The sequence below is a fragment of the Zingiber officinale genome, chromosome 3A (genome assembly GCF_018446385.1).
Source record: "Zingiber officinale cultivar Zhangliang chromosome 3A, Zo_v1.1, whole genome shotgun sequence".
NCBI classification, from domain to species: Eukaryota; Viridiplantae; Streptophyta; class Magnoliopsida; order Zingiberales; family Zingiberaceae; genus Zingiber; species Zingiber officinale.
This window is the reverse complement of record NC_055990.1, coordinates 105835941-105908029: the sequence shown is the minus strand read 5'-3', so window position 1 is coordinate 105908029 and position 72089 is coordinate 105835941. Positions and strand designations below refer to the sequence as shown.

The following is a 72089-nucleotide window of genomic DNA, read 5'->3' as shown; positions in this document are numbered from 1 at the left end:
CGAGCAGGCTTCCTTCCCGACTTCTCGTCCCTCAAATGTTGCGCACGTTCTTCTCGTCCACCGGTGTACTCTTTCGCAGCTCTTTCATCCTTCGGATGCATCGAACCCGTCGGCTCCCTTCCCATGTCGTCATTCTCGCTAGCTGCATCTTCCGCTCAACTTCCTGCACTCCTAAGCTCCTGCACACTTAGACATAAGGATCAAAATCAAACAGGACCTAACCTAACTTGGTTGATCATATCAAAACAACCACGGGGTCCAACACGACCACCAGACAGAGAACCGGGATCTAATAAGGTATACTCTAAACACGTTTCCTCGAAATGCACTATGGGTATCCATCGTAGATGGCTATAAGACTTCGATGAATTTGTCAAAATTAAAATTAGACGAACTCTTTAGTGAATTCAAGCTACACAAATAGACTAACACCAAAACAGAGAAAGGTGTTGCTCTTGTTGCAGGAACGTTGAAAGAAAAATTTAGGACCAAGCTAGAACCTGAAGTCATGTCTAACCCAAAGTCTGACGATGAAGAATACCTGGTGAACTTGGTAAGGAAATTATTCACCAGGAGAAAGAAGAACTTCACCAACAAGGATCTGCAAAAGATAAACTCCACCTCCAACTCAAATAGCAAGAACGTGACATGCTTTGGATGCAACAAGAAGGGGTACTGCAAGATTGACTGCCCAAGTCTCAAGAAGAAGAAAGCTCTAAAGGCGACTTGGGATGAATCATCCTCGGAGGAATTGGACAATGGCAAGCCAAGACACAACAACTACCTCACAATGATGGCGTATGGACCAGAATCGGAGAGTGAATCGGAAGACATGTTCAAACCCGAGTCAAGCCACAAGTCCACACTCATTTCCGAAGGTTCCAATGAGGTATATTTTGATTTAAGTAAAAAGTTTTTAAAAATCATTTCATGTTTAAATAAGAAATTAACTACTTTTGAAACTAAAATAATTGAACTAACCCAAGAAAATAATATACTTAAAGAATAAATAAAATCAAGCTCAACAACTGAACCAATTCAAGCTGAAATCCCAACTCAAGTTGTAAAACTTGAGGAGGATAATTTTAGATTAAAAAATGAAATAATTAAACTAAAAGAATTACTTGAGAAATTCACAACTAGATCCAAGTACCTTAACATGATACTTGGATCACAAAGAGCTGTGTACAATAAGTCCAGACTTGGATATAAGTCCAGCTCAACCAACAAAACCTTTATTTCTTTAGTTAATCGAAAGAAAAATCAAATTAAGGCTTAGGCTCCAAAAGCGTGGCTAACCACGCAAGTAGGACTTGATCAATATTATACACTTAAAAATAAAACTCATTACATAAATCAAATGACTCTCCCTTAAATTCTAAAATTAAAACTTTAAAAATAAATATAAATCAAAAGAAAAACCTTAAGTTAATTAAACCTAACTTAAATGAATACAATATAAACACAAGCTATAACCAAGTATACTACAACTATAAAAAAAATCGATGTAAACCCAAAACTTAAACTGTAACGACTCGGCCCTTGGGCCTCTTGGGCAGCCCTTGTGGCGGCCCTTATATCGTCGGCCCATTTGGCGACCTCTCATGTCGTCGACCGACGACCCTTTGGCCGTGCCGTTACTCACTAAGACTTTCCACCCCTGGCTAGTGGATTTTTGCCTCTCCCAGGATTCGAACTCTAGACCTCCAGGCTTAAGTACTAGAGTTTATGAATCCTGGTAACCAAGTGAGATCATCTCACTTGGTTACCAGGATTCATAAACTCTAGTACTTAAGCCTGGAGGTCTCACTTGGTTACCAGGATTCATAAACTCTAGTACTTAAGCCTGGAGGTCTAGAGTTCGAATCCTGGGGGAGGCAAAAATCCACTGGCCAGGGGTGGAAAGTCCTAGTGAGTAACGGCACGGCCAAGCATGAGAGGTCGCCAAATGGGCCGACGACATAAGGGCCGCCAGTTGGGCCGCCACAAGGGCCGCCCAAGAGGCCAAAGGGCCGAGTCGTTACAATAAAAGGCGCCTTTTATTGTAACGACCCGGCCCTTTGGCCTCTTGGGTGGCCCTTGTGGCGGCCCAACTGGCGGCCCTTATGTCATCGGCCCATTGTCGATCCTGCCCTTTGGCCAGTTGGGCCGCCACAAGGGCCGCCAAAGGGTCGGGTCGTTACATAAACCCAAATGTTCAATAATTCAGGGGAGGTTTCAAATTAGTTGGCACTTCCAAACATCAATAACTTACCCAGATAGGTAATTAAGACTAGTCTAAATAGGGACAAAAGTTTAACTTGACCAGTTGTACTGGTGAAGTTTTGGATGATAGTAAGATAGGGAAACTCTGTCTATGCATGTTTAGGAAGATATGGCTTTGACTTGGTACATTTGGCTTAGTGGACTAACTGAAGCTACTCCTTACAGATTCTAACTAGTTAGACAAAAATTTTGTACTAAGTTCAGTGGATATGACTATTTGAAAAACCTCGAAGGCATTGTTACTCTAATGATGTCCAGGGGACTCACCATAGCCCAGAAGTTTATCCAAAAAATATATATTTGGTGAACCCAAAGCTAAACTTAAATCTAATACAAAGTTAAACCAAACCCTTGAATTAAACTTAACTCATCTCACAAAATTATAGAATTACCTGATTGAAAACATAGATCGGGTGAGATGAATAAGCATCAAAATTAAATTTTATTACATCAAAACAAATACCAATATCAATCTAATTAAACCCTAACTAAAAATTATTTTACTTTAAAAATTATTTAAAAAATTATTTTACTTTAAAAATTATTTTTTAAAAAAATATTACTTTAATTTTTTTTCAAAAATAACTCCATGGGGAATTTCAAATTAAATTAATAAATAAAATTAAACTAAGTTAAGACTTGAAACTAAATCTAAAACTTAAAATCCAAATTCAAGATAATTTATCCAATTCATAAATAAATTCCTACTTTTTTTTATAGGAAACAAAGTGGATATTGGATAGTGGGCGTTCTAGACACATGACTAGATATCACACCAAGTTCACCCAATTAACTTACAAAAGCTTAGGAACAGTTATTTTTGGGAACAACGGTAAACTCAAGATAATTGGGATAGGTAATATCCAACTCAAAATTAACTTTATTATTAAAAAAGTGCTATTAGTTGATGATTTCAAATATAATCTACTTAGCATTAGTTAATTGTGTGATTCGGGATATAAAGTTAGATTCCTATCTTCTGAATGCTTAATCAAGCACTTAGATAACCCTAATATAAACCTAAAAGGGTTTAAGAAGAATAACATCTATGCAATTAATCTAACTGTCTCTTCACTCAAGTGTCACCTGACACAAAAAGAAGAAACTTGGCTATGGCATACAAGAATGTCCCACACAAACTTTAGGAACCTAACAAAATTAAATGGTTTAGTTAGAGGCTTACCAAAATTATCCAACTTAGATGCAACAACCTGTAATGCTTGTCAACAAGAAAAGCAAACCAAATCAACTCACAAATTAATTAATCTAACTCAATACTAGAATTACTGTACATAGACCTTTTTGACTCTCATGGAATTAAATCCATAAATGGGAGTCTCTATTGCTTAGTAATAATATATTATTACTCAAGATTTACTTGGGTAAAATTTCTTAAGAATAAAGATGAAACGTTTGAAGTATTCAGTAGATTTTGCAAACAAACTAAAAATGAAAAATATCTAAAAATTAAAAGAATCAGAAGTGATAACGGAGGTAAATTTAGAAATCATAACTTTAATCAATTCTGCCTTGAAAATGGCTATAATCATGATTTTTCATGCCCTAAAACTCCCCAACAAAATAGAATAGTAAAAAGAAAGAACAAAATTCTACTTGAAGCCTCTAGGACAATGCTAAATGAATATAAACTATCAAAATACTTTTGGGTAGAAGCTGTTAGCACAACCTGCTATGTATGTAACAACCCAAATTTCCTCAATTCGAGTCCTAAAAGTAATTTAAAAATATTTAAAAATGCCTTAGAAATATTCTAGAGATTTTTAGATTATTTTTATGCAATTTTTAGAGATCGTTTGGTATTTTTACTAAACGAAAGAAGTTTCGACAAAAAAATGTACAAGCCGAGATTCGAACCTGCGACCTCCGGCCGAACCAAGTCTTAAGCGAATCCGGCTAACCAAGAAACCCAAGCGGGTGTGATGATCAAATAGGAAAAGAAATATATTTAAGAAGTAGTTGGTAATAGGATATGGGAGTTATTAAGGAAGAGCTTGGTTTAATCCCGTGACCTAATTACCTTACCTTTCTCCTCTCGCGGCGTCGGCATTTTTCCTCTCGGGCGGAAACGAAGGAGATTTAAGGCATCATTTCGGCGGCCGGCAGGTGGCTAACTCCGAGGATCTTCTTCATTGTTGAGGTCCTTGCGTCGAGGAGGCCGTGAGCACAAGAAGAGACCGAGAGCTCGAGTTCTCTGAAGCCCTAGCTGCCTCTCTTCGGTTGTAAGTCCAAGAATGATGTAAGTTGCTTACTCACCTGCGGTAAGAGTGGTTCCGAATTTGATTGAAGTTTCCTTGTTTCTCTTGATTTTTTTGAAGCATGCTGTGAAGTTGCTTGTGTGTTTACTGCTGTGAATTCTTATAGGAAGTTGAGAAGAGGTTTTAAGTAATTTGAGCATGTAGTTTAGTTATTTCTGGTTGAATTAATGTGGCTTGATTGTTTGTTTCCTTTTTGGTTCATGAAGATTTCGGATACATTGTAGTAGTGTTCAAGCCTTAACCGAAGATGCTTAGCTGGTTCTATTGTTATAGAAGTGTTGAACGGATTATGAGGGTGTAGAATCAATTCTGTTGGTGCTCTGTGAACAGTTAGGGATGGTTGTTGGATAAGTGTAGTTTCTTGGTGGTTTGAGTTGGATGATCGCTATTCTGTTTCTCCGTAAGGTTTTCAAAAACTATGGAAAATATTCTAGTGGATTTCCCTATGAGGTTGATTATATGTGTTTGGAACATAAAGTGAGAGTTAGAGGAATGTAAATTCCAGCGAAGTTTTAATTGATTTTGTGCCATGAAATGGCCACGATCAGCTGGCCTATCTGCACTTCAGATTCTGATGTACATGAACAGAACATTTCTCTTTTCCTTAAGCATTCCAATTAGAATCCTTTTTGCTAGATGATGAATAGAATCCTTGAAGGGCAGAATTTTAGTGTAGTTAGATCTCCTTGTAGTGCAGAATTTTAGTGCAGATTTTATAAAGTATTAGTGTGCAGATTTTTATTAAGTATTAGTATTAAAAATGTAAGTTTCCACAGATTCAGTTTTCTTTTGCATCTTAACAAGCCGGAACAGCCTTTATCATAGCATGTGGTTTAGATTTGCATCCTTGCTACTATTTATTCCAAGCATGCAGATTTAAGTTTCTTTGCTACTTCAATATGCATGATTGTGTGTTACCTGGTTGATTTCACTTATAGATGCATATGGAAAAATATCCTAACAGTATTTTGGATTAAGAAAAGTATAAAAAAGATAAAGAAAAGAAAGAAAAAAAAGGCCAAGACCTTAAGTAGATCCCAAAGTCAAGACTTTAAGGATTTTGATACACAAGGTGCTTGTTAAAATGTCAAGACATTTAAAGAAAAAGTAATTAACAAGTATTTTATTTTAAAGAGGCTAGTACCCGACTTCCAAGGTTGTCGTTAAACAAATCCAGGTGACCAATTTCAAGGTCTTGGCCCTGGTAAGACCAAGGTCTTTACCCTCGTAGGACTGATGACTAGCTACCACAGTCTCTATTAGGGAGCGCGCATTGGTACTAAGTCTGGGCCCAAGAGAAGTGGATTATTATTTTGAAGTATTAAAGTATAAGTTTTGGAACAAATGAAACAGGCTTCACTTATGTTTAGAGTCAGCAAGTTTAGCTTCCTTTAATTTGAAGCATGCAGTGTTAGTTTTATTTGTTTCCTGATTAGTTTATTGAGCATGATTAGACTTATCTTCCAGCATGCAGTTTTATCCTTGTATATCATGAGTATGCAGATTTTAGTGCTTGCTAATGAATATGCATGAGTAGATTTATTTCCTAGTTTCAGTACTTTTAACATGAGCAACTATATATGTTTCTTTTAGAAGCATACAGTTTCTAGTTTCTTCTTGTATACATGCATATCTGAGTTTTTGTGAGTTAGATAGCGCTTACTAAGTAATTTTTCTTATAGTTTGCATTTCCTCTTACTGCAGATAAAGGAAAGGAAAAGATATACCAAAGGAAGGCGACAAGGTGGTGTGGATGGTGTGTGATGCCAGGACTATGGGAGAGACTTGGGATGTTATTGAGTCCGTGTTTTAGTGGTTAATAGATATTTAAGATTGTATCTTACATTTCATGCCATTGAAGATTATTCTGGTTTTAGATTGTATGCTGAGATTAGTTCTGTTTAATAAGTAGATATGTTGGTGTTTGACACTTATTTAATTACGTGGGTGTTTGATATATGTTCCAGCCACCTGTGGCTGATGTATATTATATATGTATCTCAATTTATGGACACAGGTACAGGGGAGATGCTGCCGAAATTTTTCGGTAGAGACTACTCGTGGTTTCGATCATACAGGTTAAGTAGAGTTAGTAGTTAAGTAACGGTCACCCTTAGAGAGTAGCATAGTAAGAAGGGTAGTCGCTACAATGTATAAAACAGAATCACAATAAATAAAATTTATAATAGAACCTCATTTGAACTCTATTATAATAAACAACCTAATATTAAATACTTTAAAGTATTTGGATGCCCAATCTATATACTAGACATAAGAGAATACTTAGAAAAATTTACCTCAAAAATAGAAAATGAAATCTTTATAGGCTACTCATTAAATAGTAAAGGTTACAGAGTATATAAAAAAGTTACACTAAGAATTAAAAAAAACCTCAAATGTAAAATTTGAAGAGACCAATCAAAACTTAGAATAAACCCAGATTCAAACAATTGACTTTGTTCGAGGTAACAGTAGTTAAGGGGGAGCCAGTGAAAATCTAAGTCACGAACATGAAGAAGAAGATCAACCTCAAGTAAATGAACCTACTAGAACTGTAAGAGTTAACCCAAACCATCCAATTGAACAAATAATTGGTGGCCCAAACCTAAGAGTTCAGACTAGATCATCCTTTAAAAATTTAAGTCAAATATCTTTAATCTAAAAAATTGAACCCAAAACAATAGAAGAATCCTTACTTGACCCAGACTAGATCATAACCATGCAAGAAGAACTAGCCCAATTTTAAAGAAATGAAGTCTGGGACTTAGTACCACCACCTAACAATAAAAAGGTAATAGAAACAAAATGAGTATTCAAAAATAAACTAAGTGAAAATGGAGAAATTATTAGAAACAAGGCTAGACTAGTGGCTAAAGGGTTTAGTCAAGTAGAAGGACTTGACTATGATGAAACATATGCCCCAGTAGCTAGACTTGAGCCTATAAAAATGCTACTTAGCTATGCAGCCTATAAAGAATTTAAGCTTTATCAAATGGATGTTAAATATGCCTTTTTAAATGGGATAATAAAAGAATAAGTTTATGTAGGTCAACCACCTGGGTTTGAGAGTCTAGATCATCCTGACCATGTCTTTAAACTTAAGAAAGCCTTGTTTGGTCTTAAACAAGCACCTAATGTTTGGTATGAAAGGTTGAATTCCTATCTAATTTTCAAAGGATTCAACCAAGGATAAATTGATCCAATTTTATTTGTAAAATCAATCAACCAAGATATCTTTATAGCCCAAGTATATGTAGATGACATAATTTTTGGTTCAACCAATTCAGAATTTTTACAAGAATTTATAACCTTAATGGAACAAAAATTTGAAATGAGCTTAGTAGGTAAACTAACTTACTTTTTAGGGTTTACAAATTAAACAAACTAATGAAGAAAATTATGTTTACCAACAAAAATATATCAAGGAATTACTTAAAAAAATTTGGAATGGAAAACACCAAGGAAATAAAAATACCAATGACAACTAACACAACCTTAAATAATGGCCCAAATGGAAAACCCATTGACCTAAAATACTATAGAAGTGTCATAGGTAGTCTTCTATACTTAACCGCAAGTTGACCTGATATTTTATTTATGATTAGTATGTGTGCTAGATACCAAACCTGTGTTAAAGAATCTCACTTAACTAACGTGAAAAGAATTTTTAGATATCTAAAAGGAACATCAAATGTAGGAATTTGATATCCTAGAATAGTCAACTTTGAACTCATAGGTTACTCTGACTCAAACTATGCTGGTTGTAAACTAGACCGTAAGAGTAAAAGTGGTGGATACCAATTACTTGGACCATCACTTGTTAGTTGATTTAGTAGAAAGCAACATTCTATTTCCTTATCTACTACTGAGGCAGAATATATAGTAATAGGAGAATGTGTTGCACAATTGTTATGGATGATGCATACTCTAAAAGATTTTAAATTAAACTTTACAAATATAAAAGTACTAATTGACAATGTTAGCTCAATTAATTTAACAAAAAATTCTGTGCATCATTCAAGAACCAAATACATCAAAATTAGATACCACTTTATCAAGGATCATGTCAGTAAAGGTGACATTAAACTCATGTACATTGAGTCAAAATCAAACTTAGCTGACATAATCACCAAACCCCTCCCTGAAAGTGAATTTAGAAACTTACGTCGACAATTAGAAATGTGTTTAATGGACTAGGAACACTATTTTCAAAATTATCTTTCAAATAATTTTCAAATTATAGAGTAAAATTTTTTACATTTTTCTCAAAATTTCCTTATTTTTAGAATTTTCAAAATCAATTTTAACCTTAGTCTAGATCAACTCCATAGAAAGCATGTTCCTATAGATTTAGGACTTGAGCATCTCACCAACACATTAGGGCTACCTTGCTTGTGTATTGTCAAACTTAGAAAGGGGTGAGATGCATAGGCAGATTGCCTAGACTTAAGATGCTTATATCAGTGCATCAACATAAGTATGGGTGTTAAATACCAAATTTATAGTGATTAGGTTAAGTAAACTAGTTTAGTCAAACACTAACTGGATAAAAAGACTTAACATGACTAACCAAGTGAACACTGCTATCTTCTGATAGTTAGTTAGCAACTAACGGTTAGATAGTTAAGGACAATTTATAGTGAATAGATTATTTTGAAATAATATCAGATTCAGGGGGAGGACATTTAAAAACGACTCTCAAATTTTTTTGCTTACATTTACTTTGAATAGATATTTTAAACATACTTATATTTTTCAAAAATGCTTTTTCAAAATATTTCTAAAAGATGTTTTTCGAAAATACATCTATACTTTTCAAAAATCTATTTTGAAAATGTTTCTTTTAAAAATCATTCTTAACATATTTTGAAATATCACATGTTTTACAAAATTCTAATTGTTTTGAAAACTAAGTACTTTAATTTTTGTAAACTACTCTTAAACAAACTTGAAAAAAAAATTCCTTGAAAATTTTTGAAAAAGGTTCATTTTTGTAAAATTAGTCTTTTAAAAGCTTCAATCTTGAAAAAGGTTCATCCCTGAAAAATTTTCTTGCAAAACTTATTTCTTTAAAGTTTCTTATTAGCTATTTAAACTTTAAAGTTAGTTTTTCAAGTTTAAAGAATTACAAGTATTTTGCAAAACTTCGTATTTTGAGCTAATTACTTCCCCCATAACTCTGAACCTTATTTTTGCTGCCAAATTTCATTATTTTTTATTTGAACAAGTCTTTTCACTTTCTTACTTACTCACTCATATCTTTTTGATGAATGCCAAAGGGGAAGGGTTAGGGATTAAGTTAGCAAACAAAAGAAAAATCAGAACAACTTAAATCCCACAAATAATCAAAACAACAAAGCTAAATTACTCATATTTCTTATGCTTATTTTTACATATTTTTCCCTAACTTAACCCAGGTTTTTATTGCATCAAAAAGAGGGAGATTATTGGTGTAGTTTGCACTAACGATCTAACTCAAGTTTTGATGAATGACAAGTTAAGTTAGGTTTTGTTATGATCTAATCACTTGATTAAGTGTGTAGAAAAAGTCTAGATAGGTCGACGGACTAATTAAATATCTGGAAGGAAATCCAGCTAGGTCAACGGGCCAACCAGATAGCTGGTATGAAGTCCAAATAGGTCGATGGGTAGATTGGATATTTGGCGAGAAGTCCAGCTAGGTTAATGGGCTGACCGGATAGCTAACATGAAGTCCAGACAGGTCGATGGGTTGACCGGATGTTTGAAAAATTGGTAAGTTAAGGTAAGTCACTCGAGGAGAGTGACTAAGTGAGGGTGCACCCCGGTTGAGGGGATATTAGGCGTCGGTCTAGTTTAGGTCCATTTGGGATCCCTAAACTAAGATCTTGACTAGTTCTTAATCCTGGGAGGACAGAAACTAATTACTACTCTTTATTATTAATTGTTATTGTCCTAATACTTGTATTGTAGGTTATTTGGACTAATGTTGTTTTGCATAAAAAAGGAGCAAAATTGCCTTCATTGCTTGAAGGTGTCTTCGTACTGTTTATAGAAGGCGCCTTCCGCAGGATAAATTTTTAACTTCACCGTGGATGAGTGCCAGACTGTTTGGGATCAAGTTTCATAGGTTGGAGGTGTTGGAAATGGGGATAGTGGGGAACGTGGCCCATGTTCCCCACTACGCATAATGGAAAAGTCCATTATGCCCCTAGTGTATTTCCCTATATAAAGGGGGTCCGTCCAAGGCTCAGTGGGTGTGAAATCAGAGTGTTCAACGAGAGTAAGAGGAGAACATCTAAGGCGGTGGGATTTGGTTTGTGGAATTATGGAGGGCTTTCCGATCCTGTGATCGCTCTTCCGACAGCGAGTTTCGTCATTGCCAATTGCAGATCTGCGGGAGATCGCTGTAAGTTTTTATCGCATTTAATTAATTCCTCTATCATGCATTTAGAACATATTTTTTCTACATTGGTATCAGAGCGCGTAGTTATTTCTAAATGCTTAGAGACGAATTATGAAATCATCGTCGTTCGGATGTTTTTTCTCATGTCGTCGCTATTTTCCACGACTAATGTGTCGTAGCATACAACGTTGCTCACCGGCGACGGGGTCGCTGGTAAGAGTCACCATCTCGAAAGAAGGGATGTGGAACGGAGTTTGTCTCCGATGGTTGCCGACAATAAGGTCACAGGAAGACTTGCAACAGGGTTGCAATTTCAGCGATTGAGTTGTTTTGCCAACGTTAGCACTGATGTTGCCAAGATAGAAAATTGTGATGATTTCATGATTTTTACTGGAGCCGGCAAAGGTCAGCGAAGGTATTCTGGCTGGTCGACGATGCGTCAGTGGCCTTCGTGGCTAGCGACCGTGTCCGTCGCGGTGCGTGGCGTGCGTGGCTTGAGCAGCGTGCGAACGTGGGAGCATAAGGCGTAGAAAACGGCGATAACAAAGCACAGTGCTTCGTGTGAGAAAAAGTTTGATTTAAAAAAAAATCGTGCATTTGTGAAGCACGGTGCAAAAGACGTGGGTGTTTTTTTTATGTTTATAAAAAAAACTATGAACAAATAAGTTCCCACGTACTCATGCATGCAAATATTTAGAAAAACAGTATATTTGCGTAAAGCAACATAAATTACTATATGCATTTGAAATTAATAAACATAATATGTTTATGTTTTTTAATTAAAGTATAATTTTTGTTTGTCAAATAATGCATACTGTTAGCATTAATTTTATTTACATACGATAATTAATTGAATATTGAGTTCAATTAATTTATCATTTATGATAAATGGTCTAGAGTAATTTGATCCATTTAGATCTAGTTCAGATTTAAATCATTAGTTGGTTTAATTGAACCAATTTGATCCAAACCTGAAATTAATTTGGGTTAAGTAATTGGACTTGGACCAAATATGATCAAATGACCAGATTTGTTCTAATGAGTCAGATTTGATCAAAACAATTAGATTTGTTCTAATTGGTCAGACTTAAACCAATGGGCATTAGTTTGATTAAACGGACCTGAGTTTGATCAATAAGTCTGAAATTGGTAGAAATGGACTTAGAGAAAAAGTAACAGAACATAGGTACAAAAATCCATGTCCAACTAGATTAGTTCTAATTATGGACTATGGACCAAGTTTAGGATCTGGATCCCTAATCAACCAATCCAATGGGTCTGACCAATTAGATTAGTTCTAATTGTCGACTTAAACTCCTGAAAATCGAGAAGATTTGTTTTTCTTGATTTATTATGTTGGTACTATGCCTGTATAAATTGAAATAAGCCAGTTTTGTACTGGTTAGTCGGTTTTGTACTGACTTATTTATTTTCAATTTTTCAGATGGCACGGACGATTACCACATTGACTCACCGCGATGTGCGACGAAATCAGCTCAGGGAGGAGATTCAGGAGATAGAGTACAACTCTGCTTATGGAGTCGACGGACACATTGGACGACTCGATGATCTGTTTTGGAAACTTGAGCGAGAAGAGTTTCCAGTCCTAGACAGTTATAGGATTTGGGCTTTGATGCAATCATTGCCAGAAAATCCTAGGATGATAGCAGACTATATTTGGGGGCGTCTTCAAGGACGCGTCACATATTCTGTATTATGTGAGGAGTTGCTTCATCATATGACTGAAGAGGATCCGGAAGAGTTCGAAGAGGACCCGGAAATGATCGAGGAGGAACCAGAAGAGGATCCAATTGTGGATCCAATTGAAAATCTTGAAGCTGTCCTGCCTAGGATTACCCCAAATGAGTCCAGGCTGAGAGGGATTATTTTGGCCACTGCACTAGTGTCTGTCCTAGTGGGAGTGGTAGTTACCTATCTAGTTTATTAGAGTTCTGTTATTTTTATTATCATTTTGTATGAACAATAGTTAGTCCATTTCATTCATGTCAGTAAGTTATATGTTAACTATATGCAGCATAATTTTATGTTAATGATGTGTTCATTTATTTATGATGTTTGCTTGACATGATGCATGATTAGTTCATGATGTATTAAATGATTAGTTCATTTAATTATAAAAAAAACATGATATATTAAATGATTAGTTCATTTAATTAAAAGAATTCATGATATTATAAATGATTAGTTCATTTGTTGGGATATATGTAATAGAATTGATTAATATTAATTTGATTGGTCATACGGATGATGAGTGAAAACATAGTTGTCACTTGATTTTGTAAACCAACTCAAAGTAATATTAAGTCAATCATAAATTGCATACATATGATATACACTGAATACTAAATAATTATTTATTTATGATAGATTATGGCAACCAAAAACATCATAGCTGAACTCAACAAAGGTGAAAAACTTAATGGGGATAACTATAAGATCTGGCACCTCAGGATACAATATGTACTTGAGGAACAAGAAGTTCTAGAGGCTGTAAATCAGGTTATGGAAGTACCTGTAGATGGTCCCACTGCACAACACAGACGAGATCTTGATGCCTATAAGGCATGGAAGAAAAAGGACTCCACTGCAAAGGGTATATTGATCAGTTCAATGGTAGACAACCTAGCTTTTGAGTATGAGTCATATCTTACGGCTTATGTAGTCTGGGTAGCCCTTAAAGAAAAATACAGTGGAGTAAGTCTGAGCAAGCTTCGACAGCTGACAATTAAATTTGACAGTTACAAAAAGCGTCCAAATGTGTCAATGGTTCAACACCTCAGGGAGATGTCGAACATGATTCGGGAGCTTAAAACTGCTAGTCATGAGTTGACTGATGAACAACAGGTTCAAGTAGTTATACGTTCACTTCCAAATTCTTGGGAGACCATGAAGCAGACCTTAACTCACAGTGAGAGTATCAAGACTTTCACTGATGTCTCACGCCATGTAGAATTGGAGGCGGAGAGAGTTGAATCCGCAAGGATTTCTGGACAAGCCTTTGTGGCTGTAGGTTCTGCTGGATCATATGGATCCAAGAAAAAGAAATGGTTCAAGAAAGGGAAAAAAGAGGGAAGCTGCTGTTGTGGGACAAGGCCCAATCAAGAAAATAGTCAAGAAGACTGGAAAGAAACATAAAAACAAGTTGACTTGTTTTAACTGTGGCAAAAAGGGCCACTTTGCTCGGGAGTGCACTGAGCCAGAAAAAGGTAAATCCAAGTGTGTCTTCTTTTCAAGAGTATTTTGTTGCTAGTTCAGTGTTGTTAGCTGATTCTTATCCTTTGTGGATTATAGATTCGGGAGCAACCAACCATGTAGCTCGCGAACGAGTTACATTTGTTGAGTACCGTCGGGTACCAGCTGGCAACAAGTGGATCTATGTGGGAAATAATGCAAGAGTTGAAGTCAAAGGAGTCGGCACTTGCAAACTCAACCTATGTGGTGGTAGAGTTTTATTTCTACATGATGTCCTGTATGCTCCTGAAATTCGACGGAATCTTGTTTCCGTTACGTGTCTTCTTGATTTAGGGTATTGTATTAATTTTTACAGTCGATCTGTTGAACTTAAGATTGACTCAGTGTCAATCGGATATGGTTTTTTAACAAATGGTTTTATGGTTCTTGATGTAGAACCAGATGTCAATTATGCTATTGATGGTTGTTTTTCAAACATTGCTTTAACTAGTGATGCAGATATAACTGATGCAGTTTGGCATGCTAGATTAGGACACATAGGACAAGAACGTATGAATCGATTAGCTAGAGAGGGCCTATTGGGCACTCGGGCTAAGATTCAATTGTCTATATGTGAGCATTGTCTTGCTGGAAAAGTAACTAGGAAACCATTTGGTAAGGCTATTAGATCTGAATCAACATTGCAGTTAATTCATTCGGATATTTGTGGTCCAATAAATGTGAAGGCTAGATATGGAGCTTCCTATTTCATTACATTTATTGATGATTTCTCTAGGTTCGGTCATGTGTATTTGATTTCTCACAAATCCGAAGCATTAGATTGCTTCATTCGTTATATGAACGAAGTTGAGAATCAAACGGAACGTAAAGTTAAGACTTTACGCACTGACCGTGGTGGGGAGTATTTGTCTGATATGTTCAAGACAATATGTAATGATAGAGGGATTATTAGACAACTGACAATCCCTGGAACTCCACAGCAAAATGGGGTAGCTGAAAGAAGAAATAGGACTCTTTTTGAAATGGTTAGGTCTATGATGGCGCAAGCTAATTTGCCAATCTCCTATTGGGGAGATGCATTATTAACTGCAGCCTATATACTTAACAAAGTGCCTTCAAAGTCAGTTCCATCTACCCCATATGAACGTTGGACAGGCAGAAAACCAGATTTGAGTAATCTGAGACCTTGGGGGTCAGCTGCTTATGTTCATGATAGTTCTCACAAGTATGGAAAACTATAGCCTAGAGGTAAGAAATGTATCTTTATAAGATATCATGAGACCTCCAAAGGTTATGTTTTCATAGGTGAGCAACTAGATGGAACCATCTCCGAAATAGACTCGAGAGATGCGACTTTTCTCGAAATAGAGTTCACAATCAGAGGTGATGTTGATAAAAATGTTCCTCTATTTGAGGAGGATGAGATATTATCAACAAGAGAGGTGTCAAAAGGGATACATGAGTCTAGTCAACCGAGTGGGAGTGATATGCCGAGTCATGAGTTGACTTCTCAACAGCCCAACTTACGAAGAAGTGTTCGTAAGATCAAACCTAAGAAGAGGTTTGATATTGAGAATGAGGCATTGGTTACACTTCCAATTGACGACGACGAGCCTCAATCCATTGAGGAAGTATTGGGATGTAGAGTTAGAGAAAAATGGAAAGCTGCAATGGTTGAAGAGATGTAGTCCATGATTCAAAATCATGTTTGGGACTTAGTCGATCTTCCTCCGGGCCGAAGGGCTATTGGGAATAAATGGATTCTCAAAATAAAGAGAAAAGCAGATGGATCGATTAACAGATACAAAGCTCGTTTAGTTGCAAAAGGATATACCCAAATGGAGGGTATTGACTTTAAAGAGACATTTTACTTAACTTGTTGATCACACCAAAATAGCCTTGGGGTTCCAACAATTTTCTCCCGTAGTGAAATTTGTATCAATAAGAGTTATTTTGGCCTTTGTGGCATATTATGACTTAGAATTACATCAAATGGATGTAAAAACTACTTTCCTTAATGGTGATCTTGACGAAGAAATCTATATGGTTCAACCAGAAGGTTTCATTGCTGAAGGCCAAGAGCAAAAAGTATGTAGACTTAGAAAGTCTATATATGGGCTAAAGCAAGCGTCAAGACAATGGAACATAAGATTTAACGAAGTCGTTTTATCTTATGGTTTTGAGATGATCAATGAGGATCATTGTGTTTTCCTGAAACAGGAAAAAGGAAAGTATGTCATTTTATCATTATATGTTGATGATATGCTGATAGCTGGAAATGACATAGGATATGTGAATGAAGTCAAGAAGTGGCTGTCATCACAATTTGATACAACAGATATGTGAGAAGCTGAATACATCTTAGGAGTGAAGATCATAAGAGATCGTCCTAAAAGACTTTTGGGTCTGTCACAAGAGTCTTATATAAATAAGATGTTACATCATTTCAGCATGTCTAATTGCAACATAGAACATACACCTATTGTGAAAGGTACTATGTTGAGCAAGAATATGTGTCCTAAAACTCCAGAGGAAATAGCTGAGATGAATAAAAAACCATATGCCAGTGCTATTGGTAGTTTGATGTACACTATGTTGTGTACACGTCCCGATATCAGCTATGTTGTGGGCTTGGTCAGTCGCTTCCAGTCAAATCCAGGACAGAGACACTGGAAGGCAGTAAAAAAGATATTCAGATATCTGAAGGCGACAACAGATTATTGTCTCTGTTTTCAAGGATCAGAAATGAGTCTGAAAGGTTATTCAGATGCAGATTGGGCTGGAGACCTGGATGATAGAAAATCCACATCAGGCTATGCATTCTTGCTGAATGGTGGCGCCATCTCCTGGAACAGCAAGAAACAAGCTTGTGTAGCTTTGTCGACTATGGAAGCTGAATATGTGGCATGTTCAGCAGCTGTGCAAGAAGCAGTCTGGTTAAGAAGGTTTCTGAAGCATCTGAAAATTGCTGAGGATAGTGGGAGTCCAGTAATTGTCTACTGTGACAGTCAAGCTGCAATAGCTTTTTCCAAGGATCCCAAATATCATAGCAAAGGCAAGCATATAGAAATTAAATATAATTTTGTAAGGGATATTGTGGCTAAAAGAAAAGTTATTCTTGAGTATGTCCCTACACGTGTTATGCTTGCAGATCCTTTTACTAAGCCAATGACTAAAGAGTCATTTAAAGAACATGTTAAATCTTTGGGACTTCGTAGAATGTAACAATATTGAAATAACAATCAAACTTTGTGTTATGATTGTGTAATTTGCCATAATTTATTCAGTGTATATGTTGTATTTGTTACATTCATGTAAGATCTCGGTGAGCATGTTGGCAGGTGGAGATTGGTCCACTCACATGGACAATCATCTCTGTTTGTTAAGTACAAATAGGGGTAAGACCGTTACTTGTGAAACAGCTTACGTAGCTGAAATTATGAAATTAGAGACAGATTCATAAGTTGAGGTCGCCTTGATAATTGTGTCAAGATGAGATCATTTATGTGTAAATAATGATCGAAGTAAATGAACCCACCATTTACTGAACCTGTTGAAAGCTAGATTAGAATTCATACGTTGAACTCAGGATTAGACGTTAGGTATGTCTAGATCAAAATCTGTACGATGTTAAATTTAAAGACAACATGCACTCTTTTTAGTAAAGAGAATAACATCGTAGCATATGATTCATACCACATGTGCTATTGCGACAATAAAGGTAGTAGGAGAATGAATCCCTGTTTCTCTACTATGTGAGACCTTTGAGATTATATGTTAATCTCAATTTTTTGTCTTAGTGGCTATTTAGCTGTCTACTTGAAGTTTTAATTAGTGTCTGCTACTTTAGTGTGTATCCTATGGCTATGGATGATTCGGTCTATGGAGCATAACTAGGAAAACGACTGATTAAAATGAATTGATTCTAACTAAAAAGGAAGATTAAATATATTTACATCTTTTGTTGTTATTCACTGGTTGACCCATTTCTGTTATGTACGGAAATAAATGTGAATATAGGATATGGAACATGCTCATGACATAGTGGTCATTATAAGAGATTAGAGATGTTCATATCGATGTAAATGAAAATTATTTAATCTGGGTAAATAGCAAGACATGGATATCTTCAAGATAATGGCTGTGTGTCACTTGAAGATTGGATGGATTCTGGATAAAGGCTATGTGCCACCAGGAAAGAGGCTATGTGCCATGAAGAGTGTGTCTCTAATTTATTTGAGCAGTTAAGCAAAGTGTAACAACTTTATTAGCATTGATTGCTCAACGAGCGGCTAAGTCAAGGTGTAACAATCTTCTTAGCAACTATCGCTCAGTGTGCTTGCTGTCGCACAAACCATTTTCTCTAAGTATGGATTGGATGTTCTCATATGGTCTATGTGACCAAACTCTCTAATAGTCTATGTGACTTATTAAGTCTTTGTGACTTACCTGAATGAACTAGTCTTAGTGACTTACCTTGGATGAGTGGGAGATGTTGGAAATGGGGATAGTGGGGAACGTGGCCCATGTTCCCCACTACTCATAATGGAAAAGTCCATTATGCCCCTAGTGTATTTCCCTATATAAAGGGGGTCCGTCCAAGGCTCAGTGGGTGTGAAATCAGAGTGTTCAACGAGAGTAAGAGGAGAACATCCAAGGCAGTGGGATTTGGTTTGTGGAATTGCGAAGGGCTTTCCGATCCTGTGATCGCTCTTCCGACAGCGAGTTTCGTCATTGCCAATTGCAGATCTGCGGGAGATCGCTGTAAGTTTTTATTACATTTAATTAATTCGTCTATCATGCATTTAGAACATATTTTTCTACAGGAGGCGCCTTCCACGCCTATGGAAGGCGCCTTCCTTGCCTTATATAAGTGGGTCTTCAGAAGACTTCAAAATAAAACACATATACGAGGTACTACGCATTCAATTGAGCCTTCAACTGCTCCTGCTTCTTGTTGCTACTCTAGAAAGTTTGTCTGCCTTCGAGCTACGCTTTCAGGATGCCTGAATCATCTCCATCAGATGGACAACAACACATAGAGTTCTCCAATTTGTTGGTAACCTATTTATTAGTGTTGCACTCTTAATTCTACTGCTTTAAAAGGGAAGTGTAGGCTGTTACACTATCCCTATTCTTGTATTCGATTCCCTCTTTCAGAGGTACTGGAAGAGGATTTTAGTGGATTACCCATCGATAGGTTTGCGGGACCTGGGTCTTGGAGTAGGAGTCGTCGAAGGCTCTGAATCAAGTAAATCGATTGTATTTTCATGTGTTCTTTGCTCTCGCTTTCTTATTTCTTTTTTCTGTTGCATACTTTAAATTTTAAAAAGAAAAGATGAGTTTTTAAAAACCACATGATTCAAACCCCCCCCCTCTCACGTGCGTGTCGATCCAACAGATTGTATTTACAACAAAATTTAAGAGATAAACATTAACAGAACATGCGATGATAGAAATCAAAGGAAGAGATCCATGGATGAGAGTCTTGGTATTATTGATCCTTCATCATTGATCCTTCTTCAGTTAGAACAAAGAGATGTGGGAAGAGATTAAAATCATCAAATGAGAAGTCAACCTCAAAGTCCAGGATATGTCGTGGATACGGACATGGAGATGTGTCACATGACAAGTGCAACCGTCTAATTTTATAACAGCGGTATGTCTCGATTAATTATGCATTTCTATTATAATTTTACTTGCAAACTCAAATTTATTTTATTATATTTTATAAATATGATAATGTATCAATTGCTAGAGCAACTGAAGATAATCATCATAATAGTGTTGACAATGCATATGAAATAGATTTGATAACTATAACTGGTACTATCAAAGTTTCATTTTATTAAATTATAGTGGTTCATTGAGAAAATGAAATTAATAATTATCTTTATTGTTGCAGATTCTAACATGCGCTAGGATGTTTGTAATTATCAATGGCCGGTATTCATCTATTTCCTTTGTTTGCACAATTGGAAAGTACATTTCATCTTACTTTTATTAAGGTAGTATAGTAATACAAATATAATTTCTAACTTGCACTTTTAAATTTTATAGATAGCTGTGTTTCACTTTTTGGCATTTTGTTGTCCAAATATAATTCATTGACTTGCTTAAAACTTGCATACAGTGTGACATTTTATCAACTTTGTTTTATTTTGATGTGTTAAAACATTCGAATATCTAATATTCAAGCACTATGTAGCTAGAACAATGTTTGATGCTTTCAAACAAGGCTTGAAAGAATACAAGCATGGGTCTATCCTTCCTGCAAGTTTGGCATGTGTTGCTTTATTTCAATGTTGCTGTAACTCCTGGTTCCATCGTGACAATACTCTCAATGAATGGATGAATTCTATGTTGTATTCACAAAATGGAATTTACAAAGCGACTTTATGTTTTATAAGTACTGTTTATGTCGAATGAATTTGTTAATGGTTGTGGTAAATTATAAAGGCATCTTTTCAGCGTCTGTATTCTATATAATATGTGATATGTTTTTAATGATTTTCTTTGTTTGCTTGATAGCAGAAACAAAAAACGCCATGGGGATGACGACTATGTTTTTTTGGAGCAAACCGCCTACAGCAATGGGGATGACGACTACATTGTATGCCACTGCCGATGCCAAGTTCTGGTGAACTCTTGCCATTGTCACTTTGGCTAGTGATATAGCATCAACTATCTATAAAATATCATCAGAGTTCTATCAGTGGATGGATTTACAGCTACAAATAGAAAGTTGACAAACATGATAACTCATCATTATCTAGTCATGTTACTATCAATTTTTTTGATTTATACATTTTACATTGGCGGTTAAAACCACTAAGATAATCCTCAATCATCTGGATCCATTATATATGTCGTCTATTCAAGGATAAAGGAAAGCTATTATTTGTTTATTGGAATATGTAGTGGATCAGACCACAACAAGAGTGAAACAAGTAATATTCTTCTGTGCTATCAGATCTGTCATTTAGAAATAAATTATGAGATTATGGCTCAAACGTTTTTGCAAATGGATGATTAATGAATAAGATTGGAAGATCTTATACCTGTGAAAGTCTGAAGCCTAAAAGAATAATTGTTGCAACATTAGACACGACATTGTCCTCAGTAAGTCCTACATCCTGCAACTAACGAACAAAGTTTTGGGAAAAAAAAGTCAAACAGAGAGTTCTCTATGGGCAATTTCTCATTCTATTGCTCCTATCCATCCAAAACAACAAAGTTACAAAATTCCATCTCTGAAATTCATGACAACTGAAATCTATAGAGAGAGAAAGTTGGACAAGGCAAATAACAGAATGAGAAAACCTAGCTTCGTCGCAGCAAGTTTCGTCGTGATGAGGGAGGGCGTAGTGGGGAAAACATATTTCATCGCGACAATGGAGGAGGCTCGGTGCGGCAAGGGAGACCGTCACGATGAGGGAGGGCGTAGCGAGTTGAGAGAGCAAGTTGGACAAGACAAATAACAGAATGAGAAAACCTAGCTTGGTCACGACAACGGAGGCACGCATGGGGGCGGCGAGGGAAACCGTCGGGGCAAGGGAGGGAGGCTCGGTGTGGTGAGGGAGACCGTCACGGCAAGGGAGGGAGGCTCAGTGTGGCAATAGAGACCGTCGTGGCAAGGGAGGGAGGCACGGGGGTGGTGAGGGAGACCGTTGCGACAAGGGAGGGAGGGCTCTGTGCAGCGAGGGAGACTGTCGCGGCGAGGGAGGGTGTTGCGAGAGACTTTGGACGTGGATTGAGAAAAAGTTATATTTAATAATTTTTTATAAAAAAGATTAATGCGGATTTGTCACGAAGGCAGTCCGCAGCGTTCCGCAACCAAAAGTATATATATATATATATATATATATATATATATATATCGATTTTGATATACTGCGCGACACGCACAGTGCGTGACTGCGCGTCGCGCAGTATATCATGATTTTTTTTATTTTGATTAAAAAAATAAATAAAATATATTAATTTTGATTAAAAAAATAAATAAAATATATTAATTTTGATTAAAAAAATAAATAAAATATATTTTTTACGATTTTATTGGTAGGGTTCAGGCATCCTAATTGGGATATAATTTTTCAGTTAATTTTTTTTAAAGATTTTACCTCTAGGGTTTAGATTTTTCAATTGGATTATAATATTTAATTTGTTGGGTTTTTCGGGCCGCGAAAACCGCTTTTTCGCGTCGCGAAAACCCCGAATCACCCTAGCCAATGGATCTCGTGCGAAGAAAAATTCGAAAACATACGAGTACGAGTTACAAAACTTCTAGATCTACATGATGAAGATCTTTACCCTTGTTGCGTGCCCTTTTGCGTATCCCGCTCGTCCTCGGTACGCCGGATCTCGAAGTTGTCAATGTAGACAACTCTCTACACGTATCCACACGAACACACTAGGTGGAGGTGACCAAAAACCAAGGTGTGCTAGCACCTATGTGGTTCGGCCAAGGAAGGAGGAGAGGGAGAGCTTGAGAGGAAGAAGATGTAATAATACCACTTGAATGAAAAATGAATCCATTTCATTCAAAAATGTGGCCGGCCACTTCTCCATGTGTAACCCCAAATTAATTGTATTAATTGCAATTAATGTGAAGCCATTAAAGAGAATGGCTTTGTAACTTCCATGAGGTGGCACCCATGATGATGTGGAGTAACATCATTGGTCCACATCAATGCCAACTCACCAATGAGGTGGCATAAAGTCAAGTCAAACTTGACTTTTTATCTTCCTCTCAAGTCAAGTCAAACTTGACCAAATCTCTTCCATGGTTGATCGAATCCAACCATTTGATTCAAGCCAACTTAATATAATGAATCTAATTCATTTAATTAAATTGATTCAATGAGTCAAAATCTAAATTAGACTCATTGAACACATGAATCAACTTGAGTCGAACTCAAGTTAGCCCAATTAGGATTACTCTTAATCCAATTTGATTCATCAAATGAATCTAATCCTCTTGGTTCATCATATAAACCTAATCTCCATCTAATTGTCCTTAGTGTGTGACCCTATAGGTTCTTGTAACGTTGGCAATGCCCTAAACTCATTTAGGAGCATAAGTAATGAGCGGTATCTAGCAACACATCATTACTACCCAAGTTACAAGAATGTCGAGATCCGACATCACCTTGTGACTACTAATTGTGACTCCTCACAATATATGACAAGTGTCCTTCTATCCTAGACATTTAGATTGATCAATGTGAGGCATAGACCGTGTCATCATCTAATCAATCTAAATCTTTAACACCAAATAGACTCACTAAATCAAATGAGCTCAATATCTTATATTGACTCATTTGGGCATGGTCATGCACTTCGTGGTCTCACTCTATCAAGAATACCGATGTCTCTCCCGTCATATAGGAGGGATAGATCCCATCTACATCACTCACATCCCTCTACATAATTTGTTATATACCCAGTAATCGCTTTTATAGTCCACCCAGTTACGGGTGACGTTTGACGAAACTAAAGTACATAACTCCTTATGTAGGGATCTATGGTGACTTCAGGTCTAAGGACTAGTAGTCATACTAATAGCCACATGAGAAAGTATATGACACTCATATAACGATCCATGATACTTTCTCATGGCGGGTCATTCAGTATACATTCTCTAATATATACCCATGTGTCAACTTGATATCTCTATATCCATGGCTTGTGAGATCAAGTCATCGAGTTGACCTACATACTAGTCTTATTGCATTAACATTGTCCCTGAATGTTAATACTCGACTAGGAATGATTAGGAGTAGTGTTCCCTATATCATCTCACTATCGGTTCAACTAACCGATTGATATAGGTGAGAACCATCTACTCAAGGACATTATTATACTTAGTTTATTTGGTACCAATACAAGTAAGTATAATAATCAAAATCCAAATGCCTTTATTTATATAGAATATGATACAATAAGTCCAAAATACAATCATCAAATGATTGGCTCTGGGGCTCTAGCTAACATAATTAAAAAAAATTAAAAATGAAATAAATTTAAGTATTTATGGAGTATTGTAATATGTTAAGAGGATATCGTAACATATTAACTACTTATATAAAGAAATATTGTTTTTTTTTAAATTCAAAATGTATGTGTTTTGTTATTTTTTTAATTTTGAATTAAAAAAATAATTAATTTTTTTTTAGATTTTATTTCTAGGATTCAGATTTCGGGTTATTATTTTTAAGCTAATTTTCTTTTTAAAAATTTCACCTTTAGGGTTCAGATTTTTCAATTGGATTATAGTGTTTAGTTAAAAGAAAAATTAAAAATGAAATAAATTTAAGTATTTACTAAGTATTGTAATGTGTTTAGGAGATATATCTATATACTAAAATTTTATATTAGAAAATGTTAAATTTTTTAAATTCAAAATATTAAAAAAATAATAATTAAAAAATAAGAAAATTGATATTCTGTGCGATGCGCACAGTCACATACGGTACGCGTCGCGCACAATATCAAAACTCATATATATATATATATATATAATAAAATAAAATAAAATCTAATATTATTTAATTTAACCTTTAGAATAATTTTTTTTATTAACTCTAAAATTACTTAAAACCTCACACTTTCAAATTAATCAAATTCTGATTATATTCCCAATTTACATCAGATGTAGGGGACATACTCAATGTTATATTGGAATCATTTATTACTTGAACTAAATATGATTAACTAAATATAATTTTACATAGATGGCTAAGAATATCAACAATAATGTTCAACTAAATATAACCATAGGGTATACGGAAATTAAAATCATGTAGTTTATTAGTTCTTTTGTTATTAAAATATTTTACTTCATTCTTTGAAAAGTATATATATTTTTTATAATTTTCATTCAATCATTCATAAAGCAGCGCTTGAGCTTCAGAAAGTCCGGAGTAAATATTATGCCATCATCTTGAACCATCTCCTTCTGTTTTTTTATATCAATAAACTTTTTTATTTAACATTAATATTATTCTATTTTAGTATAAATTATATATCCTTATATCTTTTTGATATTATATATATATATCGCGATGTGCATCGTACATGACTATGCGCGTCGTGCAGGAAATAAGTATTTATTTTTCTTTTTAATTTTTTTTTAAATTTTGAATTAAAAAAATTAATATTTCTATATATAAATTTTTAATATATAAATATATCTCCTAAACACATTATAATGTTTCATAAATATTTAAATATATTTTATTTTTAATTTTTTTTACTAAATACTATAACTCAATTAGGATATCTAAACCCTAGAGGTAAAATCTTAAAAAAAAAAAAATTTGAAAATTATAATCCAATTGGGATGCATGAACCCTAAAATAAAATCTTAAAAAATATTTTAATTAATTTTTTTAATTCAAAATTTTAAAAAAAATTAAAAAGAAAAAAAATATTGATTTCCTGCGCGACGCGCAGTCGTGCATTGTACGTATCGCACAGAATAAAATATATATATATATATATATATATGATCTCATGCGCGATGTGCACAGTATATGTATGACTGTGCGCGTCGCGCATAGATCAATTCAATAGGTACTTTTTATTTTTTTTAATATTTTTAATTAAAAAAAATAAAATTTACTTATATAAATTTTTAATATATTAATATATCCCCTCAACATATTTCAATACTCAATAAATACTTAAATTTATTTTATTTTATTTTATTTTTTAAACCAAACACTATAACCTAATTGGAAAGCCTGAACCCTAGAGGTAAAATCTAAAAAAAAAATAGTTTTGATACTATAACCCAAAGCCTGAACCCTAGAGGTAAAATTTAAAAAAAAAAATAGTTTTTGATACTATAATCAAAAATAGCTTTGATACTATAACTCAAAACCTGAACCCTAAATAGTTTTGATACTATAACCCAAAACCTGAATCCTAAATAGCTTTGATACTATAACCCAAAACCTGAACGCTAGAGGTAAAATATAAAAAAAAAATAACTTTAATACTATAACTTAAAACATGAACCTAGAAATAAAATTTTTAAACAATATTTTAATTATTTTTTTAATTCAAAAATTTTTTAAAAAATTAAAAAAAACTAAATTCAAGTGATATCCTACGTGCGCGCGCAGTTGCGCACTGTGCGAACACGCAGGATATCAACTTCATATATATATATATATATATATATATATATATATATATATATATATATATATATATATATATAATTTTAAATTTTATTATGGAAGAAATTGAATACTAGTTAGATTAAAAAAAACTAATACTCTCACGTAGATTTAAAATAAATAGATAGCATGAAAATTTGACTTATAGAAAAGTACGATAGTCTAACGTTGAAAAATTTTAAACAAACAAGTTATTTAATATTAAACTACATCATTAATATCACTAAAAAATTATTAAAACATTTATTTTTTTAAAATTAAAATAAATATTAATAAATGATAATTAACCGGTCGTTTGAATCGCCTGTTCAAACCACCTCTTTACTAGTTTACTTAGGGCCCAATCCCTATCCAGCCCATCTAGAAATAGATTGATTACGGGTTGAGCCCATTGAACCGGATCAATCGATAATCAGCCCATTGATCCGGTTCTAGATTCGGTCCCTGATCTAGGCCTCACATGCCCCACTTGAAGGTACAATTGACTTTTTCTCATACTTTTTATGTCCCTGAAGGTCAAAATATTAAAATCATCTTTTACGAAACAGGTGGTTAGATCAGAACTGGTAAATTTTTACATCAGTAAATGTTAATGATAATAATAGAAATAATTTTTAATTAATTTTAATAAATTAAAATAAAGATTAAAATTTATTATATTTAGCACACAATCACGACATGAATCAAATAAAAAAAATATTTTTAAGTATATTATATTACTATATTTATAATTATTATGATTGTATATCTTATTTAATTTTTTCATTATTGTTTTAGATAATTTATATAAATAAGCCTATTGACTTGAGTAATAAGATCATCAAAAAAATTTATATTGTTTTTTTTTCTTTACCTATTGATTTCTCCATGGTATCAGAATCATGATCCTTCCTTTTCCTTATTTTCCCTCAAAATTTAGTTTTTTCCTTCTTTAATTCCTCTTCTAGCACCTCAATTCAAGTTCAAGATTTCTACAACATTAGTCAGTAACAACGTGAATATCTTGGAGCACAACAACAACTTGGAGCAACCCAAAGATCAGCGTGCTCCAGCAACATCTTGTAGTCTCATCGCCAACGTCCTTTCTTGCCAATTTTGTGTGGCAACCTCGGAAACTTCGATAACTACAGTAACAATCTTTTTGTTTTATTTTGTTTTTGCTCATTCGTTTGGCCTTTTCTTTTTTCAAAAAAAAGAAAAGAAAAAGGGGAAAAAACATAGAGGAAAAAAAATGAGAAAAAAAACTAAGAGAAAAAATGAGAGAAAGTAGAGAAAAAAAAGAAAGAGAAAAAAATGAAAAAAATAATATATCTTCTCTCAAGTCTACTAAAATTTCTTCACCATCACAAAATACTTCTTTTTCAATTCGTATGGTTCCTTCTTTCTCTGTTAAATTTGATCATGATAATTATTTACTATAGAAATTGTAATTTCTTCTTTTACTTTATGTTCATGATTTACTTGATCATGTTGATGGTAGTTTATCCCCACCTCAAAAAGATGTTCATCCTATACTATTTGGTTTAAGAATGATCAATTAGTCTTGACTTAGTTAATTTCATCAATTACTGAGTCTATACTTCCTATGCTCGTTGGGCTCAACACTTCGCGCCAGGTTTGGAAAGCTCTTGATCATTCTTTTGCATCTCACTTTCAAGCACGAGTTCTCCAGCTTTGTCTACAATTACAGTTTTTACAACGAGGAGATGCCTCCATCAATGACTATATGCAATCAGTCAAGACCATTGCCAATAACCTAGCTGCAATTGGACATCCAATCTCTGATCCAGAACTATTAATGCATGTTCTTGCAAGTTTAAGTCCTCAATATGATAGCTTTATTCCTAGCGTGACGACTCGCATGGATCAAGTGTTACTTGAAATGCTTCATGGTATGTTATCCTCTCATGAAAGGCTTCTACAAATACAAACACAAAGGAGGTCAGATTCTCTATCTTTATCGGCACATATGCTTAGCAAGGCTCTACAACTTGATCAACATAATCAGCCTCCTCCCCAATATGGTCAACAAAATCAGTTTGGAGGTTTTAAAGGTCAGGGTCGAGGACGCTGTCAGATTTGCTTCAATTATGGTCATTATGCCCAAAATTGTTATAAAAGATATGACTCAAATTTTCGAGGAGGACCTGTATCATCAAGTCGACCCCTCTCCCTCATCTTGGCAATTTAATACTCAATCATCTAATTTTGGAGCATTTTCACTCTCCATCCCTCTTAATGCAACGTCATCAGTTCCTGAAACCCCAGGATGACATCCAGATTCTGGAGCAACTCATCATGTTACACCGGAGTATAATATTCTTACAGAAGCTTCACCTTATCATGGACCCGATATGATACAAATAGACAATGGCTCAGGTTTGCAAATTGCTCACATTGGAAACACATCCTTTCATTCATATAGTCATACTTTTCGCATGCGCAACACTCTTCATGTTCCATCTATTACTAAAAATTTACTTTCTGTCCGTCAGTTTGCTCTTAATAATAATGTATTTTTTGAATTTCATCCTAATCATTGTCTTGTGAAGGATCACACGATAGGAACTATTCTACTCCAAGGGGACACTAAAAACGGTCTTTATCATCTTCAACCCACCTCCCTCAAAACTTTTATTGGAGAACACACGAATAAATTCTCGTGACATGCACGTCTTGGTCATCCGTTTCTATGTCTTGTTCAGAATATTATTAATCGTTTTGGTTTACCAACTTCTTTAGTGTCATCATCTCATTTATGTGAAGCTTGTATGAAAGCGAAATCTCATAAACTACCTTTTGTTTCCTCTACTCGCAAATATAGTTTTCCTTTAGAAATTATTCACTCTGATGTATGGGGTCCTGCTCCTATTCTTTCTAATCAGGGTTTTCTTTATTATGTTACTTTTATTGATAACTTTAACAAGTTCACTTAGATTTTTCCTATGAAAAAAAAAAATCTGATCTCTTTGATATTTTTTGTCATTTTCAAAAACATGTTGAGCGATATTTTGATCGTAAAATACTCTCCCTTTATTCTGATTAGGGAGGAGAGTATCAAGCGCTTCATTGTCATCTTACTTCTTCTGGCATCCTCCACTGAGTCTCTTGTCCCCACATTCCTGAACAAAATGGATTTGCTGAAAGAAAATATCATCATGTGGTGGAAACTGCCTTAACTTTTCTTAATCATGTCTCAGTTCCACTTAAATTTTGGGATGACGCTGTCTAAACTACGGTCTACCTTATCAATCGTTTACCCACTACATTACTTCAAAACAAGTGTCCCTTGGAAATACTTTATAATCGTTTTCCAGATTACTCCTTCCTTCATATATTTGGTTGCGCATGTTATCCTTGGCTATGATGTTACTCTAAACACAAGTTAAACCCTCACTCTCAACAATGTATTTTCCTTGGTTATAGTAATTTGCATCATGGGTATCGTTGTCTCCATATTTTGACCGGACGGATATATATTTCTTGACATGTTACTTTTGATGAATCTCTTTTTCTGTTTGTAGTTGCTACCTCGGATCCTCCTTCAGATAATCGAGACACCTTTCTAATATCACTGAGTAATATACTAGAATCCCCACAGATTGCTCCATCTGAACATATTGAAAGAATTAGGGGGGATGGTATATTGGGTCTTGCTCCATCTTCATAAATTCCTATAGACTCAGTGGCTAGTGGTGATCCACTCTCTAGTTCTGATTCTCATGCTCCTTCTCCACAAATTCTCGGAGACTCAGTGGCTAGTGGAGATCCACTCTCTAGTTCTAATTCTCATCTGTCTGACTACTCATCTCTGAGTAACTCTAATGATGATACTCCTTGACGAATACTTCCTCTAAGCGATATTTATTCACGATGTCAACTAGTTTCCACTTGTTATCCTCTTCCATGTGCTCTTATTGCTTCTTCAAATTGTGTCGAACCTTCTAGTTTTACACAGGCAATTAGAGATCCAAATTGGTGTGCTGCGATGACTATAGAATTTGATGTTCTTCTTCACAATGCAACCTGGAGCTTAGTTCCTCGTACCCCATCTATGAATATTGTGGGCTCTAAATGGGTTTACTAAATTAAGTATCGTACAGATGGTTCTATTGAATTTTACAAAGCTCGTCTTATTGCTAAAGACTTTAATCAACAGCTAGGTATTGACTTCAATGATAGTTTTAGTCTAGTCATCAAAATTACAACTATCAGATTGCTACTATCTATAGTCGTTAGCTCCAATTGACCAATATGATAATTAGATGTTTCCAATGCTTTTCTTCATGGCCACCTTGAAGAAACTGTTTATATGGAGCAACCCCATGGATTCATCCACCCGCAACTTCCAATACATGTGTGTCAACTTCAGAAGTCTATATATGGTCTTCGACAAGCACCTCATGCATGATTTCATTGTCTATCTACCTGACTTCATTCTCAGGGATTTTCTAGCTCAAAAACAGACTCTTCCCTATTCTACAAATGTCATGAGGAATTTTCAATATTTGTTCTGATTTATGTGGATGATATATTAATAACTAGTAGTGATCAAAATGGCATTACTATTTTACTACATCTTCTTTGGCAAGAGTTTCCTATTCGAGATCTTGGCAATGCTCATTTTTTCCTTGGCATAGAGTTTCTCTCACATTATGAAGGTTGCCTTCTCTCTCAGAGCAAATATATTGCTAGACTCCTATAACGAGCTAAAATGGATGGTGCACGTCCTATCTCCACTCCAATACTGCACCTTCATCCTCCTCTTCAATGTCTGACCCCTAGATCTACCTAATATTGTTGGTGCCCTATAATATGTCATAATTACATGACCTGATATTGCTTTTACTGTGAATCATGTCTGTCAGTTTATACATGCTCCTACTGAACATCATTGGGAAGGTGTTAAGAGAATTCTTTGATATCTCAAAGATACTATTCTACATGATCTTCTTTTATATCGTCAGTCTTCACGAGAGTTGATTGCCTACAGTGATGCAGATTGAGCTGGATCTCCCAAAGATAGACGTTCTACTAGTGGATATGCTATATTTTTTGGGTGAAATCTTGTTTCCTGGCTTTCAAAAAAGTAACCTACAGTTTCTCGCTGAAGTACTGAAGCTAGATATAAAGCTATCGCTAACGCTATGTTAGAAATTATTTGGCTACAATATCTTCTTTCAAAATTACACTTTTTCTCAACTACTACGCCTAAAATCTGGTGTGATAATATTGGAGCAACTTATCTTGTAGCAAATCCTATTTTTCATGCTCGTACCAAGCATATAGAGATTGATTTTCATTTTGTTTGCGAGTGTGTGGTGACACGACAACTTTCGATTTCTTATATCTCTATAGAAGATCAAATTGCTGATATATTTACTAAGCCATTATCTAGACAACGTTTCACCAAGTTAGCACTCAAACTCAATGTTCAGGCACTCCCGTTGAGTTTGTCGGGGGGTAATGACAATAATGGAAATAATCTTTAATTGATTTCAATCAACTGGGATTTATTATATTTGGCGCACAATCAAGATCAACATGAATTAAATAGGAAAAACAATATTTCCAAGTCTATTATATTACTTTGTTTATAATTATTATGATTGTATGCCTTATTTAATCTTTTCATTATTGTTTTGTACAATTTGTATAAATAAGTCTATTAGTTTTAGTAATAAGATCATTAAAAAGTTTTATATTGTTTCTTTCCTCTACCTATTGATTTCTACAAATGTTACTTATTTAAAATTTTTACTATGGTAGGGTAAAAATGAGAATAAACAAACAATAGAAACAAAGAATAATAAATAAAAAAATGTTCATTTTGAGCTTAATTGCATTCCTCTAGCATTGACTCTAACGCCGACGATCTAAGTAGGTCCTCGAATTCTCTGCAGCGAAATCCTCAGCTTGGGCATCTATCCAACTTAGACATCTCCGACGTCAGTAGCACTCATCATCAACTTAGGCATATGGAACCAGTGTTGCTCCGGCGGTGGAGGTGGCGGGTCGCCGATGCACCCCTCCCTCACGAACACTAGATGACTCTGCTGCCATCCTGCGCTTTCGATCGGCAAACTCTAAAGAATCTTCCTACATTGCTTCAATCGTAGACAAGGTGGATGTAGATGAATGACAGGCAGGTTGCTGAGAAATAAAGGCACAAAAATATCGTCCGGCAGACATTGGTGGTGCATTCGCTTGGATGTCATTGCCGCAACCGGGCACCAAGCCATCTTCTTTTTTATTAGAGAATATTTAGTTAGTTTATTTATTTAATTGTTTTCTAATGTTTTAGGTGTTTTCAATATTGTACACTTATAATGATATTTATATACTGCATGTTTTCATTAATAAAATTTATGTATTCGACTTTCAATATGATATCAGAGCACTGAGCTTAATAATAATTTTTTTTTCTCTCTTCTCCACAAACCCTAGTCGCGCGCCGCCTAGCTACCACCCACAATGGCTTCTGACAATGACATCACCCACCGGCCTCCTCCCACGAATGCTCTTGATTCATCTTCCGATCTTGTGGTTTTCAACGTCAATGCTTAGGCACTCATCACCTCCAATTATTCTTCCTGGTGCTTGCAGCTCATGTCTCTTCTATTCGAGGATGACTTATTGGGATTTGTTGATAGCTTGTGTCCTTGCCCCCTGCGTAGATAACACCTATAGACACCATGTTCCCTCAGGCGAACTCTGATCATATTCTTAAATTAATCAAACTTAAATGAACAATTATGCCAAGCATATAGAGATAATTATAATAAACTTTATAAACATAAGTATTACTAAATCCCCTAAAACACTTAGAAAAATGTGTTAAGGCTTTAAAATTTAGCATACCCAAACCTTAGTGTTAACTTGAGGGGAAGAGATAAATTAAGGGAAAGTGATAAATTAAGGGGGATATCAAATTTAGGGGGAGTATTAAATTTAGGGAGAGATCAAAGGTTTTTTTTACTTAAAAAATTATTTCCTTAAGTTTTTTATTAAAAATTCCTTAAATTTTTTTCCTTATCAAATTTCTCTTTAAAATCTCTTTTGAAAATCCTACCTCAATTTTTTTAAGTTAAAAAAAAACTTTGAAAATCTTACGTTAAATGTTAATGTCAAGTTCAGGGGGAGAATTAATGGTTTTCATACTTATTATTTGAAAATATTTTTACAAAATTACTTTTGAAAAGTATTTTTCATTTCCTTGAAAATACATTAGCAAACTATTTTAAAATTGCTTTACTTTTGTAAATTCATTTTTGAAAATTATTTTAAAACTTACTTTAATTTTACAAATTTAACTTCTAAAAATAACTTTTAAAAACTTTTTTTGAAAATAACCTTCAAAACCTTATTTCAAAAACTTATTTTTGAAAATAGATTTCAAAAAATTATTTTTGAAAATAGATTTCAAAAAATTATTTTTGAAAAGGACTTTTATAAAAATTTGTTTAATTTTACAAAACTTGTTTTTGAGAGATACTCTGAAAATTACCTCAATTTTGCAAACCTATTTAATTTTACAAAGTTAGCTATTTAAAAAAGTTAGGTTTTTGCCTTAGTATTTATGATAAAAAGTTAGCTATTTAAAAAACTTAGCAATTTTGAAAAATGGATGTTGAAAACTATTTCTGATTCTTTTAACAACTTGTTCAATATTTTCCTTTAACTTGTTTCTTCTAAGTTAACTCCCCCAGGTTAACCTGAATATTTTGTTTCAAAGATAACTTATTTTCTGTTGTCAATCTGAAAATTATCTATGGTTGTATTTTTTTTATGAATGTCAAAGGGAGAGGGTTAGGTGGTTTAAGTTAGTTAGCAACAAAATACTAAACATAAAACAAGGCTAACTTAAAAACCATGTCTTATACTTACTTATGTTTTGTATAATTTTTACTAACTTAACTCAAGTTGTCATTGCATCAAAAATGGGGAGATTGTTGGTGCGGTTAACACTAACAGTCTAACTCAGGTTTTGATGAATGACAAAGTAAGTTAAGTTAGTCTCGTTGTGATCTAATACTTTGAATAAGTGTGCAGGAGAAGTCTAGCTAGGTCGACGGGCTGACCTGATAGCTGGCACGAAGCCCAGCTAGGTCGATGGGCCGACTTGATAGTTGGCACGAAGCCCAGCTAGGTTGACGGGCCGACCTGATAGCTGGTACCAAGTCTAGACTGGTCGGCGGACTGACCTAATGTCTAACACAAAGTCCAAACTGGTCGATGGACTGACCTGATGTTTGGCATGAAGTCTAGCTAGGTCGATGGGATGACCTGATAGCTGGCACGAAGTCCAGATAGGTCAACAGGCTGACCGAACGTCTAGTATGTAAGTTAAGGTCTAACTTATAACCATTTCAAAAATTTAAGTTAAGATCGTGACTAGATTACAGTCTCAGTGAGACGGAATCTAATTACTACTCTTTTACTATAATTGTGCTAACTTCTGTTTTGCAGGGTAGTTTAACTTTTATTTTACCTTGGACTAACACTTTCTTGCAAGAGAAGGACTTTCTGGAGAAAGGTGGTCCAGGCGCCCGGAAGGGATTCGGGCACCCGGAAGGCAAAAGACTTATCGCATCGCAACGTGGAGCACCTTGGTTAGCCGGACCTACGTCACGGTCCGGACGCCCAGAAGGGATTCGAGTGCCTGGAAGAGATCTAGGCTCCCGAAGCATCCTATATAAGGAGGTCTCGCCTTGGAGCAAAATACTACAACATTTTCCAACGACTGCTCTACTGCGCTGTGCTTCTGTGACGCTGCGACTCTGCAGAGCTTCTCCAACAACCTTCGGTTAAAGTTTTTTTTATTATTGTTGTCGGTATTTTCTCTCTAAAGTTCTTGTACTTACATTTGTAATATGATTTTGTGAACTATTAGTGATTTCCCAATGAAAGCACTCGACGAGTGCAGGCCTTGGAGTAGGAGTCGACCAAGACTTCGAACCAAGTAAAACTGGTTCATGTTAGCATTGCTCTTATTTTTCCGTTGCTTACTCTAACTCGCTACGAATTTTTTAAATCGCTATTCACTCCCCTCTAGCGAGCTCTACAATCTAACAGTAAGCATCCTAAATGTATTATAGAAGGCTTTGACCAACAACTCAGGGCACACATCTTCTACACTGAACGACTCCTAATCTATTCTAAACTTTGACTATGATGCTAAAATGCTAGTCTGACAACCAATGCCTCATCTTCTACTCTAATTATTGTTAGTATTAATTTCAATTATTGTCATTTCTTATTATACTCAATTTTTGTAATCTTCAAGCTTATAGTGAATTTCCCAATGAAAGCACATAACAAGTGTGGGCTTTGGATTGGCAGTCGCCGAGCTATGAACCAAGTAAAAAACAAAGCTTGTTAGCATTGCATTTTCTTTTCTTTTCTGCTACATTACCTCTCAAAGATTTTTGAAAAAGTGAAAAAGCAACACACACAATTCACTCCCTCCCCCTCTAGCGCTTTCTCTAATCTTACAGTGCGTTCATGTTCTTAGTGTTATATGTTGATAACATATTACTTATAGGAAACGATATGTCTATTTTATAGTCAGTTAAATTTTAATTTTCCAAAATGTTCTCAATAAAAGAATGGGAGAAGCAACCTATATCCTTGGGATTAAAATCCATAGAGATAGATCAAGATGGTTGCTTGGTCTTTCGCAATCTACATACATAGATAAAATGCTAAAACGGTTTAGCATGGAAGAATCCAAGAAAGATTTTCTTTTCATAAGACATGAGATTCACCTTTCAAAGTCTCTGTGTCTGAGCACACAAGATGAGAGTGTGAATGGATAAGATCTCATATGCATTAGCTATAGGATTGATTATGTATGTTATGTTATATACTAGGCCCGATGTATCATATGCTCTTAGTGTCACAAGCTGATATCAGTCAGATCTAAGCATAGATTATTAGGTGGTTGTCAAGGTAATCCTTAAGTACTTATGAAGAACTAAGAATTTGTTCTTGGTATATGGAGGAGGTGATATGGTTATATAGGGGTATATTAATGCTATCTTCCACACGAACAAGCAGAACTTCAAGTCACAATCCTGATACATATTTACCTTAAATAGAGGCGCAATTATTTGAAAAAGTTCCCAATGGGAAATCATTGCTGATTCTACCACTTAGGAGGAATTCATTACAACTTCTGAAACAGCAAAGGAAGCAGTTTTGATCAAGAAGTTCATCACTAAACTTGGTGTGGTTCTAAGCATTATTAAAGCATTACCATTTTACTGTGATAACAATGGGGTCATTTCACAAGATAAGGAACCAAGGTCTCATTAATGTTTAAACATGTGCTTCACCGCTATCATTTAATCAGGGAGATTAAAGTAGGAAAGAAATATAAACTGAGAAATTCCTACTGAAAGGAATCTAGTGGATCACAAAGTAAGTTTGAGAGTCATGTCGAGTCCTTTGGTATCAGATACTAAGATGATTGGTATTAGGTCAAGTGAGAATATATTATATTTGAGAGTGTCCTAAGGTAATTACCTTAGAAGTTGTATCATTTATTTGATAAATAAATTCACTATATAGGTGTACATTCTCTATGTATATGCTTTGATCTTAAACTTAACTGATGAGATCCACAATACAATGCATAACTTGAGAGGATTCACTACTCCTTTTATAAAGGAGACGTATACCCTAAGGTCTCTTGTTAGGATTATTACCCATAAGTCTTTGGTCAAAGCATTACATGTCAAATGGATAGTGTTCTTAGACATATATTTGAGTAATTTGAATCCATAAGATAAGGAACTATTACTTGGGTTAGGTGTGATATAGTCAGCCTAGTGGGAACTGACACATAAATCATATTTTGAACTAAGTGAGTATAAGATGAGTGAAAAGAATAGACACACTAATAACCATAGCTGCTAAAGGATTCAGAATTGTTCTGGGATCAACTATGATTTTCTAGTTAATTGGGGTCATGAAGTACTACTAGGTGTCACTCATGATGAATTCATAATTACTGATTAATTATAAATGATCAACATAATCGAAAACCTATTGGGTCATACGCACTATGAGAATATCCGAAAGACATAAAACAAATTTGAGAATTGAATTCTCAAATTAAGAGAGATCAAGTCTGGTAAGACCAGATGAAGGACAAATATGGAAGATATTTGTCGAGCTGGAAGTGATGGCGAGCCATGCCTCTTGTAGGCGAGCCACGCCTTTTGTAGGTGAGTTAGATTCATTATGGTTTAGTAATAAAACAAATTGGTTTGGTTTAGTTATGAAACAAAATTAGTTTGGTTTTAAACCAAGATGGTTTGATTTTGAACTAAACATATTGTTAATGGATCATGTTGGCTTATTGGGTATGAGTTTGATCTTTTAAATCAAACATTAGTTTAGTTGGCTTATCGTGTCATCTCCTCCCTTTGACTAGTACCGAAGTAGAGACGTAGTTTGTGACTTAGAGAAGTCATCTTAAAGGTATCTTGGCATGTATATTGATAGAGGCAATCCTTGTGAGGATTACTAGTTGACGTCATTTCTGCTAAACGTCATCTATCAAGTATAATCACTAATCAAAGATTTTTATTCTATGATTATATCTACATGTGTGAATCATGTGATGTGTGATGAGTGTTGTAATAATTTAGAAAATTATTATACTTCTGTTTCATATTTTTTGAAAATAGAATTTAAAATGTGAATAGAGGCACCCAACATACTTTTCCCTTGCCAACTTCTCGTTAGACTTCATATCACCAAGTGTTCTGTCCTCCATGACCCACTGTGGCTATTCTCTTGTCAACTTTCCATTGGACTTCCAACTTTTAGTCAAATATCCAACAACCTCAACCTACTTGACTTCTTGTGCCAACTCCCTATTCGACTTCTAATATCATCAAGTATCCGATCAACTTTGACCTACTTGATTTCTTTACCATCAAGTATCTAATTAATCTTAACCTACTTGGCATCTTACTAATATATTAATCAAACATCAAAATCCAAACTCGAGTCAACCTGAGCTTAGTCAACTTGGTCAATATTGTCAACCTTGACATGATGTCGATTGCACTAACAATCTCCTCATTTTTGATATCTGATAATAGGTTTAAATTAGGCTAACTCATTAGCCTAACTTTCCTTCTTTATCCTACTTCTCATGCCAAAACATGAGCGAGTGTTTCCTAACTTAAATCTTACATTCTTCTCCTTTGGCACACATCAAAAATATTTTCTCAAGATTTATTTATCTTAAACTACCAACATCACAATGGAGGCTCCATATCTTCCATTATCTTCAATGCTCTATTAGTACAGGAAGCACTATATATTTAAACCTAGGTTTTGATGTTGGCAAAGGTTTAAGGTTAAGTTTCATTGTGATCTAATGAGATTGACTAAGTGTGCAAATTGCTCAACTAGAAAAATCTTAGTAGGTCAAGTTGACTGGACACTAGGCAAGACAAAAGTCCTAGTGGATACTAGGTAAAAACAAAGCCCTAGTTATGACTAGATAAGTGGAAGTCTTAGACGAGGCTAGGCAAGGAAGTTCTGGTCTATCGGACTGGGTAGGAAGACTTGGCATATCAAGTACATCATATGGAATGTCTAGATAGGTTTGGAGGATCAGATATCTAGTAGGTCGATGGGTTTGGTGGATAGTGTTGGATCGATACACACGTGAGAGGAGGGGGGGGGGGGTGAATCAAGTGGTTTTCAAAAAACTCATCTTTTCTTTTTAAAATCTAAAAACAAAGTACGCAGCGGAGAAAGAAATAAGAAAGTGAGAACAAGGAACACAAGAAAACACAGTCGGTTTACTAGGTTCGGAGCTTTCGGAGACTCCTACTCCAAGACACAGGTCCTGCAGACCGATTGATGTGTAATCCACTAAAAAGCCTCTTTTGGTACCTCTGGAAGAGGGAATCAAGTACAAGAAGATTAGAACAAGTGCAACACACTGCACTTGTCCTTTTGCAGTAATTAAGTACACAAATAGAACTTGTTACCAACACATAAGGATCAAGTGTGAGAGCGTTCGTGTGTTGGTGTCAGTCTACCGGTCGAGATCGGAAGTCTTTGTAATAGTCATCAGGCGCAGTAGCCTCGTAGCAGAGTCGTAGTAGGAGCCTGGAGCAGTCAAAAGCTCAACCGGATGAGTAGTAGCTCGTGTATGAGTGTTGTATCAAAGCCTTCTAAAGAATGCCTTATATAAGGCATGAAAGGTGCTTTCCATAGCTGTTAAAGGCGCCTTCAACCTAGAAAATTCGATCCCAATTAGACCGGCACCTATCTGCAATGACGTCAAAATTTCATCCTACAGAAGGCGTCTTCTATGAACAGTACGAAGGCACTTTCACTGCTTGAAGGCGCCTTCGGACACTGTTCATCCGAAGGTAAATTTGCTCTTTTTATCTTGCAAAACAATGTTAGTCCAAATAATCTGCAAAACAAGTATTAGGACAATAATAATAAGTAGTAATTAGTTTCTGTCCTCCTAGAACTAGAAACTAGTTAAAGTCTCATATTAGGTATCTAAAATGGACCTAATCTGAACTGATGCCTGCTGTCACCACAATCGGGATGCATCTTCACAAGGTCACTCTCCTCTAGTGACTTATCTTAACTTACGACATTGCCAGTTGTCCGATTTACAGACCCAACTGGACTTTGCGCTAGATATCCGGTCGGCCCATTGACGTATCTAGACTCCCTTAGACCTATCAACTCTTGCACACTAGGTTAGTACAATAGATAAAATAGTAAAGTAAAATAGTGTCAACATATTTCAAAATTCGTTGGTCTTGTCAACCACGCGCGGTCGACCGAAAACCAGTCGATCACACATTACCTAGGGTTACCTCCCTAGGGTTGCTTAGATTCACTCACTAGGACTTCTATTGCCTGACTTCACTCACTAGGACTTCCTCTACCTATCTTCACACACTAGGGCCCGACTTTACTTACTAGGACTTTCACCATCTAGCTTCACTCACTAGGATTTGGCTTCACTCACCAGGATTTGGCTTCACTCACCAGGACTTCCACCACCTAACTTCACTTACTAGGACTTCCACTTGCCTAACCTTTAGTTAGGACTTCTCACTTTCCTATCCTTCGGTTAGGATTTATTCTTGCTACTTATCTAGTCCTGACTAGACTACTCTTTTCCAAACATCAAGTCCTGTTTGGATTAACCCTTGGTCCAACTGACCAAACCACAATACAAACCCAAAATGAATAAATGGGCCACAAGGCTCAAAACCATAAACAAATCCACATAACGCAATACTAAAACCAAATACAGAGTACCGATAGCATAATGTCCAATAGCATGGAAAGCAGATCTCAGATGTGACGTGGGACTGGCAGCTAGGATCCTCCAAGCAACTCCTCATACCTCTACCTGCTACCTGGAGAAAGAAAACCAGTACAAGGGGTGGTGAGTGCGGATCACTCTGCGAGTAATAAGAACATGGTAGTGCATGGATAAAAGTGTAAGATGATCAAAAATACACAGTCTCAGTAGAGGAAATAAGAACATGATCATATATGACATAATAAACATACATACCAGTACCGGTCTAACACCCATAGTATAACGATCAATAAATCACTAGGGATCATTAATAGACCTGCTAATAATACCTGGGAAATATATATATAACAGCATACCAATATATGATAAAACAGTGATAGATCATCAAATAGAGCAACACTCCATCACAAAAATACAACATATGTGGGAGCAACACTCCACCACAAACAATCAGCAATATGTGGGAGCAACACTCTACCACAAATACTCTAAAATATGTGGGAACAACGCTCCACCACACACAATCTGCAATATGTGGGAGTAACACTACCACAAACAATCCACAAGTAACCAAGGCATCTAGCTATCTAGTTAGGGACTGCACGAGGTCACTCTACCATAAATCACAGTAGCAAACAGGAAGTAGCTATCTAGCTACAGGCTACGTGAGATCACTCTACCATAGATTAGTGTGGGTAGCCAAGGGTATAATAACCCAAGAATAAGACCACAAGTAAGCCATCATACATGCGAGCTACGCTCTGCCACAAGAAAATACAAGTGACCAAGACATCTAGCTATCTATCTAGGGACTACACGAGATCACTCTACCACAGATCATTGTAGGTAGTCCAAAATGTCAAGATCCTTATCTGTGCGAGATCACTCTACCACAGATCACTGTGGGCAAACAGGAGGTAGCTATCTAGCTACGAGCTGCACGAGATCACTCTACCATAGATCATTGTAGGAAACCCAACTACTAGGGAGCAATGGTCATTAAACTAGCTCATACCACATGGAAGCAATGACCGTCAAACTTGCTCATACTGCAAGGGAGCAATGGTCATCAAACTAGCTCATACCACATGGGAGCAATGACCGTCAAACTTGCTCATAGTGCAAGGGAGCAATGGTCATCAAACTAGCTCATATCACATGGGAGTAATGACCATCAAACTAGCTCATACCGCAAGGGAACAATGATCGTCAAGCTAGCTAGCTCATACCAAAAAGGAACAATGGTCGTCAAACTAGCTCATACCACATGGGAGCAATGGTCGTCAAGTTAGCTCATACCAAAAGGGAGCAATAGTCGCCAAACTAGCTCATACCACATGAGAGCAATGGTCATCAAGCTATCTCATACCGAAAGGGAGCAATGGTCATTAAACTAGCTCATACCACAAAGGAGCAATGGTCGTCAACATGTATATAATGTAATGATGAACATGGTGTAAATAATCATGATACCACTACAATGATTATCAATGCAACAACTCCCTCAACATAAGTATAATATAATCATCATATTCCTCTAATAATACACACCAGACACGTTTGCACACACAAGACTGGTATAATCAACAAGATATCTCAGTAATATACGCCAAACATATGTGAACACTCAACATAGGCATAATCAACTAGATATCTTCAATAGTACACACCAGACACATGCACACAACCACATAGGTATAATCGACAAGATACTTCCAATAGGACTCATATGCAAACCCAACACACATAGATCCAGAACATGATCCCTCAATCACATATACCTATATGTATGAAAAGATCCAACATGTGTCAACCAACAACATTTACAATACATGACAACACCTATACACATGTGCACACTAACATATGCATAATCAGCATGATAACTCCTATATCACACAACAACCTCATGTGTATGCTACTACATACAAGCAATCTAAATGCAAATTCCAATCGTACACACCATACACGTGTGCACCCTATAGAATAGGAATATCAAATAGTGAGACTGTATAGATAATAAAAAGAGCATCTCAAAGGTCAAGCATATAAGTATCAAGTGTAGATAAAATACGAGTGGAATCAAGATAAAGCAACCTAACCATCAAATAATCCATGCACTAAGTTTAAAGAACTATAGAAGCAAAGAAAGAAGTATCCACCTTTATCTGTCGATCGTGCTAAATATCCTCCAATTTGTGCTTCGATCTCAAATTATAAACCTGAAATCAGTAACACAATTAATTCCCATATCTAACATAGACTGGATAATGCAAATCAAACCCAATTACCCCACCATACATTCACCTTACAAATAATCAGAACTTAACCAAACTAAATCCACTTAATCCCTGATACAAATTTCTGACCAATTACTTGGTTAACTACACAATTCCATTAGATCAGAACCTATGTATTAATCAACAATAATTCTAATTATCCAAGATTTTCCCACATCCAAACATCATATTCTAATTCTAATTTCCAATCAAAACTAAAATAAGTCAACTAAGCTTAGGTTAAGAAATTCCTTACCTTCCAACTTCTTCCCATCGGTTGTTTGTTGCTCCGATAGAGACTCACAGCAAAACAGCGATGGTCTCGGCTAGAACACAACGCTAGGCAACGATACTGGTAGCCGAAGACCAGCTATCTGCCAAGGCTTCTCAACGGAAAGACCCACTATGAAATAGGCGACAGGTAATTGGGGTTGTCGACGCACCACGATGGATCTCACGATGGGGGTGGATCGAGAGTATAGTAAGGGATCAATGAAGAGAAAGGTGACGATGATTCTCACATGGCTAGCGGCGTCGCTGTCCTGGCCTCTCGTGAAATGGCAACATCGGCTAGGGGAGGAAGCTTGGGCTCAACGTTGCTCGCTGTGATTAGCATATGAGAAGGCTTAGCTGATGGTGGTCACACGACACCGATGCGATGGAAAATTTGTGGCATCGAGTAAAGATCCGACGCGATTGGAGAATAAATGAGGTTGTCAGTGATAAGCAATCAGAAGATCCAGGGCTACTTGCTCGATTTTCTGACAAGCTTTGAGTGTCTACGAACAGGAGGGGAAAGGCAATGGTCGGATCAGAGCTCAGCTGGTTGGTGTCGGTGACTAGTAACGCCGAGTGCCGACGTCTCTTGGTTGGGGTGGCACAGCGAACGAGGGAGAGACGGGGGAATCGACACGAGAGGGAGAGGGAGGAGGGAATTGGGTGGAGTATTAGAGAAGTTAACCTAAGTTTTTATTATATACTTAGGTTTAATCAATTTAACCCTAAGTTAATTCCTCAATCAACTCCCTCTTAATTGATATATAAAACAGGCTTTCTCTAAGCCTATTCGATTCATCCCCTTAAACGAGTCACACGAACTCCGTTTAAATCTAAATTTGTTTTTAAATTTTTTTGAAAAATCCAATAAGTGTATTTCTCTAATAAAACTTATTATTAATTTATCATATCCCCTAAGGTTTCTCACCTAGTGTCTTTGACCCCTAGGACTTCTTCTTGACATCCTTGATCTACCAAGACTTCTGCCCAGTCCACTTAACCATGACTTTCTTGCCTAGTTCACTTGACCGAGATTTCTTTCCCTAGCCTGAACTAGGACTTTCCTATACACTTAGTTAACTTTGTTAGATCGTAATAATCTTTAACATTGAACTTTTGCCAATATCAAAACACATGTTTGATTAGCTAGTACTTTAAGCACCAATAATTGTATTGTTAGACCGTGTAGAGGGAGGGGTGAATAGCTTGCAAATAAAAATTCTCACTTATTTTGTTACTTACTTAGCAAGAACACACAAATTAAACCTAAACAAATAGCATAAAATGAAAGTAAGAGACTTGAGGTTTATTTGATTACAATTTTGGTGGTTGTTAATCCAAGATATTTGAAATGCAAACTAAGTGACTCCTTCTTTAACAATGGTCGGAGGTGGAGTAGCCTATTATAGTAGTTGAGTACACAAGATTCTAAATGCAAATTAGGAAAAATGAAATACAGTGTGTATTGATCTTAGAGGGCAATGCCTTTATTTATAGTTTACTAGTCAAATATGACCGTTGCTAATGTGGCACCTTCTGGACTCCTGGAAGCAATCTGAGCGCCTAGAGTTGACAAAATTCTATCTACGTAGGTAATGGATATGCCAATGGCTTTGTTGACTCAACTCGATAATGGGCTCCTGGAACCGATCTGGGCCCTTGGTCTTCAACCTGCTCTCATCCACGAGCAACGGTCTCGGCTTCAGATACAGATCCAAAGTTCACCTTAGAAGAACTAACCACTGACTAAAGCAACAAGGAAGATGGCCGAATCAAGCATCTATCTGCTAAAGTTTGAGGAGAAGTTCATGGTATGGAAGTGCAAAATGGAGGTATATTTTAAAACTAATTTTGATATTTTACTAACAATAAAAAATGATATTGAAGTACCTAAGGATGAAAATAGTGAAGAAAAAGAAGAGCACTTTTGGAACAAGAAGCAATAGACCAACTTTATGGCCAACGGTAAGGCAGAATTTCATCTACTAAATGCACTACCATCTCAAAAAGTTAACTGAATTGGTGCTTACAATTTCTGCATGAGGGCACCCAAAAAAATAAACTAACACAATTTCTTTTACTTGGTTCATAGCCCATCAACTGCTAGTCCAAGGCCTGCACTCGCTAATTACTTTCGTTGGAAAATTCACTAAAATCTTAGTGGTTACAAAACTTTAAATGAATGAATAATAAAAAAATACTGATAAATTAGAGTAGTATCTTGAACTTTATTGTTGCAGTAGCATTTTGGTGTCGTAGAGTAGATTTTAGAACAACATGTGAGTATGGAAGTCGTAGAGTTAGGTGTTTTGAGCTGCTGGTCAAATCCTTCTTTTATAAAGAATTTTGGGTGCCAAGATATCTTCTAGACGCCTAGAGTTGACCTAATTCGATCTAACTCCGCCGGTGGTTATCCACCTTCGAGTGCCTGGATCCCTTTTGGGCGCTTAGACCACTGACATAGCTGCATCTCGGTGAAGCTTTATCTGAGTCACCTCTATCCCTTCACAAGCACCTTAATTCCTTCCAAGCGCCTAGAGTCTGATGTGTGTTAGCCAACCAGAGTGACCCAGCTCAACTACATGTGTGGCTGGGTTTAGGGTATTTCGGGTGCTTGGATCCTTTTTGGTCGCCTAGAACTCCGGGCACCTGGATCCTTTTCAAGTGCTTGGAATCCTCTTAGTCTAACTTTTCACCTACATCACAGTTAGCACAGAAAAATATAATAATGATATTTAACATAAAAAGAGTCTATCCAATTTGGATTGTCTGGTCTTGACTTTGGGATTTCTAGTGAAACCTTGGGTCAAATTGATGCTTATGGTTCCCTAACGGGGAACGTGTCTTCACTCACTTCTCTCAAGAGAGTTTATCTATTGTCAAACATCCGGTCCTCCTTACCTACTTGGACTTTTACTTAGTATCCAACTTGACCTTCGAGATTTCCTACTAGACGTCCAATCCTCGATCCAGCCTAGACTTCTACCTAGTGTCCGTGACCTAGGGCTTCCCACCTAGTGTCCTCAACTCTTAGAACTTCTGCTCGACATCCTCGATCTGTCAAGACTTCTACCTAGTTCATTTAACTAGGATTTCCTTGCCAAGTCCACTTGATCAAGACTTCTTTACCTATCCTTTGTTGGATCTCAATATCGAATACCAATATACCCATATTTTTCTTCGAGGAAAATAGTCTTCTGATGAAACTCTTGTTTGAGATTTGAAACTTGTCCATAATTTCCATTCATGTGGGGGATTGTTGGAAAATTGGTTTGGTGACCATTAGGGATAAGATGACTATTTCGCTAGTAGACCGTCGTAAACCAATTTCTCGAGTGAATAAGAAATTATTATTTAATGAAGGGTTGCTCCGGTATGATCGGACAAAAATTTGATTCGCATATGAGTTGGATTCATGGATGAACGCTAACTCAAGTATGTGGAACTATTGAGGGGTATGAAATTATAATTAATTTCATTGATTAATTTATTAATTGATTAAAAGATTAATCATTGTGATATTAATTAATTGATTAATTAATATTTATAATAAATTAAGTAAATAGTTAATCATATTAATCAATTAAATTAATCATAATGAAAAGGTTTAATAAAAAGGTTTAAGTGAAAATGTTTAAGGGAAAAGACACATCTCATATCCTTTCACCTCTAAGAAGAAATCTTTCACCTCTTGAGAGTAACCCTTCATCCTTATAAAACAAACTTCATTCCTTCCACTCAAATCATTCAATTCATACTCAATTCTCAAATTGTGAATTCTCCTTTTGGGTTCTATTTTCTCTCTCCTCTCTTAAGAGTTTTAAGGCTTCGAAAGTTTAACAGGGCTTGAAATTTGGAATGCTCCTATTTCAAGAAGCAAGTCGTTGTATCTTGGGAGACGATTGCCAATAAACTATAAACACCTAGGTGGGGCAATATCATCTTAAGGAAAGAAGGCCTAGTCTTCACCTCGACCTTAATACTCTTATCCTTAGGGATGAGTTTACCTAAAGGGATTGTGTCAATATCTGAAGGTATAACTCGATGACCGATAAGATTAGGTCGGTAGTGACGATACCAAGAAAGGTATATCTCTTACCCGAAGGGATGCTTCGATAACCGAAAGGGGATGTCGAGAGTATAAATGGGACAAGGTCGACTTCGTCATACCGAGCTCCACCCATTAGAGTAATTGACTCATTGTTGAGATGACTAACCGAGCCCAACTGTTGGATCTCAATACCGAAGATTAATATGCCCATATGTTTCCTCAAGGAGAAAAATCCAACAATCTTAAGACGATATTAGCAATTATGGCAACCGTGGGTCCCGCTCCTACTAGAGAAAAATTAGAGAAATTCTCCGTAATTGTCTTTAAGCGATGACAGTAAAAGATAATGCATTACTTGAAGAAAATGTATCTTTTAAGATTACTATTAAAAGATGTCCTAGCATATCTAAAAGTGAACCTCAAGAGATGGGAGAATTACTCACAAGAAAGAATAGAATTTTCCTATGTGAGGATCATGCCTTAAAAGGATGGACAACAAAATTATACCATGGGTATAATGATGGTCAAAGCTTTGTGGGGGTCATTTAACTAAAGTCACAAAGTTGAGGATATTGAGTTTAAACTATCCAAAAAGATGGCTAATGAAGGTCTTTAGATAGAAGATCAAGCCCACTTGGTAAAAAGTTAGACTTAAGTCTAACTCAATAAGACCTAAGTGGAGGTCAAAATAGATAAGTTAGAAGGATTGCATTACACGTATTGCAAATGACTAAGAATTGAGTCAAGTGTCTCACGAAGAATAAATGCAATCATGGTCAACACTCCAATCAAACGACTACAGCTATGGCTCGATAAGATTGGAAGACCAAGGGATGTATACTTCTTGAGTCGAGTATCTCTAGAAGAATAATACAATCTTGGTCAGCACTCCAATCAGACAACCACAACTTTAGCTCGATAAGATTGGAAGACCAAGGGATGTATGCTTCTTGAGTCGAGTATCTCTCAAAGAATAATACAATCATGGCCAGCACTCCAATCAGACAACCATAGCTTTAGCTTGATAAGATTGGAATACCAAGGGATGTATACTTCTTGAGTCCAATATCTCTCGAAGAGTAATACAATCTTAGTCAGCACTCCAATCAAATAACTACAGATTTGGTTCAATGAGATTGGAAGACCAAGGGATGTATACTTCTTGAGTCAAATATCTCTCGAAGAGTAATACAATCTTGGTTAGCACTTCAATCAAACAACTACAGCTTTGGCTTGATTAGATTGGAATACCAAGGGATGTATACTTCCTGAGTCGAGTATCTCTCTAAGAGTAATATCATCCTGGTCAACACTCCAATTAGACGATCATAGCTCTAACTGAGGGAAATTGAAAGACCAAGTGATGCATACTTTCTAGATTGAGTATTTTTTTTACAATAAGTGTAATCATGATCATCATCCTGATTAGAAAACTACAGTTTTAACTCGATGAAATTAGAAAATTAGAGTTATGGTGACTTTCTTTTAAGCAAGATTGAGACCCTTGAAGTGCATGTTTTATAAAACACTAGAAATGTGGTTGGAAAAATCAACTAAGCAAGATCATCCATGGTAATTGAGGGAGAGATTAATGCAGGATATTACTCAAGGAATGTTTCTCAAGGAAGAGCAATATTCCAATAATTGACTATATCACATTCACTTCAATTTAATAATGGTGGCTTAAATATTGAGGAGATGATAAAAGTTATGTTGAGTTTATCCTAATGTCCTCTCAGTAAACCATAAGCCCTAGTGAGATAGAAATGAAAAATCTCTATAAGGCAGTGAAAGGTCACGAACCTTCTAATGTGGGGATTAACCACTGTGCCAATATATATATATATATATATATATATATATATATATATATATATATATATATATATATATATATATATATATATATATATATGATACATTATGTTATCTAAGAAATTATGAGAAGGGCACTAGTATAAAATGGTAAGTTTTGAAATAACTTAATACCATTAAAGCAGTAGATCTCTAGTGATAAAATCTCCATTGAATATGGAGAATTGTGTGGATCCGCTAGGCCTACCAAGAGATCAATTATATTGCATGTCGAGGGGAATAAGTCTAAAACTTAACATTTAAATCGAGTAGTGGTAACCCAACAATGTTGACTGGAGATCCCAAGATCATGGTTCAAAAGGGACAACTAAGCTACAAGATTCGAGGCACCTACGAGTAATTATTCCAACTCAGTCTTGGAGACAAAAGATACAACCTGCGAAATAAGTAAAAGATGAACAAAAGTTCTTAATGATTCCTATATTATACCATAAAGGGTATAATAGGGTATTGTAGGATACTCTTAATAGGAGATCACTTATATAAGTGTGAAAATGGGCTACTTCAATGAAACACTTATGAATCCTAAGCTTTGTCCATGGTCAAAACAGACATGATAGAGAACTAATAAAAGCTTAGGGGGCTATTGTGTAGATATGATTGTCTTGATTTACACCAACGATTAAATAATTCAAGACATAGTTCATTGGGTAGCTAAATAAATTTGATCGTATTCCACTATGGAAGGTTCAAAGACACAAGCTACCTTTCTTGATGCAATAGTCTTCCAATAAAACTCTTATTTAAGATTTGAAACTTATCTATAATTTCTATTCATGTGGGGGATTATTGGAAAATTGGTTTGGTGACCATTAGGGATAAAATGATTATTTCGCGAGTAGACTGTCGTAAACCAATTTCTCGAGTGAATGAGAAATTAATGTTTAATGAAGGGTTGCTATGGTATGATCAGACAAAAATTTGATTTGCATACGAGTTGGATTCATGAATAAACACTAACTCGAGTATGTGGAATCATTGAGGGGTATGAAATTATAATTAATTTCATTCATTAATTTATTGATTGATTAAAAGATTAAACATTGTGATATTAATTAATTGATTAATTAATATCTACAATAGATTAAGTAAATAATTAATCATATTAATCAATTAAATTAATCATAATGAAAAGGTTTAATGAAAGGGTCTATATAAGGGAAAAGACACATCCCATATCCTTTCACCTCTTGGAAGAATCCTTTCACCTCTTGAGAATAACCCTTCATTACTATAAAACAAACCTCATTCCTTCCACTCAAATCACTCAATTCACACTCAATTCTCAAGTTGTGAATTCTCCTCTTGGATTCTATTCTCTCTCTCCTCTCTTAAGAGTTTTAAGGCTTCGAAAGTTCGACAGAGCTCGAAATTTGGAGTGCTCCTATTTCGAGACACAAGTCGTTGTATCTTGGGAGACGATTGCCAATAAACCGTAAGCATCAAGGCGGGACAATATCAACTTAAGGAAAGAAGGCCTAGTCTTTACCTCGACCTTAATACTCTTATCCTTGGGGATGAGTTTACCCAAAGGGGTTGTGTCGATATCCGAAGGTATAATTCGACGACCGACAAGATTAGGTCGGCAGTGACGATAACAAGAAAGGTATGTCTCTTACCTGAAGGGGTACTTCGATAACCAAAAGGAGATGTCGAGAGTATAAATGGGACAAGGTCCACATCGCCATACCGAGCTCCACCGATTAGAGTCATTGACTCATCGCCGAGATAATTAACCGGGCTCAACTGTTAGATCTCAATACCAAAGACCAATATACCTATATTTTTCCTCGAGGAAAATTATCTAATATCCTCAACTAGGAGTTTCTTGCATACTTAGTCAACTTTATTATATCACAATAATTCTTAATTTTAAACCTTTGTCAATATTAAAATCCAGATTTGATTTGCTAATTTTTTCAATACCAACTGTTAGCATTGTATCTCAACTTTTATATGGCCCAAAGGAAATGTAAGCCTAGTGTGATCCGTAAGCTTATCACTCTTAATTGAAGATATCTATTCTCTTTATATATATATATTTTATTTTTATAATTTAGGTGTTGAAACTTCTTCCGATTAATCCCGAAGGTTAACGGCCTTTCCCCTTATATCCATTCTCTTCATTTGCATTACATAACTATGGTTCCTCTTTGTACCTTAGAAATAGCCACGGCCGGTGTGGTGATTTCGTTCTAAATTCTAATCATAATAGAAATAAATTTAGTTTTATTTTTAAGTTTTGTTATTTGGGGATTATTTTTGGTAATATTTCTTCCTAGGAGGTCGTAATTATTTTATTTTAGGGTGTTTAAGCAGTGCGGACGTTTAAGTTAGATTGGTTTATTTTTTTACTTGCAATTTGATTTTTTTTTTTAGAGTTTCTTTTGGTTGAGTCTGTAAACTACTAATAACTTTTATTGTTTATCATTTTTCAAGTTTCTCTTTGTTTGATCTTGTGCTAAACGACTTGGTGTGAAATCATTTTCACACATGAGTAAAAAGAGAAGTTGACTAAGTAATGACATATGCAACTATAAACAAGCCGTTGTTGTTTCTATCACCTTCGTCTGTGTAATGCATTCAAAATGGATCGTCAATATGGCACGAAGTCATCAACTAAAAATTAGGGATTAATAGTTTTTCCCTAGGAAGCACTTAAATTTTATTGATTTATATAAAGCAATTTGTTGAAATTGTGTATTTTTTATATATTTAAAAGAGTTGTTACATTCATTCACATCTATTTACATTCATTCACATTGATTTACCAATCAAGTTTCATTTTTAAAATATTTTTTTTACCATTATAATCTTCTAAATAGTTAAAAATAAATATTAACGTTTCTTTGTGTCAAAAGAGTTCATTTTAATTTAAAAAGTTTAATTGTAAGAAGTTTTATAAATAGATTTATGCTTGTGTTAATTTTAAAATTCTAAGGAAAATGGATAATTTCTTTAATATTAATATTTTAGAAAGAGAGAGTTTTTTAAAAAATAAATATAGAGTACCTTTAAATCATTATTATTTTTAATTATTTTAAATCATTATTAATTCTAAAGAAAGTCTTTGATTTATTTTTTATTAAAAAAATAATTGATTAATTAGTTTCTTTCATATTATACAATTTTAATTTTTTTAGTTATATTTTCTATAAAAGACATAAAGAACTCACTATATATTTTTTAGAGTATTTTGATAATTTTTAAATGTCATTATCAAGACAAAAGATTAGTTATATGTCATTAACAAGACTAAGTGAGGAAGACTTAGATAGAGGCCACTCAAAATCCCTTTTTTAAGAAAAAAAAATTATTAAAATTGATAGAATAGTTTTGTCTCAGCGTGTAGATATTTTATTAAGAAAATGAAATTATTTTGATTAATTAAATAAAAATATTCAAACTATTGGACTTAATATTGGTCAATTGAATTTACTAAATATTATTTTTTTAAAAAAAATTATAGATTATTTTTCATAAATTTAAATTTGTACTTTTATATATGTGATAATTTTTAAAAATTATTATTATTATATAATTTAAATAAAAATTATATTTTATAAAGGTGATTGCTCTTTTGTTTTGTAAATTATTTTAAAACTAAAAGTATCTTTTGGACACTAAACTATGAGAATTTTTATTTTTTTTAATATTTTTCCAAAAAAAAACATATAGATATATATATATATATTTAATATTAAGATTTACATTTTTAATTAATCCTCTCAAATTAATTTTTATAATTTCTCGAACCTTCTAGCATTAATTCATTTGAATTGACTTAACCCTCTTCCTTCTTCGTGGAATTGATTTATTCAATTTTATAATAAATTCTATATCTTTTTAATATTTAACGGAATAGAAAAATATAGAATTTTTTTAAAAAATAGATTATAATAAATTCTTTCTACTTACTTGCAAGTCATTTACTTTGACAATAAATCTTTATTTTTCTCGTCCATAATTGATTCAAAAGTATGCTTCTAATGGATTCGACTCGGCGAGTTTCATTTACCAGTTAAGCTTCTCTATTTTTATCTATATCTAAATGATAGTGGGAGCTAATTGATCTAGTTAAGCTAGGCAAGCCACTTGATTTATCAGCCCGATTAGTCTAATTTTATCCTGTCTAATCAATTTGTAATATTGGCCCTTAACTTGGAAAAAGGAAAATTAGATTTAAATAATAAAAATATTCATCTTGATAAGAGAGTCAACGGTTGAAATCTAGTGCTTAATGGAGCCCCTCAATTTGACTACCAACACCGCATGTCTAGAAGACCAAGTTCTAGTCGACTCTCACCAACTCATGATTTGAAGTTTTGAACAACATTTTGAATTTTTTTTATTAAAAAAAAAAGGACAAAAGAGATCACTTCATAGTACACACCTCCATAAGTTAGTTTTTTCTATCATTTCCTCTCCGATCATCTATATAAACACCCGAGTAGATTTATTGAACTAACTACTCACGGAAATTCAATGCGTGCATAGAAGAGATGGGCCGAGGCCGAGCTCCATGTTGCGTTAAAATTGGATTGAATAAGGGTTCGTGGACTCTAGAAGAGGACTCGAAACTCATATCCTACATCAAGAACCATGGCCATGGGAATTGGCGTGCACTTCCTAAGCTTGCAGGTGAACTTCCTCTCCTACTTATCGATTGAATGATTGATCAATATTTAGAACTAAAAACATCAACCGTTGCTTCTAGGATTAAAGAGGTGCGGAAAGAGTTGTCGATTGAGGTGGATCAACTATCTCCGACCGGATATTAAGCGTGGTAATTTTACTGTGGAGGAAGAGATGACTATCATTAAGTTGCATAAATTGCTAGGGAACAAGTAAGATTAACTTGGACCATTTCTAAGCGTTTATTAGGAAGAAAATCATTTTGCCCCTAAAAATTTCTTTATTTACTTATTGTGAAAGATTTTAGTGCTAGAATTCCCATTAAGTACTTAATTTATATGCCCCTATTTTTTTTTACACATAATATGTGTAAAAAATATCGCAGATGGTCGAGAATTGCAGCTTGTCTTCCCGGAAGAACTGACAATGAGATCAAGAATGTTTGGAACACACACTTGAAGAAGAGATTACGGTCCGAAGAGGAAGAAATAAGGGTTGAAGTATCTAAGGTTTCGCATGTCTTAACTACGTCGAATGATGATGATAATGACAATGATGAAAACAAGAATGAAGAGTTATTTGATGGCACCATCACGATGAATGCACCTGCCTTAGATGTTTCTCCATGCCCTGGCTTATCGAACCTCTTTGAGATGGATTTAGTTGATGATGGTGGCTTCGATGATAGGGAAGGCGATGTCACACAATGGTTGGAAGAATTAGAGAAGGAGCTCGGTCTATGTGGAACGATCAAGAGGAATGACGAAGAAGATAAGACGAGAGATGAAGATGTCGAACAAATATTTTGGGACGATCCATTACTAACAAATTATTTTGAAATCGAGGAACTCGACTCTTTAAGATGGTAAAGAAAATAAAAAGATATATAAGTTAATTATTTTTTTAGCGAAAAATAATTAACTTTTTTGTATCTTTATTATTTCTTCAAGTAATTAAAATTGCTCATTAGGATATTTAAGTAAACCATAAAACAATACTTATGGAAAACTCTACCTCCTAATGATACGGTGAATTGAACACCACTGATTTTAGTTCAAGAAATGTAAAATCTATAGAAGAAAGGATTACGATATTACTCAAATTCTTACTTGGGTTGTATTATCAATATTCTATAGAAGAAAGGATTACGATATTACTCAAATTCTTTCTTGGGTTGTATTATCAATATTCCATAGTGTAATTCTATATTTTGAATCATGAGTATGTCATCGTAATTTAATTTTTATTGACCGAGAAACTAATGTTTAAATTATTTAAGTGATTGCGGGAATATTATTGGTTTGTTTCAATCTATGAAAAGCATAAACGTTAATTCAAACATGCATAAATATAATCTTGTGAGATTATAATTGGTTGGTGCAATAGACCTCATATCTAAGTTGACCAAGTTTAAGTTAGATTTCGAAGTTTGACTAATATATTTGATGGTAGACTAAGATGCCAAGAAAAAAGAGAGATTATTGGAGATAGAGATTGTTGGTGCAATTGACCTCGGATTAAGTTGACCAAGATTGATTTGGATTTCGATGGTTGAGCGAGAAGTCCAAGTAAGTCATGGTTGACTGAACACTTGGCAATAAGAAATCTAACAAGGAGTTAACAAGTAGAGAAGTTCAAGTAAGTCATCGTTGATAGGACATTTGACAGTTGGAAGTTCAACAAGGAGTTAGGAAGTAGAGAAGTTCAAGTGCTTTACGGTTGACTAAGCATTTGACAGTCGGAAGTCCAATAGAGAGTTAGCAAGTAGAGAAGTCTAAGTGAGTCATGGTTGACCGAACACTTCACAGTGAGCAATCCAACAAGAAGTTGGCAAGGCACTACAACAAAAATATTAAAAGACAACGGTTAAAAACCGTTGTCGTAGACCCTTTAAAACCGTTGTAATTGGCAGTGTTGTTCAAAGTGGGGGGCTACGACAACGGTTGTAAACCGTTGTCTTTGAATGAAAAGACAACGGTTTTGCAACGATTTTAAACCGTTGTCTTTGAATGAAAAGACAACGGTTTAAAACCGTTGTTATTTAGAGCATTTTTACTGCAGTTATAATCGGTTTTGGGGCTACGACAACGGTTTTTAACCGTTGTCTTTGAGTGTGATAGACAACAATAACAATTTTAAACTGTTGTTTTTTGAATTATTATCTTTTAATACCAATATATCATATTTCAATTTAAATATATAATAAAGAATCATAATCAAGAAAGAATATTCCCCACATCAATATCATTCAAAATGTTACTTATACAAGAATTACAATTACAAAAGAAAAAACATATCTCATATTCAAATAAAATTTATCCCAATACAAATAAACAAATAAACTCCATTTGCAACTAATGAACAATAGCCAAAAGACTAGAAACTTGTGATGGTGGTTTATGTCATGTAGGATTGCACTTAATTATTGTCAACTCAAATCCCATCACAATCTTCAACTTGTAAGATTTCATTGGAATCCTCTTTCCAGCTTGCTGATTCTTTCATGCCAACTTTTTCCAATATTATTGATCATTAGTTCCATAATAAATCTAGTCTTCTCCATACCAGCTCCATCAAAAAGTCCAATCTTTCTACCCCTTTGATAAGGCACTAGGAGATCAACAACGTATTGATATTAAAAGAAATACACTATTATATGTATGAAAAAACTTGTTCTGAAAAAATAATAAACACACATATGTTTTTATAACAGTTACCTGAATAAGTACATCATACAAAAGGTATTAGTTGTGAGATGAGTTATTTGAATGCTTGCATGGCTGCACAAGTAGAAGTCAAATTCAGTAGGATGGCCTATCTTAGAATCAACAACAGTACCTGGAATTTCAAGGATGGAAAGCTTCATTGAGAAAACAAGGTTTAAAAAAATATACAAAATAGAATTATCTTGAAAATGATGCATCCATCTATCAACTAAACTGACTAGGCAATATGTTTCCACTCTTATCAACAAATTAGTGGTCACCGTGATTGTTAGCAAACAGTATAGTGCGATGACGTTTTTGGACCACTACAAAAGTCATTGGAGGCTGATAGTTTGGTTCTAGAGAGGCACAAACATGAAATACAAATGGAATGTTGAGTACAAAAACACTGAAACAAGAATCGTAGTATAAATTCTTAGAAAATTTACTTTTCTGATCGCATCTAGTTCATATAGTAGAACTTGATAGAATTGACCCTCACTCACTCCATCCTTGAATGTACAACTTGCTATATTAATCTAAACAATCAAGTTTTTTTTTAAGTTTTCCAAAGATTCATACCTACAGAATATAATCCGTTGAGGCTTTTATCTAGTAGCCTTTTTGAAGGAAAAAAGTAGCTCCCTGGATATTGCATGGCAGATGTTCTACTTAGGCAGGTAAATTGGAAAAGAAAACCAACATTCTATTTAAAACTGATTTTAGATTGTATTTTATACTTTATCATGCCACCAGTAAGAGTTCCTTGCTGAGAATCTTGCCAGACTTTAAACATATCTTGAATTAATTCTTGACGGGCCTAAGCACAGACCAATTCAGCATATTTTGTCACCTCGAGCCAGTCTTAAGACGCAACAACCTGACAAACCAAATATAATCAAGATAGTAAGGATGCATCAAGGCAACTATACATCGATAAGTTGTTGTACCACCCAAAAAAGCAGTATAATTGTTAAACTGCTATTATATGGATATTAAAGATATTTAAAAAGTCATCAATTTGCTGAATCTCATCAGAGTCAACCATACACAAGCATAAATTTAAAGTAAATTGAATCTAATGACATTTTTAATTTATTGGCTAAATACCAATTGACATCAAGCTTCATTATACCAGGACCCTTATCTTTTGGCAAGATTGTTATAGAAAATATACAATATATCTCTGAGGTCCAAAAAATGGTTGGCAAAGAAAAATATAACCTAACCCAACATGAACAGGAAAATTATATCAACCATAATACAAAAAAAAATTAATTCACACTTCTGCATGAATTGTATGTGACAACAATGAAGACAGACCTGACTTTGGAGCAAAGAAACTTCTTCTTCGTCCATGATGGTTTTCCATTTTTCAACAAGCAGATTTCAACCTTGCATTGCAAAATTGTGGCAGAAAGATTCCAAAATAACCAAGAAGCATAGCAGAAAGAAGATATTACAAAGTTTTCAGAAAAGTCCAGATTACAAACCTCTTGATCACCCAAAAGATCATATATTGTTGGTTCAACAGACTTCCCAAGGTATATGATCTAAACAAAGGCAGTAAAAGTAATGCATCAAAATCTTTGATCAAACAACACTATATTATCTTCTGGAAGCTTACTGAATCATGATCACATTCAAGAAAAATGTCATGGACATTTATGAAGTCCGTAGAGCTTGGTCTATTGTAGAAAGTTGCCTTCCGAGACACACTGGTAACTGCGACTGCTTCTTTGTCCACAAACCCGACATCAGGATGGCATGTGAGGCCTGCTATATGAATACATCGGGTAGGGATTATGTCACAGAGGACGGAACTGCTTCAACCTTGGAACGTTGGTTCGTTTGGCGGCAACCTGAAACAAAGCATTCATCTTGTTGTTAGAAAAACCAACGTTGCTGTTAATAAGAATTTAAAAGTGTGCTGGTAAGAAAAATACTTGAGATTAAATAGACAAACCTTGATTGGACGACCATGAAGCTCAGACTCATACAACCAAAAGGCTTCTTGGACTGCCTCAACTTCCAAGAATTCGACATAAGCAAAACCCTTTGGCTGACCATTTCTGTCAGTGAGAATGGTGACTCTGTTAACAGTACCAAATGACTAAAAATGTTGTTGAACCTCTTCAGGGGTGCAAGCATAATCAACCTTCAGTTTAATAGAAATATCAACATGAATATCACTTCCCAACTCAAGATATTGCTACTAAATCACTTGCTGTTAGAGGTTTTAAAAGAATTCTATATGTATAAAACATAACAATCATTGACAAATAGTTACAGTGTGACTGTTGATGCTAAGAATAAGAAACCAAAATTCTCTAATAGAAGACAACAACCCTATCCAATTCGGAACAAGTATCAAACAAAAAAGATAGCCTTAGCATAGACTATATATTACAAAATTCTAATAAGGTGCAAGTCGAGAATCCTCAGTAACTTGGGCATATATATATATATTTCAAATAATTCTTTGTTTTAAATAATCTTTTTCCCTTTTTTTTCTTTGGTAATTTTTTCAAGTACAAGCTAACGGTAACTGGAGTTCAATGTTACTCTGTACAATCTTATAGGACATAACTTTTGTATGGATCTACTATAAAGACGAATTGAAGATGTCTGGTACAAGGACAATAATACCAAATTTTAATCATTGAACCACTTAAATTCAGCCAAACCATAACAATGTTACTACAAATTATCAAACTTCTAATGAGCACAAACACAGTTTTGAGAACTTGAACATTATAGTAGGCACTCTTTGCATGTACCACATTCAAGTAATACGGCACCAAAAAAGAAAAAGAGGGAAGGTAAATCAAAGCATTAATATGCCAAATAATACCAGAATCTAACATCCACAACAACATCATTACAGTTTGAAGTAGTGTATCTAAATAGAGGCCCCTAAGACAACATTTGTAGATATAGGAAAAATATTCAATAACCTGAAAAATAAACATTGTGAATTTAACTAATTTGATTAGTCTATAGAATTATGGATAAATAAGGCTCAAGGGTCCACTAAGAAACAATCCAAGATATAGAAGACAACAATATCAAATTATATGCAAATATCATGTGATGCCCACAGTAAACCAGTAGCAACAATTAGACAACAGAGAACTAGAAAAACTCACATTGCCAACAAATATCGAGCAGGAATCAACCTCTTCTTTGCTTGATTTATTTGTTGCAAGTCCACTAGGCTCTATATAATGCAGAAGACAATTGGTCCAAGACTTTTCAAAAAAAAAAAGAAACAGAAATAAAATCTTAGACCTAGAAAGAAAAACTGGACTACATCATTTAACCAACAAAAAAAATCAAAATGCAATATAAATACTTCCTTACTGCCATGCTATACTAGAAATATACAATGTTAAGATATATCAGGAAGAAAGTGAATCACGAGTACGAGCACTAGTATAAAGAGGTTTAACACATGGAACTAGTATAACCATAATTTAGATTTAAAATATATAATTTAGATTAATTCATATAAGGGGTTGATCACAATTCGAATTTGTTTTCTCGTATAAACTACAAATAAAATTCATATATATATATATATATATATATATATATATATATATATATATATATATATATATATATATATATATATATATATATATATATATATATATAAATTAAAAAACCATTTTATTATATAACAACCAATCAACAAAGGGTAAAAGGAAAAAAAAATCAAACAAGAAACACAATTCCGATAATTATCATCAATGTTCTAAGAACGGACTTCGCGGAGGTGATACCGGTGGTGCCGGTCACTGCGTGGTCGGAAGGAGCCGGCACGGGGACTGAGGTCCCTCCGGTTGGAGTTGGCAGGGTCGGCGGAGGCGTCGGAACTTTCAGGCGGCAAAGTCGCCGACGGAGGAAGCAGAGGCGGATACTGAGGTGCCCATCGAGGTGGCGAAGAAGCAGGGGTCGGAGGCAGGACCGGCGGGGCCGAGACGGGCGGCCAGCGTGGTCGTCGCACGACCATCACCACCACTGCCAGCTTCTGCCCGCGCTCGCACCTCCCCGGCGCTCCGCTGACGAAGAAAAAACGGCCCCGACCGCTCGAACACAAACCGGGAGTCGCCGCCATCGAGCTTCCGGAACGGGTTGCTCACGTCGCACGAATCAAAGTCTTGTTCCGCCACCACCAAAACAGAGTCCTCCCCCTTCTTATACTTAAAAACTGCAAAAAAAAAAAAAAAACAGAATCACTCCATAACTCAAAATTCAACTACAAAAACTAAACAAAAGATCACAAAGTCACAAACCAATGGAGTCATTGACTTGAAACTGATTTCTCTCGGCCCAATGCCCGTAGCTCTCCAAGGGATTCAGCACCCATCCATCTTTTCCTCCGGCGTAGAACACACAGCCCCGAGCTGAATCCACCAGAGCCACTGCAAGCAGCAGCAGAAACGCCAAACCATTAGAAGAAAACGAAGAAAAAGCCATCATTAAACAGCTGAGTGGAGTAATTCGCGCTAGCTGGAGGCTTAAATAGAAGCAGGGGAACCAAATATATCAGGAAGAAAGTGAATCACGAGTACGAGCACTAGTTTCACGTCGGCGTAAAGGCCTCGGGACGGTGAAGAAGATGGCTTTCTTGCTCTTGGTGAGATCAGAGATGGTGACGGTCTGGAGCTCCCCATCAGAGCCGAAGTAGGAGAGGTTGGCGTCAGGAAGATTGTCTCCGACGGAGATGGTGGTTGTGACGGCAGGGGCAGAGGTGGAAGAGGTGAAGAGGGAGGACCTACGAGTGTGCAGTCAGAGGTGTAGAGTGGTAGTGGAAACGGAGCGGTGGAAGCGGACGGCAGAAGGAAGGAGGCGGGGCAAAGAAGGGGCGACGAGTTTAGGGCTTGGAGAGGAAAGGAGAAGGGGCTTGGATCGAGAAGGTAAAGGGATGGAATACGGCGGCAAAAAATTTCGGGGAGAGGGAAAGAAAAAACGTCGCGGCAAAAAATGGCGAAGGGGGAAAAAGCGGCGAAAGAAGCTCACATAGACAACAGTTTTAAAAAACCGTTGTCGTAGCCTTTAAAAACCGTTGTCGTAGCCCCAAAAAAATATAAATAGACAACGGTTTTTAAAAACCGTTGTCATAGGCCAAAAAAATTACTAAAAGACAACGGTTTTTGTTAAAATCGTTGTTAAAAGACAAAAAGACAACGATTTGGTATAAAACCGTTGTCGTTTGAGTGTTGTTAAATGAGGTTTTTCTTGTAGTGAGGCCTAAATTCAAGTGGATCATAGAGGATCAAACATCTGACATGAGAAATGAAGTCCAAATGGGTCATAAAAGTTCAAACATTTGACAAGAAGGGAAGTCCAAATAGGTCAAGGAGAACGAGATGTTTGACAATTATGAAGTTTCAATAGGTTAAGGTTGACCGGATACTAAGCAACGGTGAAATCCTGACATATCAAGGTTGATCAAATGTTAGGTACAATAGTAAAGTCCTAACAGATCAAAGTTGATTGGATACCAGACAAATGAAGTTCTAGCATATAAAGGTTGATTGGATGTCAGGCAAAGAAAGTCCTAATAGATTGAGATCAACTGGATACTAGGAAAAGTGAGAATTTAGCTTTGGTAAGACTAAAATAGAGGTATCAATCAACTGCTATGAACTAGTAATTGATTGATGAGACCGTAAACCATGAGTTTTGGTTGTGACACTCGATTGATGCAACAATAATTGACTCCTGATAGCAGTCAACTATTGTGGTCAATGCTAAATTGGAAAAGCCATTCTACAAGTGCAACGTTCTAATTCTGGAAGAAGAATCAACTGATGGTGACAAATAGTCGATTGTTACGAGATTTTTAGCCCAACCTAAAGCCTATAAAGAAGGGTTCCATAGACGATTTTGTTTGGAGACTTTGAGGGGATGTAACACCCCAACCCGGGCGGGCCCCACTCAGATCGAACCGAGAACGCCATCAGAATTGCCCATCAGGTTGACGACTAGCTCCACAGACCATCGAAAGTCCTTTCAGCGTGCTTTTGTCCTTACTCGCACGTACCTTGGAAAACTTCCCAGGAGGTCACCCATCCTCAGATTTCTCCAAGCTAAGCACGCTTAACTTTGAAGTTCTTAAGTTTGGACTTCTGAAAAGGCAGGTGCACCTTGGTGATATGGATAGTACCATCTAACCTTTTAAAGTCATACTTAACTAGAATCTCAGAACCGGGGTATTACAATCACCCTCACTTAAAGACACAACACTCTTGTTGTGTAACCATGAATCACACCATAGACAAATCCCAAAATCTCCCTCACTAGGTGGTGCCTTGGGTGCTCCTGCCACAGGTGCACTCACGGTCACAAGGTTGCTCTGATATCATTTATAACGCCCCTTCTCGGGTGAGCCCCACTCGGACCAAACCGAGAACGACACCAGAATCACCCTCACTTAAAGACACAACACTCTTGTTGTGTAACCATGAATCACACCATAGACAAATCCCAAAATCTCCCTCACTAGGTGGTGCCTTGGGTGCTCCTGCAACAGGCGCACTCACGGTCACAAGGTTGCTCTGATATCATTTATAACGTCCCTTCTCGGGTGAGCCCCACTCGGACCAAACCAAGAACGACACCAGAATTACCCATCGGGTTGACGGCTAGCTCCACAGACCACCGGAGATCCTTTCAGTATGCTTTTGTCCTCACTCGCAGGCACTTTGAAAACTTCCCAGGAGGTCACCCATCCTCAGATTTCTCTAAGCCAAGCACGCTTAACTTTGGAGTTTTTAAGTTTGGACTTCCGAAAAGGAAGGTGCACCTTGATGATATGGATAGTACCACCTAACCTTTTAAGTCATACTTAACTAGAATCTCAGAACCGGGGTATTAGAGGGGAAGTGGTACTTCATTTCATACCTTTAGGAGACATTCTAAAGCAAACACAACACGAGCTAATCAAAGATTTCTTGTCTAAATTGTTTATTTACATTATATTCATTTTCATCTTTATTTTGTATTTTGCTTATATTGTTTATAAGAAAAGTTTGGCAAGAGATTTCTCCATCTTCGTAAGGTATTTGAAAATGAGAAAGCATAATGGTAATACCACTAGGATGCTAGGCTGTGGAGTGAGAATTGAGAGTTCTGAACCACATAAAATTGAGGTATTTCAATGCTTGTGTTATTTGATGTTCTTGTTTCCACTACATATTAATCATTTATAGATAAGTATAATGAATGATAAATAGAGAATTCTTTGTTAGGGCACATATGAGCTAAAGGAGAGGTGAATAACTTGCTTCGCTTCTTTGATCTTGAATGCCAGCGGAAAACTAGAAACAAAGCTCTCAATCACTAACACCTTAGATTTTACTTGATATCCATCTTCTTGAGGTGACTAGTCCAAGAATCCACTCGTCACTCACAACTCCACTATAGAAACCTCCTTCCTAGAGGTGGAGAAGCCTCGTGTAATCTTTAACACGAGAAGCATAATAATAAAACAAGAACATAAATACAAGATACAATAAAAAATGACTTTACGGTTTACAATGAGGAACCTTACGTTTCTTGCTCTTTTCTTACTTTAGATTGCCTCTTGTAGATGAAAATTCCATAACACTTTGCTCCAAAACTCCCAAGAACCAACGTTGAAGAAACTCCACTAAAATCCCTTTTCTAGAGTTCATTTGACGCCTCCTAATCAATTAGCATACCCCCAATAGATTGTCACGTTAGCTCGACCATTCAAAATTTATAGAATAGCTCTTTTCGACCGTCTAATCAATTGGTGAATCATACTAATCGATTCGGCAACTTCTAATTGATTAATGCAATTGATTCAGAAACTTTCTATTTGTAGGATCGAAAAGTGCTAGAGGGAGGTAAATAGCATGCGTCACTTATTCAATTTTTTGGAAATCATGAGTTAAAGTAGTGGAAATAAAGAAACAAAAAACAAGGCTAACACAGGTTGATTTTATGTGGTTTGAAGCCTTCAACGACTTCTACTCTAAGGGCCGCACTCGCTAAGTGCTTTCATCGGGCAATCCACTATAAGCTCGAAGATTACAATAATGTATGAAATTGAAAGTACAAATAAAAATAGTTATACCAATGATTTTGTGTAGAAGTCTGGGCATAGCTGTCATAATAGCATTTCAGCATCTTAGAGCAGTTTTTGGAGTAGCACGCAAGTATGAAAGTTGTAGAAATTGATGATCTGAAGCTGCTGATCGAAGCTTCTTTTATAGACTTTCCAAGCGTTTGGACCACCCCCGGATGCCTCCACTAAAGCCTATCTAATCTAGTTTCATCGCTGAGTTTATCCATCTCCAGGTGCATGGATCCCTTCTAGAAGGCCTGAGTTGTTGATGTGACTGTACCTTGGTGAAGCTCTATCCAAGTTGCCTCTATCCCTTCCCGGGCACTTGGAAAACTCCCGGGTGCTTGGAAGCCAACGTAGGTTAGCCAACTAGTGTATGACAACTCATCTGCTCGTAATGTTGGATTTAGGCCATTTCAGGTGCCTAGATCCTCTCTGGTCGCCCGAACGTTTGAGCGCCTGGATTCCTTCCGGATGCTTGGAATGCCCTAACTCCAACATTGATTTTCTGTATCATAGAGTTAATAAAACAGACATAATATAAAATATAAGTATTAAAACATTTATACAGTCTCAGGATTATCCGATCCTGACTTTGTCTTTCACTGAAATCCTAGGTCGGACCAACGTCTACTGTTCCCTCAACGGGGAACACGACCTCACTAGATCTCTCTTCTCCAATTCTTACCTCCATTGCAAACTTACTTGGGTTTGATCTCTTGACACACTAGGTCTTCCTACTAGATGTTGTTGGTCCCGGCGCGGCCGACAAGAGGGAGGTGAATTGCCTACAAGAAATTAAACTAACCCTTTCTCGTTCTTTAGACTTTAATAAGCAAAATTAATTAGACAAAATAATTAACATAAAATAAATAACAACTTAAAAAGGCAATAAGTAAGAAGGCTGAGATTTTTACTTGATTACAATCTAGGTGATTGTTAATCCAAGACAGTTACAAAGCTCCATTAAAAATATCTCTTTTGTTGAAGGCAGAGAAGCCTCTTACACTCTTTGAAAAGTTCAGGTATTAGCTAGGAATTAAATACTGAAATTCTTGTCTATTTTCGAACTCTAGAGGTTTTTTTTATACCCCCTGAAAAACTCTATTTGAAGCTTGAAGGGGCCTTTAATTGGGTTCAAAGTGCTTTCAATCAGAGAAGTTTTATCGCCGAAGATAAAACTAGAAGACACCTTCAACACTGTTCATATAAGGTGCCTTCCAAGCCATTGAAGGCACCTTCTCTGAGACAGATCAGCTCCTTAACTAATCTTCTTTGGGTGATGCTCCGACCTTCTGGAGTTGAGCTCACCCAAACCTAACTCTAGCCTTCTCTTCGAGCAAGCTTCCGCTTTGGCTTCTCGTCCCTCAAAAGTGTCGCGATGTCCTTCTCGCTCCACCGACGTACACTTCAGTAGGTTCTCATCCCTCATATACACAGAACCCGTTGCCTCAATTCGTGTGCCATCCTTCTCGTCCGCCACGTCTTCCGCTCGACTTTTTGCATTCGTAAGTCTCTGCACACTCAGACGTAAGACATTAAATAAAGCAGGCTCTAATTTGACTTGGTTGAACATATCAAAACCAACATAGGGTACTTATAATCTCTCCCTTTTTGATGTAATATGCCCAAGTTAAGTTAGGGTTAAAAAGAATAGTAACATAATAGTAAAATAATTGTAATTTAATAAATATGAAATGTAATTAATAAATATGCAATATGAAAACCATTAATATGAAAAAAATATACCATCCTCTATACTTAATCCAATATTTTCTCTCTTTGATCACATTAAAAATATGGGTAAAACTTATAAGGGTTACATAAATAGTAACCAACACTTAGACAAATTCTGGAAATTATTTTTTGAAAAACTAAACTTTTATGATTCAAAAAACCAGATTTAGAAGAAATAATTTTAAAATTATTTTTTATCATTGAAAATTTTAAATATTTTTGTAACGGTTAAACAGGCTCATCCAAAATAGTGATAAAATTTTCATGAATAAAAGAAATTAATATAAGTAGTAATAAATTCTTTTCTATAGAAAGATATATATTTTTTTAAAAAAATCTTAATAAATATATTTTTATCTCAAAAATTCTTACATCTTTTTCTTAGTATGTAAAATAGAAATAATATTTTTAGAAAAATTAAATTTTTTAAGATCTATTTTTTTAAGAATTTTTAATATTTAAAATTAATATTTTGGTAACAAATTCATGAAAAATTCAATAATGATAAAAAGAAATTATCAAAAATATTTCTTTTGATAGAGAATATGATATTTTATTAAAAAAATAAATTTTTTTAAAATAACTCTTCATAATAATTTTAATTTTAAAGATACTATTTTTGTTGAAAATTTTAAAAAAATAATATAGAAATAAAAAAATTCAAAATTTTTCCTATAGATAAGTAATAAAATCCTTTTTCACATAAAAATTAAGATTTAATTAATTTCGAACAGAAAGGAATAAAAAAATTTACTTGAAAAAGTTAGATAATTTTAAGCATGCAATGAAAATATTAAAGAAAATAAAAATAAGAACATGTATGAAACTTTAACCTAAACATGATTTTGAAACCCAATATAGGTTCCCACCTATTGGATTAATCATATATTTTTTAGAAATTAATTTTCTATCTACTTTTATAATTTAACCCATATAGTATCTAAAATTCCAATTAAGGTTACCATATATTTTAAAATTAAAAGAGCTTGAATTTAAGCAGGCATCATTCTTTTTCAATAGTTCTATTTCTTCTTTCAATTTTTCATATTCAATTTTTATCTTATAAAAATCTTTTAATCAACAAGATTTTACTAATGTTATTTTTAATTCAACAATTTCCTTTTTTTTTTCAAATTTTTATTTTCAATTTCTAATTTATAAGAATTTTTTGAAAGCAGTTTTATAAACTTATATAATATATCAGGAGATAGAGATCATATCTGACTTACTTTGTCGATCTTTTTATCTGATGCTCTCCCTTATTGTTGCTTCCTTCTGAATTGACTCCCTCTACATCAATACTCTTGATGCTCATTTCGGATGAGCTCACTTCATCATCTTCTTGGTGACTTGCCATCAGTGCAAGTCCAGCGTAGGCTTCGATTTATGATTCTGATGATAATTTTCATCCCACGTCGTCTTTAGATTTTTGTGCTTCTTCTGGTTCGGTCTTTTGTCCTTGTACTTGTCCTTCAGTTTTGGGTAGTTGTGCTTGAGGTGCCCTTCTTCTTGGCAGTTATAGGATCGGACCTTTCATTTTCTGAAGTTTTCTTGTCCTACAACTTGTTAAACTTAAAAAATTTACTGAATTTTCTTACCATATATGTGGCTTCGTCTTCGTCAAGTGACATATCTGAATCTAGTTTGCCTTTCTGGTTAGCCTTCAGTGCTAGATTGTAACGACCACCCTTCTTACTACTACTACTCTCTAAGGATGACCATTACTTATCTACTAACTCTACTTAACTGGTATAATTAAAATCCTCGAAGAAACCCTACCGAAAAATTCCGTCAGAGTCTCCCCTGTACCGGTGACCATAATCATTAATACATGACATAATATACACAGCCACAAGCGGTTGGAACACATATCAATCAACCACACAGTTTATATATAAAAAATAAGCACAATACCAAGGAAAAATCAACTCTAACGAATACACGACAAGACAAACCAAATAATAACATGCACAAGTTCTAAATACGTTAAACACTTAAACCAAAACATTCTAAATAAATTCTGGTTCAATCTCTTAGTCTACTCCATAGTCCAAACATCACACACCATCCGCGCCACCTTGTCGCCTTCCTTGCTATATCTTTTCCTTTCCTATATCTGCAGTAAGAGGAAGTGCAATCTATAAGCAAAATTTGCTTAGTAAGCGCTATCTAACTCACAAAATCACGAATGTGCATGTATACGAAAAGAACTAGAAACTATATGCTCTAAAAAGAAATAATGCATAAATATAACTACTCATGTCAAACTAATAGCAAAGAAAAGCTAAGGAATCTACTCATGTAATTCTAATAGCTAATCATGCTGCTCATTTAATAGGTAAACATGAAAAACTACTCATCTACTAGATATACATGGTAGAATAAAGAACTAAACTTACTGATTTTTAGAACTATATGAAACTTTATTTCATTTGTTCTAACTTAATCTTTAATACTTTATGTTTATGTAAAACTCGTTTTACTTGTTCAAAAACTTATACTTATAATACTTCAAAATAATAATCAACTTCTCTTGGGCCCGGCAACTGTGCTTTTACTTTTGTAACGACCCGACCCATTTGGCGGCCCATTTGGTGACCCTCGGGTCGTCGACCGTCAACCGTTGGTCGTGCCATTACTACTAGGTTATCTAAACCTAAAGACGACTATGGGAGCCCAACCCAAGGACAACTGAGAGTCCAGCACAATGCCACTGATAAAAGTAAAATACTTGTTATCTTTTAGTACTTCTATATAATGTTTTGGCATTTTTAATAAGCACCTTGTGTGCCAAAATCCCTAAAGTCTTGACTTTGGGATCTGCTTAAGGCCTTGGCCTTTTTCTTGTTTTTCTTTATCTTTCTTAAACTTGTTAATACTTCTAAAAGAATGCTTCTTTTAAAAAGAACTGAAATGTTTAAGCAAATTCTAACTTTAATATGCTTAAATCAAAAATCTGCCTACTATGCTAATAAAATTCTGCATATTATACTTATGAAAATCTGCATACTAAACTTATAAAATCTGCATATGAAATGCTTAATAAAATCTGCTCTAAGATTGGAGTTCTACATGCAATACTTTTCAAAATCTACAAGCAATACTTATGAAAGTCTGCATATTATACAAGCTTAAACTAAATCTAAAACGTGTGGAAATTAAAACCTTAAATCTTGCTATAACAGAGATAAAAGAAAGAGGGCAAAGAATGCATGCTACTTAATAATCTCTAGCTATTCCAATGCTGTACAGTGTAATCCGGAAGCAAAGAAAGCAAAGAAATCCATGCTACTCTTAATCCTCTAGCTATTCCAATGTTGTACAGTATAATCCGAAAGAAAAGGAGGTAAAGAACTCTTGCCACGAGTGGAAAATCTGCATTTGCTAAAAAAACTCAAATTGGAAGGGCTAGTCTAAGCTCCAAAGAGAGATGTTCGGTGCCTGCAGAAATGGACAGAAAACTGGGCTGGAATATGCTCCAAGGGCTGTTCTAACTTATTATGGCAAGGAAAAAAAATCAAACTAAGGTGCTATACAAAACTAAATCTGTAGAACGTTAAAATTGCATACTTTAAGAACTAGAACTAAACTATCTGTTTATAACACATGCACCCAAACTAAGGCATAAAACTCATGACATGCCAATCCTAATTTGCATACATAAAAACATAATGTACAGTAAATCTGAATGCATTTATACTAGCATAAACATGCACGAAACTAAATCTGAAACTTTATGCACCAAACTAAATTTGAAACTGAATGCCACGGCAGAAAATCATGAAGAACAGAATGCTCAACATGCTCAACCCCTACATGCTCCTTCTTTGAGACTCACGGCAACTAAACACAAGGACAGTGCAACAATTTGATCGAACACAAATGCCCAACTCTAAACATGTCTGAATCTGATGTACTTGATCATAGAGGCGAAAGAATTCAAACTACATGTTCAAACTTATACAAATCATCCCCTTTCTCCCCTTGGAACACACGACAGCAAGCACAAAACCTAACTCCCTTAAAAATCGAAACGAGAAGCCAACACGAATCCGAAGCTACTCTACTGCAGGTGAGGAAGCACTTACATTGCGTTCTTAGACTTTCTACCGAAGGAGAAAAGGCTTCTAGGGTTCGGATAGCTCGAGTTTCTCGGCCTCTCCTTGCGCCTATAGCTTCTTCTCGGTGAGAGGATCTCGGGAAGGCGAGGAGCTCTCGGATGAACCTTGGCCGGCCGCCGGAAAACCATGCCCTAGCCGCGACTTTGTCCTCCGCCCGAGAAGTCGCCGTCGTCGCCGCGTGAGAGAAGAAAGGGTGAGGAAGGAATTTAGGTTTTTTGATTAATCCCTAAGTTCTTCCTTTTAATACTCTCAGGTTTCTGTTAACTAGTACTACTTAAATATATTTTGATATAAGTTTAGTTAAGAAAAGTTCGGCTGGTCTGTTGGTGGGCTGCGTTCTACTTAAGGCCTGGCTCGTGGGTTCGAATCCCGGCTGCAACCTATTTTCTTCTTATTATTTCTTACTATTAACTTCTATTACTTAAATAAAATTCTTCCTTTATTTAATCAAGTAACAACTGCTAGCCCAGTTGGTTAGTCGGGTTTTGCTCGGGTCAAGGGTTGCCGGTTCTAGCCTCGGCTTGGACTTTTTTTGTCAAGACTTCTTTCTTTTGGTAAAAATACCAAATGACCTCCAAAAATTGCATAAAAATACTCTAAAAATTTCTAAAAATCTCTAGAATTTTTCTAAAACATTTCTAGATTTTAATAAGGTCTTTTAGGACTCCAAATCGTGAAATTTGGGGTGTTACATAGATTATAGGCTATCTTTTCTTCTTTGTTTTGTAAGCCTACACATCTTGATTTGTGAAATTCAAAAGTGAAAAATAGATTTTCTAATGAACTAACTTCGATGTCCTTAGAGATGTAAAATGAGTCAACTATAGATGTTCATTCGGGTGTCCTAGGAAATACATTTAAAGCATACCTTAAGGAATCTCGATTTGTTACCTTAGCTTTTCTCGGAGATTCGTAAGTCCAGTGATGAGTTCTTTGGTCCTCAAGTGTAGATGTGCGACTATTTCACCTTCTTCATCTAGAGGTTGCCGATGTGGTTCCAAAACTGGTCTGATCTCATGAGTTTCGCCTCCGAGATCCCTTTGTGCAATTCCAAGAATTTCTCCCAGAGTTCTTTGGTTAACTCGTAGGCTTCAATCCGGTTGACTTCTTATGGTGGTAAGACACTTAGCAAATGGAATTCTGCCATGCCATTTGCCATGAAGTCAACTTGCTCCTTTTTCATCCATTGATATTCTTATTTGTCGACTCCTTGCTAATCTTTAGGTGCTACTAAGCCATATTTCATTATTAAAAGTAAATTGAGATCAGTTTTGAAAAATGCCTCTATTTTTTTTTTCTAATTTGTAAATTCTCCCTCGAATTTTGGTGGGTAGATACTTGGTCTGACCATCATTTTTTTTTTGCTTTGGTTGGTGGTTAGTTCTTCTGAAGTGGTTGGGCTCTGATACCACTTGTTGGTCCCGATACGACCCATAAGAGGGAGTGAAATGCCTACAAGAAATTAAACAACTCCTTTCTCATTTTTTGGACTTTGATTAGTAAGCACAATTAATTAACCAACATAATTAACATAAAAGAAACAACAACTTAAAAGATAATAAGTAAGAAGGCTGATACTTTTATTTGGTTACAACCTAGGTAGTTGTTAATCTAAGATAGTTACAAAACTCCACTAAAAAAATATCCTTT

The 72089-nt window shown here is 35.4% G+C and overlaps 1 protein-coding gene and 1 long non-coding RNA gene across 2 annotated transcripts; one reads left to right on the top strand and one right to left on the bottom strand.

Moving 5' to 3' along the window:
- Nucleotides 1-53584: 53584 nt before the first annotated feature.
- Nucleotides 53585-54987, top strand: LOC122053937 (transcription factor MYB13-like). The gene is made up of 3 exons (XM_042615837.1): nt 53585-53778; nt 53855-53984; nt 54158-54987. Exons 1-3 carry the CDS (start codon nt 53640-53642, stop codon nt 54639-54641), a joined length of 753 nt encoding a protein of 250 aa, XP_042471771.1. The 5' UTR covers nt 53585-53639; the 3' UTR covers nt 54642-54987.
- Nucleotides 54988-57325: 2338 nt separating this feature from the next.
- Nucleotides 57326-58301, bottom strand: LOC122053936. The gene is made up of 3 exons (XR_006132456.1): nt 58105-58301; nt 57801-58030; nt 57326-57357 (listed from the first exon to the last, which is right to left on the bottom strand). It is a non-coding gene; the product is annotated as an uncharacterized LOC122053936 (long non-coding RNA).
- Between the last annotated feature and the right edge of the window lie 13788 nt (nt 58302-72089).

Bases quoted from the DNA above. Each gene is read 5' to 3' on its own strand.
- LOC122053937 (XM_042615837.1), top strand. From the start codon at position 53,640: ATGGGCCGAGGCCGAGCTCCATGTTGCGTTAAAATTGGATTGAATAAG. The intron at 53,779-53,854 runs GTGAACTTCCTC...CGTTGCTTCTAG, and splicing joins TGCACTTCCTAAGCTTGCAG to GATTAAAGAGGTGCGGAAAG. The intron at 53,985-54,157 runs GTAAGATTAACT...AAAATATCGCAG, and splicing joins CATAAATTGCTAGGGAACAA to ATGGTCGAGAATTGCAGCTT.